The sequence below is a fragment of the Polyodon spathula genome, chromosome 11 (genome assembly GCF_017654505.1).
Source record: "Polyodon spathula isolate WHYD16114869_AA chromosome 11, ASM1765450v1, whole genome shotgun sequence".
Lineage (NCBI taxonomy): Eukaryota > Metazoa > Chordata > Actinopteri > Acipenseriformes > Polyodontidae > Polyodon > Polyodon spathula.
This window is the reverse complement of record NC_054544.1, coordinates 8,912,006-8,984,094: the sequence shown is the minus strand read 5'-3', so window position 1 is coordinate 8,984,094 and position 72,089 is coordinate 8,912,006. Positions and strand designations below refer to the sequence as shown.

Here is a 72,089-nt window from a genome sequence, read left to right as displayed (position 1 = left end):
ACAATATAAACTACGCAAAGAACAGCAGTCCTTGTGAAGATCATAGGTGTTTTGTTTTTTTGTTTTGTTTTGTTTTTAGTTCAATTATAATTCCCGTACTCAATCCCGTACAAATAAAAACAATGTTCTTACAATTTATGAGAAGATTTAGTTTCAGTTTAGTTGTCGACGAAACAGAGTGCGGTGTAAAAGAGAGAGATACAGCCGTTTATTATTTTGGCGTGAACCCCGGCCCAAACAGGGTTCCCTTGTGTTATTAAAAAAATATCAAGGTACGTGGAACCTCATTTGGTCTCCCCCGAGTCTGTCTCACCCCCATAGCACAAAACGCTAATATATATATATATATATATATATATATATATATATATATATATATATAGTGCAAAGTATTGACCCCCCTTGGCATTTTTCCTATTTTGTTGCCTTACAACCTGGAATTAAAATGGATTTTTATTTGGATTTCATGTAATGGACATACACAAAATAGTCCAAATTGGTGAAGTGAAATGAAAAAAATAACTTGTTTAAAAAAATTCTAAAAAATAAATAACGGAAAAGTGGTGCGTGCATATGTATTCACCCCCTTTGCTATTAAGCCTCTAAATAAGATCTGGTGCAACCAATTACCTTCAGAAGTCACATAATTAGTTAAATAAAGTCCACCTGTGTGCAATCTAAGTGTCACATGATCTCAGTATATATACACCTGTTCTGAAAGGCCCCAGAGTCTGCAACACCACTAAGCAAGGGGCACCACCAAGCAAGCGGCACCATGAAGACCAAGGAGCTCTCCAAACAGGTCAGGGACAAAGTTGTGGAGAAGTACAGATCAGGGTTGGGTTATAAAAAAATATCTGAAACTTTGAACATCCCACGGAGCACCATTAAAGCCATTATTAAAAAATGGAAAGAATATGGCACCACAACAAACCTGGCAAGAGAGGGCCGCCCACCAAAACTCACGGACCAGGCAAGGAGGGCATTAATCAGAGAGGCAACAAAGAGACCAAAGATAACCCTGAAGGAGCTGCAAAGCTCCACAGCGGAGACTGGAGTATCTGTCCATAGGACCGCTTTAAGCCGTACACTCCACAGAGCTGGGCTTTACGGAAGAGTGGCCAGAAAAAAGCCATTGCTTAAAGAAAAAAAATAAGCAAACACGTTTGGTGTTCGCAAAAAGGCATGTGGGAGACTCCCCAAACATATGGAAGAAGGTACTCTGGTCAGATGAGACTAAAATTGAGCTTTTTGGCCATCAAGGAAAACGCTATGTCTGGCACAAACCCAACACCTCTCATCACCCCAAGAACACCATCCCCACAGTGAAGCATGGTGGTGGCAGCATCATGCTGTGGGGATGTTTTTCATCGGCAGGGACTAGGAAACTGCTCAGAATTGAAAGAATGAAGGATGGCGTTAAATACTGGGAAATTCTTGAGGGAAACCTGTTTCAGTCTTCCAGAGATTTGAGACTGAGACGGAGGTTCACCTTCCAGCAGGACAATGACCCTAAGCATACTGCTAAAGCAACACTCAAGTGGTTTAAGGGGAAACATTTAAATGTCTTGGAATGGCCTAGTCAAAGCCCAGACCTCAATCCAATTGAGAATCTGTGGTATGACTTAAAGATTGCTATACACCAGCGGAACCTATCCAACTTGAAGGAGCTGGAGCAGTTTTGCCTTGAAGAATGGGCAAAAATCCCAGTGGCTAGATGTGCCAAGCTTATAGATAGAGCTTATTTCTTGTTTGTTTCACAATAAAAAATATTTTGCATCTTCAAAGTGGTAGGCATGTTGTGTAAATCAAATGATACAAACCCCCAAAAAATCAATTTTAATTCCAGGTTGTAAGGCAACAAAATAGGAAAAATGCCAAGGGGGGGTCAATACTTTCGCAAGCCACTGTGTGTGTGTGTGTGTGTGTGTGTGTGTGTGTGTGTGTGTGTGTGTGTGTGTGTGTGTGTGTGTGTGTGTGTGTATATATATATATATATATATATTTGTGTGTGTGTGCATACAAGAGCTTAAGGATGTTGTAAATACTTTTTTGCTGCAGCATACACATGGTTTATTGGTTTATATTTATGGAATTTTTTTAAAAAAATCCAGTTGTAGCTATTAATAAAAGATCTTGGATAATCAAAGTGTCTGATTTTATAAGGTGGGTCCGCAATCCTTTCTGGGAATAATTTAGCAGCTTTAGCAGCTATACTTCCAAATAGGAATTGAACTGGTATAAAATAAGGTTTTACAAAGAGATGGTTTGTATATGACCCATACTTTAAGATAGGAATCATTATAAGGTTTTGAGTCATCAGTCTGAAGAAATACATCCAGTAGCCAGTTTTACTGTACTTTTCCATGTGCACTGTAATGGTGACTACAATGGGCAGTGAAACAAGTTAGCATTTGGAATGACAAAAGAGGTCATGAAAAGATGGACCCCTAAAAAAGATGGATTGTCCTTCAATTCATTTTGATAAATGTAGCTGATTCTCGCTGCCCTCCTTGATGAACTTTGGATACGTGATTTTAGATCAAAAGGCTATGTATAGCATATGTATTAAATGGACAGGAATAATGTCTCAAAATAAAAAAAAAATGTAATGTGCATTGTGTATAAGATTTGTGGATAACATTCAGTGCATTGTGAATGGATACAGTATCACACATATTGTATTGTGGTGTTTCTCTAACAAACAAAATAAACCCTTTGTCAACCACTCAGTATATGAAATACAAACTTTATTTTGTAAACTTAAATTCAACCTAGAAATTCAAAAAGTACAACTAAATCAAGAACAGACTTTGTGAACCACATTTTAAAACATGTGTGACAGAAGTTTAGAAGTAATCCATTGATATAATTACATACAATTAATGCCATGCTGTGTCTGTAACCTTGAGGCATCAGGGACTCAGTTTGGAAGATAACCCTGAACATTTGTATATGTATTATACATACACAATAAGTACCAGTATAGCTGTGGCAGTATATCACCCACAAAGGGCATTGCAATATGTTTTTATGCTGTTAAGTACTGCTATGTATTCTCATCTTTTGAAAGACCCTGTTTATTTCTTACAGTTACAATCCTGATTTGCTCCTCGTTCACCTCAACAGGGATGGCATTTGCTGGAGACAATTGACTCAGCCATACCTTATGATGCAGCTGCGGTTTTACATTTAACAGGGGTATACCTCAAGAAAGATATATAAAAAGGCTCAAACACAGGAGGAGTTTCGGATTAGTCTCTCCCCTTGATTAGTTTTACAGCACTTTTGGTTTTTTTCTTGTGATTGGATTTGTTAAACCGAAACACAAAGTGCATTTAGAAGGCAGGAGAGTGAACACAACAGTTTTTTTTTTTTTTTTTTTTTTTTTTTTTTTTTGCGACAAAATGTCCACAGGGCACAACATCTTAATGTCAGGAGTAAATTAAAATGGCTTCCCATTAATGTTGGGTTGAATTTTAATTCAGTGCCTCACAAACTGTTCAAAGTGGGAAGTTGCTTTCCTGTGAAATGGTCTGTTAAATTAAATAAGAGCAGTAGCTGACCTTTAAGTGTGGGGAAAAGAGCAATAATGCCTATGTAAGGGTACATTGTTCCCTTCCTCTATAGCTTATTCAATACAGCACTTAGTTTTAAATATTAATATTCTGAATGGTTATTTTGTCTATGTAGTTTTTCTTGCTCACAGTTAGATCAGATTATCTACAATGTAGGAAAAGTGATGTTTCTATTTAATACTTGCTAATGCTAAACCAGCACATGAATACCAAACACAAAATCTGGCAAAATTACAGTCAATTTTTATTAACAGAAACCAGCAGATACAGCCTGATACATATACTTTACTGTATGTCAAATAAATTCCAGATAAAAGACAGTGTTACTATAATGCTGTTTGTGTCATACCAGTGACTGTTTAAACGTTTATATGAAAATAAAAATCTTAAGCAGTATAGTAATTTACCAAACATTTTGCCTTGATTTTGAAATACACTATATATAATATACTAAATCAAGATAATTTGTCATTGCTAATGTGGATGGTTTAAACATCAAACAACCAGTCACAATACTCAGATGGTGTTTAATACAAAAAAAAAAAAAAAAAATAAATAAATCATAGAATTTCTTGAACTTGAATTTCTTGAGTATGACTCGTTATCAATCCCATATAAAGTAATTTTCTGTTTAATTTTGTATGTTTTGTTTTTTCCCAACATCAACTTAAGAGAAGATTTTAGTCACAGAAGCTAGAGTTATCTTTGAGACACACTTCACAACACAAAGCAATTTTGTACCAGTAATGTTATGTCAATATCTCCTGACAGAAGACAAATGTTGTTATTATTTTGCCATTTCAACATTTGCGCAGGTTTGGGATGTACAGAAATACCTTTCTTCTGGTAGAATGTAAAATAATGCTGGACGGTTGGAAAAACCACAGCTTATAATTCTCACTGATGGACAACAATAATAGATTATTTTGCAGACTTTCAAAATAACAAAAAAAAAGACAAAAACATGTTCAATTTGTTTATGCTTTATTATCATTTGAACAATGCACTCGGCATTATTGTACTGCATATCTGTTCAAGAAATAAGATGCATATGAACATTTCTTTAGTTTAAATGAGCAGAGGGAATATACAGCATATCTATTGGAACACAATTCCAAAAGGCTCCATAAAGAAGTAATCTGCAACATTTTTCTTTTGTAGCCTAGACTTTCTTAATCGTTGATACCACTTAATATTGTGTTATATTGTGTTAGGAATGATTAAGAAAAGAAAAGGACAGTATTTTCATACACACTTTATATTTATCTCCACCTACTGTAATGTTGCTGGCATCAGGAACACAATCCAATCGTGATGTGCCAGCCACTCATTCCCAGTAATTTTTTGCCACTCCCTCCTCTGTTTGTCAACCAGTCTCATGGGCAGCTGTGGTGGAAAGTTAGAATGAATAACTAAATTAATATTTATCTTAATAAAACAGAGATAGAGGTGTAACCACTTTCCCCTGAGATAAAAACGTGTTAAAGAAAACATGCTGAAACAATTTAGCTTTTAGAACTTGGCACATTTAGCTTTCCAAATACTGTATAGAAAAATAAAAACATAAACTTCTGTGCATCTTCTTTGAGAATCAAATCAATCCAATTATGTTTCCTTTAGAGTGACTTTTTCCAGTCAGCAATCCAGGGAACTCCTGCCGTCAATTAGAATCGTCGCTTCTAATCTCTTGCAGTACCCAGACACTGGTCATTTCCCATTAGAGTCATTTTAAATGAAATTTTTAGGTCAGATAGACATCTTTGCAGTTCAATAGCGGAGATGGAAAAGAGACAGTAATTAAAGACCTGGCATTTACTAGCAGGCAGGACTCGAAGAGATCTGTATCTGCAATTACCTTCTAGAAAATAGCAAAATAGGAAAACAATAACGTTTTTCATATGAAACAGAAAAAATATAAGCTACAACAAGCTTTATGATATAAACAATGATTTTACATTTATCAAAATTAATTATCAATCTATAGTAAACATGAATGCAGACTGTGTGGTAAATGTGTGTGTGTGTGTGTGTATATATATATATATATATATATATATATATATATATATATATATATATATATATATATATATATATATATATATATATATATATATATATATATATACTGTGTGTGTGTGTGTATATATATATATATATATATATATATATAGATAGATAGATAGATAGATAGATAGATAGATAGATAGATAGATAGATAGATAGATATTATGAACACTAGAACAATGCACTTCTCTCACCTATTGTCTTTCACAACATTCACTATACTAGCGCAACTAGAGGGATACATGCAAATTGTACCAGTATGTAATTAAAAACCAAATGCAGCAACACACATAACTTCATGTAGCTATACATAAAGTATGGCTGTAATACAGTTATGTAGTATTAATGTAAGTGATTCCAAATGTTGATCATATATTGTTTGTATTATAGCACATGTTGAATACTATATGAGGCAATTGCTATGGCAATGTAACTTTTATTTTCAATAGTTTCGTTGAAATTTTTAAGTAGCTATACTGATGGAGTGTGTATGTCTACCTTGTAGCAGGTTGGTTTGCCTGGCTTATTTTTTCCAGGAGTCCTCGGGTTATAAATGAAACACTTTACTTAGGCATGACCGGATAATTTGCTCCTTGGCCTTTAATTTTTAAGCATCGACTAGGGCTTTGTATAGTTTCATTCTTGATATTTCATTTTCCTTATAAAAGTATAACTAACAATTAGATTAGTATATTTTAGAAAATATTTTCACTTTGTTTTGTTTATATGGGTTTTGCTTGATTGCTGTGCAAATGTGGTGTTTATCATTGGTTTGTGTTTGCCTCTGATCGTTGCCAGAAAACATACCGACACCAATCCTCCTCGTCTGTTTGCTCTACTTCAATATTGTGAACAATGCCCTTATCATTTTCCCTTTTCTTCAGCTCCTGGTATGTGCATTGGTGCTGGTACTGCTGACGTGATTTTCCATCATTAGATTTCCTGTCTTAGTGCTGCTCGCTATTTTGGTGGGTTATAATGGAATGTTTTGTCCTGTAGGAGCAAGGTTGTAGTATAACTGCATGGCTGTAGTTACATGTTTAGCAGTAAAGCTGCATGGTTGAAAGTATACATGTTTTTGGCAGGATCTGTGTGGTTGTGGCATAATAAAGGAATGTCAATCTGTGCTTCAATTGGCTGAAACATCCTTGAGTGTTGTACGAAGCCCTAAATGCTTCAAACAAGCCACAGTTTCTCTGGTATCCAAATGTAGGAGAAGTACACACGTCATTGGCATACTGTATCTTAGGTCATTTTCTTTATCAAAACAATTTGTAGAGGCCAATTTTGTCTCCAGGTTGACTCTGTTTGACTTTGTTTTGTAACTAATTATTAACCACTTTTAATTTGGCAGATGAAAACAGGTCTCCATGTATCTAAAGCTATTTGGTATGTTAAAGTCTGCTGCTGTAAATGATGTAATTGTGTGAAAAACGCAGCATTGCTCATGCTAAGATTATTAAACTATTTTTTGTTGCCCACAACAAACCTATCACCTTATAGAGCTTTTAACTGCCAGTGTTGTCTTTATAGACACACATTTGTGGGCAATATTAGCACAGAAGGTAATTAAAAGCTTTAGTGCTTCTTGCAGTTAGAGCAGTGCTTTCCATACCTCAAGTTACTGCATGGTGCCAATACCTTACTGAGAAATGCTCTATGGTACAAAAAGTGACATCAGTAATCTACCAATGCAGACTCCAGGTAGCATTTAAAGCAAATAGTGCATCTGTATTAATCAACAATGAAATGATAAGCCTCTGTAGAGGACGCACCATACACCTGCCCTGAAAATGAGATAGTCTTTGAAATCACGGAAGCTTGCTGAAATAAAAATAGGGTCAACAGAAATGTCTATTTATATTGTAATATTGTAATCTAATATCCATTTATGTAACTATCAGATTTGAAATCTTTATTTCCAACTCAATCAATTCAGCAAATTTAGTCACCAGGACAAGTGGTTTTATTTTGGTAATTGACTACTACATGGTAACTGTGCTACAGGTTTTTTTTTTTTTGTTCCCCCAAGTACAGCATGGGAGGAGATCCTGTCCTATATGTTGATATACTGTAGGCCTACCACAAATTAATAGAAACTAGATATTTAATTATTCAATATTCAATAACGTTGAATATCTTCTCAATATTACAATCTTGATCGTTTTCTAAACGTGTATTTTAAAGAGGAAGCCATAATGAATGGACACAATAGATTTAAGCAAATAGTTTTTATTTGGAATCAAGTGCATATTTTTTATATACCAAGAAGTAGCTGCATTTTTACAGAAAACAGTAAAAGCCCAAATATAAAGCTGCACTTATTTTCACAGTTATACTGTAGATGCAAACACTGGAGGTTGGAGGTTTCCTGCTGTTGTCTGCTATAGAGCAAAACACAAACATGTATCTGATAACAATAATCATATAAAGACTGAAATTACCACTTGCTTATTAATACAGTGTGGTTCACTAAATGGGCCAATTAACCTTTGTGGTGGCTGCTGTTGTAGCTATTCTCACTACCATGATTAACAGGGAAATTATTGTACTTTATTTACATTATCAAGGACACTACAATGGTTGGGTTCACAGACAACTAATTTAAAAAAGGTCTAGATCAGAGGGATGGCATCATACTGTTATGTCTATAGAGACATCCTCAGCTTTGTAGTTAAAATGCAGGTGTCATGAAGTCCCAAATGGATTCCTGTTCATGTTTCCTTTTTTTGTAGAACCTCTTTTATATAAATGGCACTTGTTTGTCTTGGGCTTTCATTATACAGACTTCCCAGGATATTTATATAGACTATCACACTCTTTCTTTACTTTCATCAGTTTATGAAGGATAATCTTTAGAACTGATGCTTGATATCATAGTCTTCCATTAGCATAAGTTAAACATGTCAATGTTTTCTTTTTATTAAAAAATCCCACTGAAAATACAATCTTTAAAGAACAAAACTAAAAGGAACCTGCCCATTCATGAAAACAATATGTGTTGCATATTGCAGGTGTTGTATTAATAATGTTGTTAAATTTTTTTTAAAAAGTGCCATTATTAATACTGAAACAAAACAATTGTGCTGCTTTCTATATAACACACTCCTGTAGTTCACCCATCTCTCCACAGATTACTCCCAGTGACTTCTGTTTCCAGTTTTCTTGTGTACAGTACGCCAACTAATCTAAGCCAGTGTTTTTCAACCCTAAAGTACCATCAACAATGCAGATTTTTTTTTTTAACTTTGAGCTAAATATTTGTTGTAAACACATTTTTGGTGCACATAAGACAGTACTTACAGGCAGCCAGCATGCAGCTACAATGTGCTTAAGAACATAGTCAACACCAGACTGCAATCAAAATTTAAAAAATAAAACAAAAAGGAAAGAAAATTATTTTAAGTAAATACTCCAACTAGAAACCCTGCTGGATTTCCCTTTCTTGATATAATGACAGCTATAATAATAACACAATTTCAATAAATTACATTTAATCGAGTGTTTCCTTATTCAAACAGAACTACTCCGCTTTTAATGAGTACATTGTTTAGCCATATAAATCAAACTGATATGGGATTCCTCGTATTTTCAAAGACTGATATGGGATTCCTCGTATTTTCAAAGACTGATATGGGATTCCTCGTATTTTCAAAGACTGATATGGGATTCCTCGTATTTTCAAAGACTGATATGGGATTCCTCGTATTTTCAAAGACGTCAGCACCAAAAACATGGTAAGTATATTAAATACTGAAACCATTATTTTCCGTATCGCAAAAAAAAGAAATAAATATACACACACACACACACACACACATATATATATATATATATATATATATATATATATATATATATATATATATATATATATTTTTTTTTTTTTTTTTTTCTTTTCTCGAGGAACTAGAGAATTTCACCTTTGCCTGTTTCTTTTTTTAGATGAATGTGCACCTTTTTGAGGGAGCCATATACTACATATTTGATTCTGGTCAATAGTGCCACAGCGTTTTACACACAGTATAATTATTATGTAAGGGTCACCACTGATTTCAATGAGCAATTTAAAAGCCGGGTGCTTTTTGTAATTCAGCTAATAGAGGTCCCTGTGCCCTACAGTATACTTCATACAGAGTACGTTGGGTTTCATTACAGGTGACATTTGTCAAAAACTAAATGCTATTTTCAAGCACAATTCTCAATAAAGCAAATGAGTTGTTTAATGTTTTATTTTAAAATGCTACAAAAGAGAAAATAGGGCTGGGAATCGTTTCTGATTAAAAAATGTAACTTCCTGTTAATATTTTCTTTCTTGACCACATCTTATACAGAAAGTGTGAGTTTTAGAATCTCAAATTAAGAATGTCAACATATATTAGCAGGTATGTACATCAAATAAGGTTATTGCAAATGAAAACAAATCACGTACATTGTTGTAAAATTAACTCATTTTTAAAAGGGGACACTAATCATATTAAGGCATATTAATGTCAGATTTGGTTTTACAATTAAGATGTGATGAAAATCATCAAAGCAGCTAGAGGCTGTGTAAGAGCAACAGCCAATAAAGTAGGTGTGTGCATATACGTGCGTGCATGTGTGTGTGTGCGATTGGGTGTATTCATTATTGTGGTAAAAAGTCTCACAAAAAAACAACAACAAAAAAACTACCAAACGATTATTTTACTCAGCCAAATGCTGGACCTGATCCTGCACCTGAATCGCAGGTACCAGTTACAAAATTGGAAAAAGTCACTGAACCATAAAGGGTTTACACTGATATAGACGATCACCATTTTATGCATCATGGCCTGTAAATGTGTTGAGCAGTGCTGGTGGATTTGTATATAATTTTTCAGTCAAACACTGATTTGTCTATGTGTAAGGGTTTATTCAATACAGACTAGTTAGCAAAATTTCATTTCACTCAAATAGATGGCACATTAAGTATGAGAAATATGATTGCCCATAACAATCTTGTTGTGTGTGCCATTTCTGTTTCAAACATGAAAAAGTTAATCCTCTCTCACATCACTTCTGGATAACCCACCTGAAAATGTCATTTTGTGAACATGCATGGTGTCACAGGCAATTGAATTACATGCTACATTACCTCCAGGAGATGGACAATATACACTCCATTCTACAATAAATACTGAAAGCTTTTTCAGATAGGAGAGAACCACTTAATCCATTCACACAACCACACACAAGAAGTAAGGACAGCATGGAATTGTAATGGTTCAAGGTACAAATATAATAATAATAATAATAATAATAATCATAATTTATTTTTATATAGCGCCTTTCATAGTGGTAACCTCCATCACAAAGTGTTTTACAAGATACGAGACTAGGGTGTGTGAACTATACATCAGCTGCAGAGTCACTTACAAGAAAAATCTCACCTGAAAGATGGAGCACAAGGAGGTTAAGATGACTTGCTCAGGGTTACACAATGAGTCAGTGGCTGAGCTGGGATTTGAACCAGGTACCTCCTGGTTACAAGCCTGTTTCTTTAACTGCTGGACTATTCCAAAATGCAAGTATTGATGTTTTACAATTCTAAATATAATTTGGTAACCTAAGTTAATATGTCACTAAGTACAATTCAAAACTGGTTTCAAAAACCTATTTTAATTCAGATTTTTAAACAGTAGACTTTCTCTTCTCTTTCTCACAGCACAAAATACAAATGTAGATGAATAATAATAATAATAATAAAAATTCTAAACCCCTCTGTCAAAGCATGATATGCCAAAAAAAAGGAATAAAGAATCTCATCGGGGACCTGTCACCCATCGCAAACCCAGCTGTGAGCGTATGTGACTCAAGTCAGAATAAAAAACAAAAAAACGTTATCTTTAACTTCAAGAATGATTACTTTGTTTATTATTTCCTACAGTTTGTGCTGATTTTACATCATGGTCTCTTTTCTGAGACACAAAATAATATTTCATGATTTATTATAACTAAGTTAAAAGATGCCTTTCAAAGTGAACTTTTTTAAGCATTATTGTTATTTGGTGTTTTATATTTATCTATCTGTTATGATATTTTCTATGTAGGTTATTGTACTTTTAAGTTTTTATGGCACCAGTTTTTGTGCTCTGATAAATATGCTGTGAAATAGACAGAGAACTGTGCAGATGTGCATTGGGTATATCTGCAGTAATGTGTAGTAACTAATGAGCTAAATAATATAAGATCTGACTATGTAACATGTAACATGGAACTTTGGAGCTAGGCCATGACATTAGCCATGCCGACTGAGGACCCATAATGATTTACTGTAACCCTGGTTAATTGAAAGAGAAGATGACTACCAACAACATTAGGTATGGGATATGCCTGCCTATCGGTAGGTATTTTCTGAGCTCTCTATACCAGAGCTGCCAATAGGTCCCTTCCTTGAATGACGCCCTTGGTCCTGCCTGCCGAGGGGTTAAAACCGTCATACTGAGGAAACCATTTCTCTTTTTGCATCGAACCCATGAGGGCGACCGATGCAACCTCACATTTAGTGGTTGTCATCTCTTTCAGGCAACCAGAGTTACGGTAAGTAACTTAACGTTCCCTTTCAATTTGAAGATGACCACCAACATCATTAGGTATGGGAAATGTATACGAGAACCGTCACGAGGGAGAAGGAACAGCAGCATACCAGGGACGCATCAGATCCGTATAACCAAAGGTTAGCGGTGCGAGCGTGCAACCTCAAGGACCCTATTGAGTCAAGGAAGGATCCACCACATTCAAGCAGTAGAACCTGGAGAATGTAAGCGGCGTAGTCCAGCTAGCAGCCGTACATATATCGGACAGTGAGACCCCTCTGAAGAGAGCCCAAGATGTAGCCAACCCTCTAGTAGAGTGCGCAGCTACTCTCCCAGGTGGGGATAAGCTATCACTGTCATACGCCACAGACGGTGTCCACAATCCAATGCGACAGTCGCTGCTTTGAGAGGGGTTGTCCTAGGGTCTGTATACCGTGACAGACATAGAGCTGGTCAGTATGACGCAGAACTCTTATCCTATCCACATAACACCTTAATTCCCGCACTGGGCAGAGAGAATTGAATCTCTTATCTTCCTCTGAAGCAAACAGAGGTGGATGGAAAGACTCCAGTTCCACAGACTGCTTCATGTGGAAGGCTGTAATCACCTCAGGGAGGAAAGCAAGGTTTGTACGCATTGACACCCTACTGCCATCGTCCCACAAATGCATACAGGAGCTGTGCACCTACAGCGTCTGCAGGTCACTGACGCACTTAGCGGAGGTAATAGCCAAGAAAAAGGCTGTCATCAAAGGCAGATGCTTCAACTTTGTGGCGTATATAGGCTCAAACAGGGCTTTCGTGAGATCCACCAGTACAACATCAAGGCTCCACTCGGGGAGAACAGCCCTCCTGGGAGGACATAACTGCCTAGCGCCCTTGAGAAACTGGGGAAGATAAGTCGCCCGTAGGGACAGCAGGTTCCGTTGCACACAAAACAGGAGCCAGAAGGCGATGTGAAGCAACCCCGGGGACTGGAGGCCACCCTGGTGGTTGATATATGTTACCACTGATGTGTTGTTCATTCGGACCATCACATGTTTTCCGTGCAACACTGGAAGAAAGTGCTGGAGAGCCAGGAAAACAGCCTGCAGATATTTATATGCAGGGCTGTCCAATGGCCTGACCAGGTGCTGCAGACTCCTCTGCCTTCCCAGACTGCCCTCCACCCCAAGTCGGAGGCGTCCGTCGTCACTACTTGGCCAGTAAACACCACTTCCATCCGCACACCCCTGTGCAGGTGAGAGGGCATCCTCCACCATCGTAAGGCCGCGGAGCACATGTGAGACACTGTCAGCCAATAATGTCTGTCGCGCTTGGGGTGGAAGTCGAATGCATTAAGCCACGGTTGGAGTGTTCCAACAGTTTTTGGAACCAAGGGGACCTTCGATCAGGGAGAGGCAACCCTGAATATCTGCTACTCTGTTGTCTGACAGGTATGCGTGCATCATACTGGAGTCCAGCTGGAGCCCCAAGTACGTTGTGCACTGCATCTGTATAAGCTGACTCTTTGCATCGTTGAAGGTGAGCCTCGCTAAATGCTGCGTCACAATCTCCGTGTTGGCCACAATCGACGTGTCGAGATAATTTAGTACTCTGATCCCCTGCAACCTAAAGGGGGCTAGGGTAGCGTCCATGCACTTTGAAAGCATACGAGGAGCCAGGGAGAGGCAGAACAGCAGCACAGAGATCTCGTAGATGCTCCCCTGAAAGTTGAAGAGGAGGTAGTTCCTTTGCTCTGGACGAATAGGAACGTAAAAGTACGCATCCCGTATATCCACAGTGGTGAACCAATTGAGAAATCTTAGGTCTAAGATGGGGAAAAATCAGTTGTCCTTCTGGAGTAGTAGAAAATATCTCGAGTAGAACCCCTCTCCGCAGAAGGTGGGGTCTACGAGACGAATGGCTCACTTGCACAGCAAGGTGGCCACTTCCCCTTTAAGTACTGAGACCTGACGAGTTTCCGACATGGATGTGTGCGTGACTCCTCGGAAGGGAGGAGGTCCCAAACGGAACTGCAGCGCGTAACTTTTGTGCACGGTAGCAAGCACCCAGGTGTCTGAGGTGCAAACGCGCCAATATTGCAGATGTTGTATGGTGAAGGGATGGGTCTGAGGCCACAAGCCTTCAGGTCTTCTGCTGGGGCTGCTGAGGTTGGGGTGGAGCGACGACCCTGGAATTGCCTCTTTGAACGCTTTTGCACGGATGCACAGCGGCCTGTATTCCTTGTCCTCTGTGGAGGGGCTCAGTTTCCCATTGCCTCTGTGGCCTGTAAGCGATGTCTCAAGTAACCCAGCAGAGCCGTGGTCACTGGGACCGTTCTTGGGATGGTACGCTCGACCTACCCTGCGCCGGAGCACCTACCGAGATGCTTCGTGCTGCCGAAAGGCTATAACAGCTCCTCCACAGCTGGACCAAATGTATGCCCTGGGATATCGGCGTGTCCAATAATCCCACCTTATCCGCATTGGGTACCCCTGCTTGCGACAGCTGTAGCTGTCTGTAAGCTACCACCAGGCTTGCCAGCCTCCGGCCTAGGGCTTGCCCTTGAAGACCGGAGAACTGGAGCAGCACACAGGAGAGGAGGTGAAGCTCAGTGAGCATGCAATCTAAATTACGTGGTGAGATTACCCACCGTGTTAGCCAGGTGGGTCACCTGCTCTTCCACTGCGTAAGCCCTCCTCAAGTGTGTTTCCATAAAGCTACATTGAGGGTTTGGATACATAGGGTCCCTTGACAATCCACCCACCGGCAGGGCCTTAACCAAGGCTGCGATAGTGGAGTCAACTGGGGGGAATCATGCCAAACCCAGCTTCTCTGTACCTTCCAATGAAGCAAGTCGGATGGCTTGCTTCAAAATACTCGGCGCTGATGCCGGTCAATCCCAAGAGGAGCGTACCTCCTCCGTAAAATCATGGAATGGTGGGAATAGCTGTACGAGCTACTGCCTGCATCCGAAACACGGACCGGTTCTGCCAATGTCGTCCAGGGGATCTGCAAAATATTTGGAGCACTCCCCATTAATGCCAGCATGGAGCTGGGCAATGGTGGCAAACTAGTCTCCAAGGCAATCTTGGAGCTAAGTTCCACAACAGTAGACGGCGCTGGTTCCTCTTCTTCCTCCATCTCCATGGGGAAGGAGTCCTCAACCCAGGAGACTGCTAAAGACAACATGTCCTCCTCTGCCATCAAGAGCTGTGGCTCCGGCTCAACCTGGGCTCCAATGGGAGAGAGGGAGCCACCTGCTCTATGAGGTACTGTATATGATGTCCGTCACCTGCTTTGAGCGCTTCACCTTGCTCAACTGGGAGGAGGAGAAGTGACTGTCAGGTCTTGTCATAGGAGCCTGAGTGCAGAGGATCTCACGAGGGGCTATGTGAGAGCTGGATGAGCGGAATGGGGCCCCGAGGCCTGCTGACGGCTCTGCCGTGGGAGACTGACCGTTTAGCACCATGGCCCTTCTAAGCCTATTGTAATGCTCCCTGGGCTGAAAGACTGAGCACAAGACTCAGGCTGATTGTACCCCCAAGCACTGCACGCAGAGTGGGTGTTTTTTGCTGGGTGGTATATTCACCTTGCAGGATGTGCAGGCGTGGAATGAAACACTTGTCACTGTTGCACAACCGAGTGCGCCAAGCACTGTGTACACCAATTGGTCCATGTGCACCGGAGTGTTATGCTCACCGAGTGCACCGAGCAGTGTATGCCATAAGCTCGGCTAGCACGGAGGTGCTATGCGCACCTGGTGCTCTGAGTTCCGTGTGCACCGAGTGGAGCTAGCACCGTGTGTACCAAGTACCATGTGCACCAAGCAACAGGTACTGTGCTCACTGGGGTCATATTGAGTGCACTAAGTACCATGCACACCTAGCACCGTGCTCACCGCATGCATCAAGCACCATATGCACAGAAGTGCTATGCACTGAGCACCGTGTGCACCGGGTGTACCAAGGTAGCCCTTTTAGATTTACCTGGTGGAACACTACATTTTTACTGTTAGACTGGCTGCAAGTCATTGGGTTGGCAATCATATTATCCTGATAGCTTTTGCTGGCTCTTTACAGGATACATCCAGTTGAAGCTGGTAAGAGTAATGATATTTGAATAGGATATAACAGAGTAGATGAAAAAAAAAATAGTACAGATATTTTATGGTCTTTTTGTTATTCAGAAAGGATGTATTAGAAGAAAGAAATGTGTACATTATCAGAGGGCAGAAATGTTTAGTTAGTTTCAGTGTCAAAAGCATTTACAGTGGCTTGCAAAAGTATTGACCCCCCCTTGGCATTTTTCCTATTTTGTTGCCTTACAACCTGGAATTAAAATGGATTTTTTGGGGGTTTGTATCATTTGATTTACACAATATGCCTACCACTTTGAAGATGCAAAATATTTTTTATTGTGAAACAAACAAGAAATAAGACAAAAAAACTGAAAACTTGAGCGTGCAGAAGAATTCACCCCCCCAAAGTCAATACTTTGTAGAGCCACCTTTTGCAGCAATTACAGCTGCAAGTCTCTTGGGGTATGTATCTATAAGCTTGGCACATCTAGCCACTGGGATTTTTGCCCATTCTTCAAGGCAAAACTGCTCCAGCTCCTTCAAGTTGGATGGGTTCTGCTGGTGTATAGCAATCTTTAAGTCATACCACAGATTCTCAATTGGATTGAGGTCTGGGCTTTGACTAGGCCATTCCAAGACATTTAAATGTTTCCCATTAAACCACTTGAGTGTTGCTTTAGTAGTATGCTTAGGGTCATTGTCCTGCTGGAAGGTGAACCTCCGTCTCAGTCTCAAATCTCTGGAAGACTGAAACAGGTTTCCCTCAAGAATTTCCCAGTATTTAATGCCATCCTTCATTCTTTCAATTCTGAGCAGTTTCCTAGTCCCTGCCGATGAAAAACATCCCCACAGCATGATGCTGCCACCACCATGCTTCACTGTGGGGATGGTGTTCTTGGGGTGACGAGAGGTGTTGGGTTTGTGCCAGACATAGCGTTTTCCTTGATGGCCAAAAAGCTCAGTTTTAGTCTCATCTGACCAGAGTACTTTCTTCCATATGTTTGGGGAGTCTCCCACATGCCTTTTGGCGAACACCAAACGTGTTTGCTTATTTTTTTCTTTAAGCAATAGCTTTTTTCTGGCCACTCTTCGGTAAAGCCCAGCTCTGTGGAGTGTAAGGCTTAAAGTGGTCCTATGGACAGATACTCCAATCTCCGCTGTGGAGCTTTGCAGCTCCTTCAGGGTTATCTTTGGTCTCTTTGTCGCCTCTCTGATTAATGCCCTCCTTGCCTGGTCCATGAGTTTTAGTGGGCGGTCCTCTCTTGCCAGGTTTATTGTGGTGCCATATTCTTTCCATTTTTTAATAATGGCTTTAATGGTGCTCCGTGGGATGTTCAAAGTTTCAGATATTTTTTATAAACCAACCCTGATCCGTACTTCTCCACAACTTTTTCCCTGACCTGTTTGAAGAGCTCCTTGGTCTTCATGTTGCCGCTTGCTTGGTGGTGCCCCTTGCTTAGTGGTGTTGCAGACTCTGGGGCCTTCCAGAACAGGTGTATATATACTGAGATCATGTGACAGATCATGTGAGACTTAGATTGCACACAGGTGGACTTTATTTAACTAATTATGTGACTTCTGAAGGTAATTGGTTGCACCAGATCTTATTTAGAGGTTTAATAGCAAAGGGGGTGAATACATATGCACGCACCACTTTTCCGTTATTTATTTTTTTGAATTTTTTGAAACAAGTTATTTTTCATTTCACTTGGCCAATTTGGACTATTTTGTATATGTCCATTACATGAAATCCAAATAAAAATCCATTTTAATTCCAGGTTGTAAGGCAAGAAAATAGGAAAAATGCCAAGGGGGGTCAATACTTTTGCAAGCCACTGTATTATCTCAGTCCGTTTTTTGGCAGTGCATAATTACATGGTTTTGAATAACATGCAAAGATCTTGTTTCATAGCAAACAATAATGTGGGTGCTTATTTTGGTTATTGAACATTGTAGTATTTACACAACCAGGTATCATTACCTTAATTATATCTTAATATTACACTGCTAATTACACTAATTTAATTTTATTTATTTTTTGGTTTGACAAATATGCAAACTAAAATGTAAAATATGTTTTCAATGACTCTTCATTCAATGTGGTATAGTTAAAGACAAAAATGCGAATTCTACAATACAGAAAGAAAATATGCAATGGAAGGGATGCAGGCCGCGCTCCAGATAAGGTTTTGGGTCTGGGAGTAACTTACCCTTTAATTCTAACACTGGGAGAGCTAAATGTATTTTCAGGAGGTAAAATGCAAAATTACCTTGAAGTCATGAGTAATCTCGATACATACTGTACAATCTTTAATGGTAAAGAGCCTTCCATTGTAACTGCAATGTTACTTTAAATGACTGCAGTGTTTACACTTCAACCTGTGTAGCTTCACATTTTTCTTATTTTTACTGTGATTGGCTGCAAAACAGAGATTGTATAACATTTGTTGGGTTGCTTTTTGTTGTGTACAGTTTCCTAATTCTGGGAGATGTAGTTGTTAGTGAAAGTTTTAGGGGAGGCAGGAGGAGAGGCAGACAAGCTGTGCAGCAAAACTCCTATGCATATTTTTTAAACAGTAAATTTAAATCTTGTGTGTATTTCAGATTTTTTAAATGTGCAAATACAGCAGGTACGCAGCTTACCTGGACTGCTGGATACAAGGATAATTAATGGTAATAAATGCAGGATTTTAAAACTGTACTGAAATTGTCATATCGCCAGACGAGAGCAAGTGCACATCCTGCAAAATTCTGGATTGATCTGCAGTAACAGATGTGATCCATGAAGAAACGATTGAGCAAGAAAGCAACTACATTGATACTGATAGAAAATATAAGGAAGATCAATGCTGCAATGAAAACGGTCAGGGTTTTGGTACCACTGTTCTGTATTTAGCAGCACAACCTAATAGGATCATAATTTCAATTCTAACATCACTGCAACTCATTTGAAAATTACCAGAATAAACACTGTGCATTTGGGTAAAATTAGAATCTCATTTCCATATGAAATACCTCTATTAATAACAAGGAGCTTGTGTGCAATTTCTTCCTTCATCCTCTGTGAAATGAGCTATGAAGAACGATAGTAATTGTCAATAGACATCTCAGCATTAGCATCTGCCTAGATATTTTACGCTACATAATCATGGGTGTAAAAATCAGAGTTTGTAATTTATCATCATGTCATCTGTACAGTCTGACAAGTAACACAAATTACCTATTGACACAAAACATCTGTGATTTTATGTAGATTTTTTTTTTCATAAATAAAATAAGACGTTAACCAACTAGACATGACAATAACATTCCTTGACCCAAACAAACAAAGCATGTTTGAGTTGTCCTGCATCATTAGGTTCTGTGTTGGTCCTTTTTAATTGCAGTTTGTCAGTTAAACCAGAGGAAAGACTACTGTGACTGAATTAAATTCTAATATTATTCTTCATAAATTAAGATTGTAGTGCTATATACTGTATCATATACCTCAATCACAGCAGTTTACCTTAAAGTCTAGGAATAACATAGACCTATATTTTCATAATGCTAGATTGGACCATAATGAAAATGCAGCTTTAAATATCAAATAATTCACACATGTCTTCTGTACTAAAATGCTGTACATAACAGTTTAGAAATAATATTGCATAAATGAGGAACGCAGTTGGTTACTCTCATTTTACACGAAAGCAACACTGCCACGAAGCCCAAAAGAAAGCCTTTGGCTCATTTTATAATTATAACAATATGGAGAGAGAGAGAGAGAGAGAGAGAGAGAGAGAGAGAGAGAGAGAGAGAGAGAGAGAGAGAGAGAGAGAGAGAGAGAGTACATTATATTATCTCACAATGAAAATATGCCTCAAAGTTTGTGTATGAAGAAGACACATTTCATATGTTATGTTTGATCTCTACATGGTATTACAGTATATACTTTGTAATTGCACATATACGTCTTTTAATTGGCTCTAAAGGCTATTGCAAGATGGAAAGCAATTATTACAACCACCATTTGATAAGCCATGGCAAAATACAAGAAACCTACAACATACAGCATTATGAGAATAGCATTTTCTCTAAAGAGCTATATGTTAAGCCAAGCAAATTCACATCTCGATCTGGCCTTTCACCTCTGAAATTCTAGATTTGATCCAATTCAGCGAAATCAGTTTGGTGGTATTTAATCCACATCCAAACCACCTTTCAAACTATCACCCTGCCTTAGAAAGGCCCAACACTGGCCTTAATAGAGGGTGCAAAGGTCATGTTTCAGTGTGTGAGCAGAACGGTAAGCAAAGAATATAGTCCTGTACCATTCATGAGCAGTGTTTTGGTTTTATGATACTGTGACGGGGTAGACCCCACCCCTGTGTTTAGTTGTGTTATTTTTGGTATTACTATTTAAATGTATTTTGTGTTAAAACTCTGTTTATTATTATTATTGTTAATATGGGTTTTGGGTTGGCAGGAAAGCAGGCAATTATCTTCCCTGCCAAGAATAATGTGTAGAAAGTGCCTGAGCATGACTGAATGATTGACAAGCAATTGAGCTCAGGCACAGCTGCATAAAAGAGGCAGGGACCTCTCAGTCAAGGTTGGACTGTTCAGAGGAGGAACATAAGTGAAAATATCTAAAAACAATTGCTACTCGTGCTGGCTTTAAACCAGCACATTACTTGTTTGTGTTTGTCGCTGTTTATTATTTGTTTTGGTCATCGTGCTTTTTGTTTTTGTGAAAGTCTTTTGAGTTTTATTTAAACGTTCTATTTATTTATTTATTTAATAAAGACGCATTCAACACTTCAACCCACAGTACTAGTGTTTGTCTCTTCCTGGTCTGAAGTCACCACAAAGCCATACTGTCCACAGATACCAACAGTTGCATGGGTGTTCTAAAGCAATCAAATAAATATGTGTTTTTAGAACTAAATATAGGAGGTTTTTCATTATTATAAATGTGCAACATAAAGAATTAAGTATAACCTGTAGTTTATGGATTGAAATACTTAGAAACAAGTCTAATACTGAAGCTCAAATACAAAGAGGGATATTTGTAATTTTATGCTGCTAATCTTTTAAATATGCCTTGTGCCTGGAATGGGACATCATACACCATTCTCATTGAGCTGCTTTTTGAAAAAGAACATGGTTGCCATGGAAACACAGCAGTGAAAACAGAAGTGCATCTGATACTGTTTTTCTGCACGTTTTGACTCAGTTGTGTTCTTTTTACAGTGACAAACACTGGGAGAATGACTGTGATTGCTTTTCTCATTGGCATTTTTGTATTAGTGGAATTGAGTTCCATCGTGTAGATAAGCAGAAGGGCTGTTCCAATATAATCCACTCTTTTTTCATTCCAGACACATTTCAAGGAAAGTCTCATTAATAATATCCCACAGAAAAAAAAGGAGCCTGTTAAATATATACCTGTAAACTAGCTTACAATGACACAAGAAAAATACCTGTCTGTCTATGCATGTAAACAAGATTTGCTTATTCATAGTTTACATGAACAGCATTTAATGATTTCTACTTTAATGTAATAAATATTTGGGCGTGCTGTGCGCTTTTTTTGCAATCAAATTTAATTCAAGAATCGTAGAGAAAAAGCAACACAAAACTGCTTAGAAAACTGAATTAAAATGTATGATATGACCAGCTGAAAGTTATAAAATACATGTTTCAGAACAAAAAGAAATAAATTACATTAAAAATGATGTCATAATGTTACTAGTACAAATACAGCCACACCATCTCACAGCTTATGTTGCATATCCCAAATACAGCATCTTTTAATGCATATATAACCAGAAATGTACCTGTAATTGTGAAATTGCTACTCCAAAAAGCATTAGCTTGCATTTATACAGTATGTTCCAAGTCACCTTTGTCTGACTTATTGTGCTGATGTAATTTAATTAAAAGTTTGTTGACTAGTCAGCCTGTTTAAGCCAAAAAGAAAAACGAACAGCAGATGATCAAAAGCAGCAAGCATAAATAAGAAAGCACCAATCACATGTTTTTTGCAGAACAGTTTGCAGGGGAGGGGAGCACTCCAAATTGCAATGTATCTGATTGATTTGAAAGGTATACCCACCAATGAAGAATGTGAGGGACCGTGGCCATGAATCCCTATCCAATATCTTGGTGTTTTTTCACAATATTCTGATTCTTCTACAATTTTAATTACAAAAGTGTTCTGATTAGATATGATCTGATTAAAGCGGACTCACTGGTGGTCATCTTTGGCTTTATACTTTTTAGCTGGGTTCATAATTTTGTCGTCAGTGTACAATGCAACCATATCCTAAGCTGTACTGTGCCTTTAAGGTGTTCTTTGAGCCACTGCCCTTTACAAGCTTATCGCCTCTCCCACACTCCGCGCAGAGAACAGAGTTGTAGTTGAGTTAGAGTCTTTCTTATGAGCCTATACAGTACAGGCCTTCACCTGCAAACACAACCCTTATAATTACACTGAAGATACAGTAGGTTTGTTACCTACACACACAACAGTACAACGTGGGGAACATATGCTGTGTACAATTGTCATGCTGGTAAAGCCAGTCAAAGACGTTGTGTATGTGGCACATGTGTGTGATGACATATGAAGGGATCCAGATGTATTGTATATCTTCAACAACATTATATTAGAAAAAACGCAGGACACCAAAGCTGGTATTTAAACAAACTGTACTTTACGCTAGCACAAAACATGGTGTTAATTAAGCTAATTGGGTGCTTTATAATGGAGAAACTATGATTTCTCAATATAATTAATATGGATAGTAATTACTGTAGCCTCTGAAATCAAAGTTAGCACTTACCCATGGTATTTAATATCAGCACTGACAATGACATCATAAAATAAATCCAGTGGGTAGACTTTTTGTCATTTCACAGATAATTAATCAAAGTGCTTAAAAAGTAGAATCTGTACACTGTGTACGTACACATGACATTGGGTAAGTTTTATTAATTAGTTGAATAATAATGAATGTATTCATTAATTTGTGAATAGAGACTGTCAATAAGGAAAACTCCAATAATGACACAATCGTTTTACCTAATTTTTCACTTATTAAACAGAAAATGTTTAGACTGTTAGAGAGCACATTTACATTGGTGGTAAACTGCACTAACAATGTCATTCTATTGCTGATCGGCTGCACTCACAGAGAAGTGACAATACATCATAGTCCCTTATACTGTTCCAATTTATTCCAGTTAACTAGCAGTTTAAAAGTAATAGTTTTTTTCCTATGGATCTTTGTGAATAAAAGTTCCAGATGTGCCTGTCAGGTTGGTATGTTGACTGGAAATGTTTTACTGTAATTGGGTTCTAGATAGCCTTCAGGACTAAACTGAGAACTAACTCCAAATCCTTAGCTGTCATTTTCTTTTCGTCTGCTGGCTAATGATGAGCAAATTATAGCACAGAAATATGTTAGGCTCCTGGTATTGCTGCAAGAATTTTGAATTCAGCTATTCTTAAGGCAGCTTGTTACATGAAAAGCCTCCTCTGAAAGTAACATCTGAAAATCTTAAATCAAATCAAAACAGCAGCATCTACATATTTATAATTAGATGACACTCAAACATGAGATATGTGAATGCATTCCCTGACAATTATTCATAAATCTACTGAAACAATAAAAAGGGTCTGCATTGATCAATTTATATTACTAGACAGAAGTATTATTTTGATTAGACCAGGGCTAAACTGACCCTTTCTGTCTAGACCTGTGTTTCCACCATGTTCTAGCTATCCAGGTTCTAAAGTACCTTGTTTTTATTTCATGATACTGTAACTGTTAAACCTGTGGAATGGAGTTGTGATTGCCCAACCCATCTTGAGACTTATGCCTTTCTGTTTATTCATTTTAGAAATGTTAAAATTTGCAAGCATAGTTTTAGTGAAAGAGACACAGTGAAATTTGAAAGAAACTGACCCTGGTAAAGCAGGTAAATGTGATAAAAGTCCATGGTTCTGCTCTAGAAGAAACGCTAGGTACTGAGTTTGTGTCCAATTTCCCTCTGTGCATCTGCTTCTGTCTTGATCCCCACACCTGCAGACAGAAAACATTTAAATTTGCACGTGACAATTTAATATAATTGTTTGAATTGTACTTCAACTGTATCCATGTTTTCATAACCTTTCACCCACATGGAAATAAAATAATTTAAAAGTGTGTTAGTACTAAGCAAATGAGCAATTAGTACCAGATGCAGCAATACATGTATGCAGAAATCTGAGCACCTAATCAGCAAAATATTCATGCATGATTGAATGAAAGAATAAGTGGTAAATGCAATTAGAGCCTTTTATACTTTATTTTTATTCCAGTGTTGTGTGATTGCATGGTTTGCATGAATACATTCATACTGATTTTTTAAAAAGATAAGACAGATGTAAAAGAGAATTTGCCCAATTAAATCTTTGCAGAACTCTTTTCTTGTCTCAAAGCAGTCAGTCGTTTGAGTCTTCAAGAGGTTTATTTGGCTTTCAAAGTTGCAGATACCCCCTCAATGCAATGTTGGTGGTTTATGTTTTTATAGTATCCTTTGAGCTTTTGAAGAGTGTGTGCTTGTTTCCTTGAGAAGTCTGCATTATAAATGTATTATTGCTAACAAATATGTGTTGTCAATTCTAATTCATTTGATCTTGAGAATCAGAAAATCCTGTGCACGTTTTATGTCTGCAGAGGTTATGCCTATAAAAATATGTGCATACGTTATATGAATAGATTTGAAAAAGGTTTCCACTTTTTTTTTTTTCTAAAAGACTAATCCTAACAGATTAGAGACCAGATCTGTTTTATTTTCAGACAAAGGCTGGGAAATAAATAACTGTTATCAGGAACCACCATGTGTGTCATTTTAAAGGATTGTTTCAGGAAGCTTGGATGAAATATAGTTTATTGTTGGCAAATTTTGAAAACAAAAAGATGGATGACATAATTTACACTGACTGAAAACAGGCCTCAGTCTTGACACAGGTTAATCATTTTAAGGATTTTAGAAATGTGTCAAAATATCAGTACATTTATCCTTATTCTCATTACACAAAAATTAAGGAAAATAAAGAAAATTAGACATTACAAAACAAAATTAATTTTCATCAATAATTCCCATTTAAATGTAGTAAAGTTTCCATCAAAATGTAGGGATGCAGTAGCTAGGGAATCACATGTGGGAATCAGGTGTTAGTGGTGAACCATTCATTTGAAATACCAAATTGTGAATACCTGCATCACTGAAACTTGCGCAAGAAGGATATTCTGCATAAAATGCCAAATGGTTGCTCTTGAGACATGTAGTGTACCTCTAATTAGGGCTCTTTTTGAGAGGTTTGCAGATTTGTTCTTCAGCTGCTGAAAACACGTCTAATTAATCTGGAATGCATGTGCAGTTGTTGATACAAGACACAAGGGTTGTCTACCAGTAAAAGCTGAGCTTAAAGCAACATGATCTATTTCTTTATGCCGAAAACAAAATGCGGATTAATTTGTGTCTGTTTGTACTTTTTTGGGGTGCCGTTATCAGAAGACTTATTGCTGCTTGGGTCATGCCCATGTTGTGCTCATAGAGTATCCTGTTATTGTAAGCCTATAAGAGATGTCATCTTGTACATTTTGTGCAAGAGAACTGCAACAATTAAGCATAAACAGTGTTGTTTTTAAATTGTGCTGCAATGTTCCTCAAATGGGTTCAGCTTTAACATATATGTTCACCAGAATCATTCTGTGTGACCACAGCAATCTCTCAACGTAGCATTTTCATCGCAAATTAACTTTTCTGGGAATATTTAATTCAATTAAAAGAAAGTAGGACTTTTGTGGCCATGAAACCCACTGATGTACATTATTTATTGCAGCCTCGATTACTTATTTCTTAACTCTTGGACTTAGTTCTCTATTTTTAAGGGGCTTGAAAATGGATTACCTTTTCTGTATTTACCTACATCTGCAATTATATAATGACGCAACTGTAAATATTTGCAAAAAGGCCTTCTATATAACAATTCAAGATAAGACATCAAAATAAAATCTACAAGATATTCATATATACATCCTCAAGATAGGAACAATGTGCCTGTTCATATATGACATCTGTTATATTATAATATGTTTGATGTAAATAACTAATCATAAGCAATGGAACGTTTTGGTTGCTTAGTTCTGCAAGTGTGACGCTTAATTTGTGTGTGGGGGGGAAACAAGATATGGATTAAGCTTCTTGCAGAAATGGAAGTATCAGAGGCCAGACTAAACAACAGGTACAAGCTGAGGCTTGTACAGTAGGCTAATTAGATGGCACAGGTGTGGAAAATGTGGCTCAAAAGCATGTTACAGGTTGTGAAACATTATCTTATAACACTGACGTTTTTTCAAAAACGAACATTATAGGAAAATGAACAGAGCAATAATGATTGAGAAACAACACAATATGACCTCGTAATAACGCAATGCACATTTTTTTTTTGTCTTTGTGGTGATAATGAGCTTCCGTAGTACTGCCTAAAACTGCTAAAAAAAAAAAAAAAAAAAAAAAGAAAACTTAGTTCTTTAGTTATAAATCAGTTATTAGTACATTACTTATGTCAACTAAACTATGAGTCAATAGCAGATGACCTGGGCCTGCCAGTACTCCTGGTTGTTATTTATCTGTATCCCTGAAAAAGATGAATATGATTACATACAACGATCTGCTTACAATACTGGGTTCAGTGAGCTTAATTTTCAACAGTGTTGAGAAGCAGAAAGCTCTTATGTGTGTCTTCTTGTTATAATATGTACGTATGCGCTTGTGAGGTTATATTCGACCCGTGCTGCAATGCAAGCAGGAAGTTTTTTTGCAGGAGCCCCTGATCACCGCGCATGCGCTTTAATTCAGGGAAAGCAAGGCAGAGCTGCTGCCGCCGCCACTGCTATAGGTACAAAGCTGTTCTGAGAAAAATAAAAGAACAACAATTCCTTTAAAGTTTCACCTCATAGTATTTAAATAACACAAAGACAAGGAGAGTCGCAAAGAACAAATGTGTGGGGTCTGTCCCTGGTGGAAGAGTGGAGGAAAGGTTCGTACATGTTTTTTTTTTAATTTTTTTTATTTTTCTTTTTATTATTTTTTTCTGTGCTGTGAGGACTCTAAATACAAAGAAGAGCATTGTTTGTTGGACACGGGTCACTATAGATAGGAGAGATGCCAGCTGTAAAATATTAATATTGTGTAATATATACTTTCAAGAACCTGTGACTGTAATCGGAAATGCGCCTTAGTTTCGGACTGGTGGCGGGTTTGGGCCGGGAGATTTAGGCCATGCAACCCCCCCCCCCCATCCCCCCCCCCCCCCCCCCTTTTACAGAACCTACATTATCTGCGCGAACAGTTTCTTATTCAGCCTAAGCTCCCTTGCACAGTCCAGTAGAGGGATACTTAGATTAGAAAACACAAGTCAATATTTTGGATGCGGTCAGAAATTGTACGGATCTATGTCGTACAGGTTTTGTTCGTGGCTGTTGTGGAAGGATTATTAACTCCCTGTCTGTTTGATTTATTTATTTATTTATTTATTTATTTATTTATTTATTTATTGTTTTTTTAAATCCTGTTTTACTTGAGGAATAGTCTTCTGAACTGAATCTGCAACCATAACCTGTGTCATTTTTAACTGAGATGGATTTAAACAGCAATATCGCTTGTCTTGTTTGTCGAAGAAGCTGTTGAGTACAGTATAAACAGTTTCCTGCTTGAAAAGCTAGTAGCGAAATACATTAGTTACAGTACAACTACTTAAACTTAGAATATATGTCACACATTTCCAAGTAATAGTTTACACTGTATACTAATTTAGGCTGTGCAACATTTTAATGTGCGATTAGATTTGTACATCATGAACACAATGACAGCATGGTCGTTATGTTTAATAGTATTACAAAACTTGATTGTGTGTAGCAGTTGCCATATATAAGAAAAAAAGTACTTTTCTACAGACACTAAAAGTAAGTCTTCTACAGGTACATTTGGCTTCTAAATAATTAAGAAAGTTGGATTTGTTTAGAAAATATTTCAACATAGTAATAATAATAATAATAATAATAATAATAATAATAATAATAATAATAATAATAATAACCTGTGTAAAATCACATCAGAAAATAAACCTTCAAGTTGAATAGTACTGAGCGGTGTGAACCACAAAAAAACTTAATTGATAATGAATTATGTACTAGTACTGAAGTCCAGACTGGATAGACAGCATGTTGATTTGCTGTAGCTATTAGCAAACAGTTGGAGGTTTTATTTTTAAATAATTGTATGCACTGATTTGTTTTTGGTTGCTGTCCTTTGCTGTAGAAATACAGTTCCTGCATGATATAGTTACCACAGTATGTGTGCTGTGTTGTATATACAATGATCTTGTTATATATAACAATGAAATCCTTCTGATCTGAATTGTACACACTGCTACAGTAGATGTTATTGACAAATCAAACACATGTGCTATAGAAGTTTAAACACATTGGTGTACCATGGTATACATTGGAGAGGTTATGTTTTCATTGCAGGCATGAAATGTTGTGAACGTAACCATTCCTCCAGCATGGGAAGAATGAATATAAACTTATAACATTTATGATACTAAATTACGTGGCATATGTGAGCCTTGTTTTCCTTGCAAATAGGATGTACATATTCAATATCTATTTTACTGTAGGTATTCTGAAGGAAAGATTGTAATGGCAATTACTTTATTGCATGGTTCTGGTCATGGAAATCAAGTTTTTGCTTGGGCTACCAGATTTAATTTATACATCTCCAGAAGTGTGAATTTCCAATGAAAAAAACATATTTGAGTATTGAAGCACTACACATTTACATGGCAGTCCAATGATAGGCAAAGTGTGGGGTTGCTAAGGGGGAGTGATTTGTGGAACCGCTAACCCCTAAAGAAATACCCACCCCTTAAATGTTTCTGGGTTGTAGTCAGCACCTCTTTACAAGTTAATTCAAGTATTGCTTCTAAGTAGCTACAGTACATAGGCCTGGTATTTTATTTTGAGTACTCAAACTCCCCCACTAACTGACATTAAAAACAATTATGACACAAAGTTACTTTACCTGTAATGAACATTAGTCCTAATGACACTGCATTGGTATCCATAAAACTTGACTTACTGACAACTGTCCAGGAATATGTAGTTTTAATGTTTACAATTGTGATGTGCTGTAACTACAGTGTCCTGGATACTCTAATCATTTGACTTAAAGGTGTGGCATATCGTACTACCTACCAACATGCTACTGTAGAAATAGAATGTCTGACGCAATGAACAGATTTTTTAAATGATTCCATTCTGGAGAGAGAGAGCTTGTTTTGAATGGTGCATGCATTGTGGAATTGAATGGAGAGGGAGCTTTGAAACAGATCGTCTGATCCACACAAACGTGGGGCCACTCATTTAATTCTACCTATTGAACTTTAAATCCTGTTTGTCCTTTTTTTTGGCAGTCATAGGGTGATGCTTAACCCACTTTACCATAAATGCAGAGGTTTTGTTGTAGAGATTATTTAAGAACATTTACAGAAAGTTTACAAACGAGAGGAGGCCATTTGGCCCATCTTGCTCGTTTGGTTGTTAGTAGCTTCTTGAAGGATCCCAGGGTGTCAGCTTCAACAATATTACTGGAGAGTTGGTTCCAGACCCTCACAATTCTCTGTGTAAAAAAAAAAAAAAAAGCCTCCTGTTTTCTGTTCTGAATGCCCCTTTGTCCAATCTCCACTTGTGACCCCTGGTCCTTGTCTCCCCCCTCAACTTAGAAATATACAGTAGTTCCTTTCTTTCAAGTTTGTTTGCGGTTACTGTACATTTAAACTGCGGATACAGCAACTAAACTGCACCTCACTGTGTTACAATCCGCCATGTCAGTACAGTTTGTCTCATAAGGACCAACAGCTTTACCCTTATTGAGCTCCGAGTAAGCAGGTCAGACCCATTTGTATAAAATAATGCCTGTACCGTTTATATAACCTAAAATCATCCTTGCCAGGCTGAAGGAGACGAGAGATTAAACTTTGTAGGTTATTATTAAAATAGTGGAATTTATGTTGTCAACTACTTTGTGGTCATCCATGTCAGCAGAGTAGTATAGCCTACATTATTACTACTTGACGTACAATTTAGCGGCCAGCTAAATTGCCATCTACTTTGCCAGATGAGCTAAATTGTTATTTCAAAAAGGGGGAAAAAAAAAAATTAAAATACAAGTTTTATAGTGATCGTACGTTGCAGTGAATAGTATTCAAAATGTTTATTTTGTTCCAGTAAAGTAGCGGCAATTTCGACAATTCATTAGGTGTGTAAGTAAAAGTTCTTAGGGCATTTTGTTTCCAGGCTTATGCTTCCATGGACGCCGTGAATGAACCAATCAGTTTCAAGCTTGCAAGCGATATTGGTGATGAAGGCCGAACTGTACAATCATATACCTGAGCAGAGATTTTTAGTTTTTTATTTATTTATTTATTTATTTTTTAAAACACAACCTACATTTTCTATGTAAGATCATCTTTTTTTACTCTAAGTGTACGAAATACAGTGAGTATATGTTACAGCATTGTAAAATGTCTTATGCATTGACTTAGAAAATTGAGCTGAAACCTAGCATATACAATTAATATGGGAAATGGTATTAGCATTGCGAAATTAATGAATATGACTATTTTATTTTTATGTGTCTGTTTTGCTGATTTCAGTCTTTATTAAAATATCACTAATGATGTAGATGATGTGCCGGTCAGATCTTTTTCTGCATTTTCTGCATGGGGGTCACTATGAAGAGGTGTACATTACCATTCTATATTCCTGTAGCTGCTATGCAAACTCCCATCTTACTCATCCTTTTTTTGCAGGTGCTGATATTGCTTGCAGTACATTACACGCTCATTGTAAGAATCAGTAGTCTCCTGACATTGGAACCTGTTAGCAGCAGTGCTTCTAATATTGCATTCAGGATATCAATGACAAAGCATTCTAATGTCTGATGATAATAGTAGTATTTGTGTTTTGAGATTTAGATTGAATGATTTCTAATGTCTGAGTATACTTTCTCTTGCACTTGCTTTGCTCGTGAGCCTGACACAGCAAAACAAGTGCGAGAAATACACCCTCTGCTTCATCAGAGGTAGCCAGCGAACACTTATGAACATAAGCAAAAGCTAATTTTAAGTTATCTTTCAAGCTTTCAGATACTATGTGATTATTAGGAGTGTGCCGATACACCGCAGTACTTTTCTTGATGATACGATTATCAATACAGCGACCCATGCAGGTTTTTTAAAATGTTTTTATCTACAGAAACATAATATAATGTTACGGGTCTCGGGCAGAGAGCCCATCAACAGAAGATAGTGTTTAATCTGTTAAAATAGGAAAAGTAAAGACAGGACTAAATCAATTGTTGCTTGCAGTCTCTCGGTTTTACTACTGAAAGTTTTAAAACATCAAACAATCCATCACTTCATTGAAGAAGTGCAGAGAAGAACAATAATAACCATGACAATAAAATAATAGCAATAGAACATAACCAATAACAAGCCTTTTGAGATAGTCTTCATATTGGTATTCAACCGCTATCTCAGCTGTAGTATATTAAAATAAAACATGACAATCACAACAAAGAAGCATTCCACAATGGATAGCCTGTGTCATTTCTATAGTTATGCATTCTCCATATACACGTTATATAACTAGCATCACTATTTTAACACGTTCAGACTACTTCCATGGCACTGTTGCACTATTATTAATCATCAGTTCAACTACAAATATCATTCAAGTCTAAGCATCCTGAACGCAGTGTTAATAATGGTACATACAACTCACAATAAGGTATAAGTTTTAGTAATTCAAAACATGCATTTACATCACGTTATACCATGCCTAAATTCTACCTTTTATTAATTAGCAAAATGAAACACAGAATAACAAACATCACAGAAATATCAGTTTACACTGATTATTTGCATCAGGATAGTATGGGCTTAAATTTATTATCAGAACACCTTCAACCATAATATTTCACAAGCATTTTATATATCTTTTAAACCAGTTTGTTTCACTTTGAAAACATAATCGCCATCTTGTCTTCACTGACTAACACTATCTGTATTATTATCCCCATGTGGTGATCTCCACTATAATGGCCGATTCTAAATGTGCACTTTTATATATTAAAAATACATATTTAAACCACCAAAATAATGCACCAAACCCACAGAATAATAATCTACGGCATTTATCCTTGTGATTTATGGCGTTTCAATGCTATATTGACTCTTACTAACCTGTTAAAATAGGAAAAGTAAAGACAGGACTAAATCAATTGTTGCTTGCAGTCTCTCGGTTTTACTACTGAAAGAAAGCATGATATCACCACTAACTGATAGCGCTGTCCTGCATTTAGGCTGCTCCACCTAGTGGCTGTATCAAGTAGTGCAGTTTAATAGGCTTTTCCTTTAGGTTCAAGGAGGACTTGACGTGTTCCTATTTTAAAGGTACAGGTAAGTAAAAAGAATAAAGTGTCCATACTTTTTCATGTATGAATTCTCACTTTTCGTGTGCGTCACACGCTCCCTGACAAAAATAAATGGCTCCTGACATTAATGAATAATTTCAACTTATTTACAAATCTTATAGTGAAAAAAGAGAAACTGAAAATTGCTGATGCTTTTAGCTTACTTTAGTATACACTAATAGGAAATGGAACTGATACCAGTGTATTGTAGTAGCGTGTTTGGTATGGTACAGTTCCCAAAACAGGTAGAGGTGGAACAGTGTGGTAAGCTAGACCCATGGCATTAACCATGGTTTGTGGCTGAAATGATGGCTGTCCCAATCGATTGTAAGTGAAGACTTGTCTAGGTCTTCTTTCCCTAGTGGATCTTCTTCCTTGATCAGTTGGACAATTTCCTTGTGGACACAATGGCACTGGTCCGCTTTGACTGTCTTCTGGGGACGTGGGTCTTCCCTCATGATCATGGTCACTTCATGCATTTAACAGTTCAAATTGAGCTGGGAAGTTTTCTCCATCAGACTGTCCTTCCTGTTCGGGTTCTGCCTCTTTCATCTCTGCATTGTACCTTTCTTGTAACGACGCTCTCCTCACCAGGTTTCCTCTGGACATGATGCTTCCATGTTCATTCATATTCAGAGTCCTATTGCCTTGCGGTGCTTGATCTCTTCGAAACCTCAGCCAGTACTGAGTGTTCGTGTCTCCCTCATCATCCGATGTGTCAGTACTCGGTGTCAGTTTTCTCGCTTGATTTCCTCTATCTCTTATTTTCCTTCTCCATTGTTCAGTTAGTGGTTTCTGTGTTTGCTGTGATGGTAACTCTACAGGAAGATCATTCACTAGTAATAACAGGTTCCGATGTAAAATCCGGATCCGGGGTTCACCAGACTCTGGCTGGATTTTATACACTGGGCTGTCATTGATCTGTTCTTTTACTTTGTAAATAGTTTTCTCCCAATAGGATCTTAATTTTCCTGGGCCAACTCTCTCACTCAGATTTCGCACAAGCACTCTGTCTCCAGGCTTAAAAACTACTCCCCTCACCTGCCGGTCATAGTATTTCTTGCCCTTTGCATTTGAGTGTCTGCTATTTTCAGAAGCGATCTGATATGCCTCTGTCATCCTTTTAGCCCACTTTTCTGCATAACCTTGTGCTGAATCCTGTTCTTCTCTTGTCCCTAATCCGAACAGCAGATCAATTGGTAGACGGGGGTGTCGACCATACAACAAGTAAAATGGGGGAATAACCAGTTGCCTCATGTCTGGTACAGTTATAGGCATGGACAACCTGTGGGAGATGGTCTTTCCACTGGTCCTTCTCTTTCTCCTCAAGCGTCCTCAGCATCTGTAGCAGCGTTCGGTTGAATCTTTCAGCCGGATTGCCTTGTGGTTGATATGGTGTTGTTCTTGAATGTCCCACACCGGAGAGCTGACGTAAAGTTCGGAATAGTTCATTTTCAAACTCACGTCCCTGGTCGTGGTGTAATTTAGATGGATATCCAAAGCGTGGAATAAGGTCACTGAAAATTCTCTCTGCTGCAGTTTTGCCTGACTTATTTTTAGTAGGATAAGCCTGTGCAAATCGCGTAAAGTGATCCACAACTACCAAGATGTATTCAAACCCTCCTTTGCTAGGTTCTAAGTGGAGGTAATCAATCGAAATGAGCTCGAAAGGTGAAGTGTTGGTGATACTTCTCATTGGTGCTTTCACATGGGTGGTAGGTTTTTTCTGTTTAATACAGGAACATCTTCTTGTCACATACTCTTCAATGTCATTCTTCATGTATGGCCAATAGAACCTGTCCCTGGCCAGACTTATGACCCTTTCTGTCCCGACATGACCCATGTCATTATGAAGATGCTTCAAGACCATCTGTTTGAACCTTCCTGGCAAGACTAGTTGTTTTCTCAAGTTGGTCTTTCGATATAAAAGTCCGTCTTCAATGTGGAGCTTGCCCCACTCATGCAAGAGTTTCTTAGTAGTGCTGCTCACCCCACGTCTTGCTTCACCCGTCAGAGTCCTGCTCGTCTCTTTGAGCCGGAGTACTTCTCCAATAGCAGTATCTTCTCTCTGGGCAGTTCTCAGTTCACCTGGATTGATGGCTGACAGTGATCCACTGATACAGGGTCCTTCAGGTTGACTTGGGGATGTCATATTAATAACTGCAACCCAGGGGACTTCCTTCCCTTGTGCCATGTGATGCCCTTGCCATGCTGCATGGATGACTTCAGGTGATAGCTCCTATGTACATCCGGCCACATACCTGTTTATATCAAGAGGACACCGGGACAGTGTGTCCGCATCCACATTGACTTTTCCAGGGCGATATTTTATGTCAAATCTAAAATCAGCTAACTCCCCTACCCAGCGGTGACCAAAGGCATTGAGCTTTGCTGTGCTTAGGATGTAGGTTAAGGGGTTATTATCGGTATAGATAGTGAAGTGGGGAGCATAAAACAAGTAGTCCCTGAATTTCTCACAGACCACCCACTTCAAAGCTAGGAACTCAAGTTTTCCTGAGTGGAGGTGGTAGTTTTTTTCGGCTGATGTTAGCATCCGAGACCCATAGGCGATGACCCTCAACTTCCCGTTTTTCCGTTGGTATAGCACGGCTCCCAGACCGTCTTTTGATGCATCGGTGTGCAATACGAAAGGCAAGCTGAAGTCTGGATATGCCAAAATAGGGGAGTCGACCAACATATCTACCAGTCTGTCCACCACACTCTGATGTTCTTCGACCCATCCTACAAGGGCCCTTGATGAGAGTTGGCTTCCTTCTTTCCTTGGAGAGAGTCTCTTACTGAAGTTTCAGGCTTGGTTGCTTTCACTTGAAGTAGTTCATACAGTGGTTTTGCAATTTTGGAGAAGTCTTGAATATAGGTACGGTAGTAACTCAGAAACCCAAGGAGCTGGCGGACTTCACCTACTGTGCTGGGCCTCTTGTCTTTCAAACTAAGAACCGCTTCCAGGTCTTTAGGGTCTATCCGTACTCCCTCCGCTGAGACTAACCGTCCTACATATCGAATTTCTCGCTTGAACAGCTGACATTTTGTTGGCCTCAGCTTGACACCATGGCTCATCAGTGATTTCAGCACCCGACGAACTCCAGCCACGTGATCTTCAAAATTTTTAGCATAACACAGGACATCATCCAGGTAGGGTAAGCAACACTCATCCCGTAAAGTGCTGAGCATCTCCTCCATGCCCCTCTGAAATGCCGCTGGAGCATTAGTCAATCTGAAGGGGATCCTTATCCACTCATACAGCCCCCAAGGAGTGATGAATGCGGTCAGGTGTCGAGAGCCCTCCACCATGAATCCCTGGTGGTAGGCTTTGCCCTGGTCTAAGATAGAAAACCAGCTGTAACCGCCTAAGGTATCTGTAAGGTCCTGAATCCGAGGCAGTGGATGGCGATCTGGCACCGTCTTCTGATTTAGCTGCCTGTAATCAATACATAACATCAACATTCCGTCCTTCTTACGTACGCAGACAACTGGAGATGAATAAGAAGATTTGGACTTGACTATCCACCTTCTTGCCAACAGACCCTGTATGTAATCCTTCACTTCTTTATAAAGGGGTTTTGGTATGGATGCATACGTTCGCTGTACAGGGATGTCATCCTTCAAGTTGATCTCAATCTGTAAGCTTGGTATACATCCAATGTCATCTTCATCACGTGCAAAGGCTGCAGATTCCTCATACAGCATTTGGCGGACCATTTCTTTCTGTTCTTCGTCAAGGTGACTTAGATCTACAGGAGGGTTCCATAGAGCCGTTGCTGAAACAGTGTCATCATCCCCAAAATGTGCTTTTGAGTCCATACCAATGGTATTTACATCAGCTTTGCAATCGTTAACCTGGGCACCGGTGTGAGACAACATAGAGATAGGCTGGATACTCCCAATTACTGTTCGGTGAGGCAATGTTATATTGTGTCTAGTATAGTTGCCAATTGGCACCTCAATATAGGGGGCCTGTACATTGTTGATTTCAACAAGACCATCAACAATGTCTAATTGTTCTAGATGCACACCCTCGTCTTTAGGCTCAAACAACACGGCAGTCTTGTCGGTCTCTGGATTAAACGGCACTCTGCATTTAACATAGACAACTTGGCCCTGTGGAATCACAACATTCTGTCTCCCTATCTTTACCAAAGCGCACTCCTCCTCTACAGTGCACCTGTTCTGTACAACATTTACTATAACACTCTCTTCTTCTTCTTGAATTCCCATAGCTCTGCTCAGGAGGTTGGCTAGCATTGTCATGGCTTTCTGTGTTCCCCCTGCATGTCTTCTAATCACTTCCTCGATTACACTGAATCCTAACAGTGGTCTTTCTAGCACCAAGCGACTCACTAGAAAAGGTACCCGAATTGACGGATTGGACTGGCCATCTCCTGGCAGGTCCACTTGCACCTCGATCCAACCGTCAAACGGTATCGCTTCCCCGTTCACAGCAACTACATCAAGGCCTCTCTCAGCTCCCATCAGTTCCACCAACATTCTTACTTTATGGTTAGGCAGGTATCTCTCCCTCCACGCATGATCCAGAATGCTAACTTGGGCCCCTGTATCAAGTAATACACTTGCAGCATAGCCATTCATGTAGCATTTTAGCAGACATTTGCCACCAACAAGTTGAGCTATACGGTCGGGACACATCTGTGCTTCTACTGGGAAGACTTCAGCTACAGTATTACCACAGACTTCGTCGTGTGTCCAAGCATAAGCACGTTCACACTGGAAAGAGCAATAAAGCAAAACCTTACACCTGGGGCACACCTTCAGCCTTGGTTGGGACTGACAGAAAACACACTGCTGGGACTTCTCAACTATTCCGGTCACTGTCCCGCCGCAGTGACCGGCTCCCGTTTCCCGATTTGCTTGGTGATTTGAGGCAACCAACCGCTCTGTGTCCCTCTTCTCCACAGGCGAAACAGTGGTTACAATTAGTGGTGCCTTGTTTCACACAAGTGTCCCGATTGTTGTGAATTTTTCAAGATGTCTATCATGCTTGACAAGGCTGCGACCTGAGCACTCAATTCTTCAATAGTTCTACAGGTCCTTTTGGATTCTACAGCTTCCTTCCCTACCTTCTCAGCATTACTCTCTAATTGAGAACTATGTGCACATGCCATCTTGTTGCGAGGGACTTGGCCAAGCCTCCGCTTCCTTTCACTTTCCTCACTTGTAATCTTAATTACATGCCTCAATAGTGCTTCATCAGAAACGGCAAAATCAGACAGAAGAGGTTTTAAATCTCTTCGTATATAGTTATGTTTTGTACCCAGCCCCTGGTAGACAGTGTGCAAAAACACACCCTGGACTGTGGTGTTATCATACTTACTGTCTGTGTCAGCTTGCCTGGAAGCGAAAATGATCTTTTGTTTCAACCCAATCATTCTGTACAGAAATTGTTGGAGTTTCATGGTCATACTGCTTAGCGCACATTGGCTCCTGGAAAAGCTGAGTGATATTCTTTTCTCTTAAGTGTGATAGGAGAAAACTTTTCAGTTCAGTAAGTGTCATGTCATCTTTGTTTATCAGCATGTCTTTAAAGTTTCCTGGTTTGATAATACGAAAGACACTCCTAATGATCTCACTCTCACTGTAATGCTCTTTAACGCCCTCTCCTATTTGTTTACATAAGTTGCTGAAACTAATATCAGAGGTAGTGTCACCTGTTTGACCCCCGTGTATCTTAAATTCCCTACGCTGCAGGAATGGAACCTCTTTTGCATACACAGTATTTTCACTCCTAGTATGTTGGTAATGTTCATTGCTGGGACTACTATCCATACTAGTGCGCTCCCTTGTAGTAGGGCGAACTGTTGTGAGTGTTGCTGTAGTAGTTTTGTACTGCTCCAATTTTCTACCTAGTTGTTCGTAACTAGCCAACATTTGTTGGAGCTCAACACCATGAGATATTTCAGTGGCATCGCCAGCTAGATCAATTGGTAAGGATGGCATTTGCTGGTTTTCGTTTAGCCCCTCAATCTCTTTAGTAGGTTGGATAATTTCTGGGCTTTTCTCACGGTTTGCGATCAAGCCATATATCAAATCTTTTAGAAAAAGCAATTGTGCCACTCCTTGATCCTCTTGGTCTAGCAATGCTTTGCTACATACATGAACATACACATATTCCAAACAACTTTCCTCATTGTTTTTATCTAGCTCATACAGGTTTCTGTCTGGTACCTGACCAATGTTTTCTGCAAGCTGATAGAGTTCATTGGCAGTTAGTCTGTGTAAGTCCTTCCGGATTGTCCACACCAACTCTTTCTTTCAGGATTAGTCATGTTGCGGTTCTTCAGCAGCTTGGGTCTAGTAGCAGCGCTGCGTCTCTGGAGCCAGGGTCCCCCTTTCACCTCGACGTTCTGCCAGTCAGGTCCTGATTGGTCCCCCTTCCACCGTCTGGATGCACACTGCTGCCACCCGCGTTGGTCTCGCTGTCTTGGTTTCTTCAAATCACTGAATCAGTTCCGCCAGGCGTTGGAGACTGATCCCGGACGAGCCCCCATGATTCTGTTACGGGTCTTGGGCAGAGAGCCCATCAACAGAAGATAGTGTTTAATCTGTTAAAATAGGAAAAGTAAAGACAGGACTAAATCAATTGTTGCTTGCAGTCTCTCGGTTTTACTACTGAAAGTTTTAAAACATCAAACAATCCATCACTTCATTGAAGAAGTGCAGAGAAGAACAATAATAACCATGACAATAAAATAATAGCAATAGAACATAACCAATAACAAGCCTTTTGAGATAGTCTTCATATTGGTATTCAACCGCTATCTCAGCTGTAGTATATTAAAATAAAACATGACAATCACAACAAAGAAGCATTCCACAATGGATAGCCTGTGTCATTTCTATAGTTATGCATTCTCCATATACACGTTATATAACTAGCATCACTATTTTAACACGTTCAGACTACTTCCATGGCACTGTTGCACTATTATTAATCATCAGTTCAACTACAAATATCATTCAAGTCTAAGCATCCTGAACGCAGTGTTAATAATGGTACATACAACTCACAATAAGGTATAAGTTTTAGTAATTCAAAACATGCATTTACATCACGTTATACCATGCCTAAATTCTACCTTTTATTAATTAGCAAAATGAAACACAGAATAACAAACATCACAGAAATATCAGTTTACACTGATTATTTGCATCAGGATAGTATGGGCTTAAATTTATTATCAGAACACCTTCAACCATAATATTTCACAAGCATTTTATATATCTTTTAAACCAGTTTGTTTCACTTTGAAAACATAATCGCCATCTTGTCTTCACTGACTAACACTATCTGTATTATTATCCCCATGTGGTGATCTCCACTATAATGGCCGATTCTAAATGTGCACTTTTATATATTAAAAATACATATTTAAACCACCAAAATAATGCACCAAACCCACAGAATAATAATCTACGGCATTTATCCTTGTGATTTATGGCGTTTCAATGCTATATTGACTCTTACTAACCTGTTAAAATAGGAAAAGTAAAGACAGGACTAAATCAATTGTTGCTTGCAGTCTCTCGGTTTTACTACTGAAAGAAAGCATGATATCACCACTAACTGATAGCGCTGTCCTGCATTTAGGCTGCTCCACCTAGTGGCTGTATCAAGTAGTGCAGTTTAATAGGCTTTTCCTTTAGGTTCAAGGAGGACTTGACGTGTTCCTATTTTAAAGGTACAGGTAAGTAAAAAGAATAAAGTGTCCATACTTTTTCATGTATGAATTCTCACTTTTCGTGTGCGTCACAATAACAACGTTTGTGCATTAATTTGTGTCAACACTGATAATATTATTTATTCGCATGTATCCTAGCAGCCTCACATACCAAGTGTATAGCTAAGGATGTAATGTCATTCACACAGGAAGCTGAGTGGAGGCAGGTTATTAATGTTCTTAATCATCTCATCAAGCTATGGATGGTGACAGCGAAACAGTGTGGATTCATTTTAGTTTTAGCTGAGTCAGACTCTCCTCAAGTTCTTGATAAGACTTGAACTGTGTGTAAAATATGCAAGGTTCGAATCAAGTATCCAGGGACCACAACCAATCTGAGTTTTCACTTAAAACAACACTGTCAGATTGATGGCACACCATCATCATCGCCATCGCAGTTACACACGGCAAAGGAAAGTGTGTATGCACAACCTACACTAGAAAACCGTAGTCGTTCAAAATTATCTGCAACATCAGTGCGAGCTAAAAATATAACACAGTCATTTGTGCATTTTATTTGTAAGGATTTGCATCCTGTCCCTACTGTGCTGTGGAAAACTAAGGGTTTCGAAAAATAAATACTTTTCCCAGCCAAGGTACACTGTTCCTACCCGTCATTATATTAAAGTGCTGTTCCTGATTTATACCAGCATGTTAAACGACAGATCATACAAGAAGAGCTTTCTAGCTCTCATGTCTGATATAGCTCGACCTCACGAGCAACAGATTCATATGTGACAATTCCCTGTAGCCACATATCCGCAGACAGGACACTGGTCTCTAACGTCCCCGAAGACAAGGGCTTTACTAAAATCAGCTATTGAATTGCAGACAAGAACCCCGCAATACTTACTAATAATGCCTCCAATATGGTTATTGCTGCTCGTAAAGCTAATGTTACGCACTGAAAATACTGGGTAGAGTTAAGCGAATTGTAATTTTTTTTTCAAATGAAGCATGACAGCAAATGATTTACAGTATTTGTATTCTTTTTTAAAGAAATATATTTTAAAGAATAAACATGAAACAGCAAAGCAGGCTGTGAAGCTTTTTTGACCATTGTTATTGTTAACACACAAACAAATGGGACAATCATTGTGTGATTATTATATATTTTTTTATGTTTCATGCTTAATTTACTGTATCGTGATATGTATCGTATCGTGACCCTCATAGTGAACACACTGCCGATACCCAGCCCTAGCTGTTGTTGTTGTTATTATTATTGTTATTATTATTATTATTATTATTATTATTATTAGTAGTAGTAGTAGTATTAACAATAGTAGATCTAATTCCATTTAAAAAAATATATAAATTCATACTTCTGCTTGTTCATTTTCCTACGTTTTGCATACCGTGTACTCAGTGCATACTTTTTTATAATTTTGCTTTATGCTTGAGGGTGTACAATACAATGCAATTTTGTTATAAAACAAAGTTGTTACTTAGTTCCCACTGACACACAACATTTTAACAAAGTTGCTGGAATGTTTAAATTGAGCTACAATGTTGCTACAAGGTTGTGTGTTAGCAACTTCTCAATGACCACATGAAGCATGTAAATCTAGTGATATAATATAGACGTGATCTCAAATAATTGTCAGTCTCCAATACTCATCTGGATCTGCTGGCAAATATTGTAAATAAACACCGGTTGGCGTTTAAATTAAATTTTACGGTATTTCAAACTGTCCATTATTTGCAGAGAAACAACAAAGAAGCCGGAAAAAGTGGCATAAGATTCTATTTTGGGTTGGTACGCTTAAAATTATACCCATATTATTTTTCTGTCCCATAAACGTATAATGGACTTCTAAATGCTGCTTGTTAAAAAATGATACAATCTTCAGTTAAAATTTTAAAAAGTAATTTTAGTAGTTTGCATAAAACTGCAACAATGCATTTAGTTTTGTATTTGTGATGGTTGTTGTACACTGCATGACACTTTGTTTATGCAGCAATTAAGCTACACATTTTGTAAGAAGGTGAGGATTCTATGCATTCTGCACTTGCGTTTGTTTATTTTAGATATTAATTGTATTCTTAGCCTTCTCTTTCTGTTTTTTTTTTTTTTGTAGGATGGGATGCACAAAGGCCACAGTGATTATTAAATAGCAATTGCCTGCAACCACCCTGTCCGCTTCACAAGCCTTCACCTACACCCTTGAAACCCGAGTTGATGGTGAGGCCTTTGGAGCAGTCATAGTATGATAATTCAGTTGTTGGCAAAAAGTTGGTGAGTAACCGTTCATACTTGGTCTGTGTTCAAAGGTTGGAAGGTTCATTCGCTAGCCAGGAATTCAAAGGTAGTTCTGAACCTTCGAAGGTTCGTCGGGTGGCATTCACGCACTATGTTTTTTTTTTTTTTTATTTTTTTTCTCTCTCTGTTAACGGAAACAGTTTTGACAATGTGTGAATACTATAAATCACATATTAAATGTCACATGCAAAATTTGATAGTTTGATTTTTAATAAAGCATATTACTAAAACAAAAGTTGTTGTACTAAAGTCCCCTACCAAATCGTTATACGCACTAGCAACTAGGCTATATGGCGCAGCTGCCATGCTTTGGAGCAGGGTATATTATGCTAAAGTACTATGCCATAAGCTGTTTTGAAATAAATGTCTGGAAAACTGTCTGCTTTTTATTTTTATTTATTTATTTATTTATTTGTTAAATGCCCATATGACCAAAGAAAAGTTGAATGCAAACTGCAAGTGATTCATATTATGGAGGCATAACCTACTTCCAGGATCATTTGACAAGTTGCACGTGAGCTAATATTATTCTTAGTTTTATTAGTAGTAGTATTAAAGTTGTTAAATGTGACTGACTGATATCTAGGGCATCTGATTTTTTCGGTGAAATTTTTTTCCAAATTCAGGCGAATGCTTTTTTAAAAAATCGTGTAGAATTATTTAATGAAAAAATTCGGGTGATTTTTATTTATTTATAATTATACAGTACTGTGCAAAAGTTTTAGGCAGGTGTGAAAAAATGTTGTAAAGTGAGAATGCTTTCAAAAATAGACATTAATAGTTTATATTTATCAATTAACAAAATGCAAAGTGAGTGAACAGAAGAAAAATCTACGTCAAATCAATATTTGGTGTGACCACCCTTTGCCTTCAAAACAGCATCAATTCCTCTAGGTACACTTGCACACAGTTTTTGAAGGAACTCGGCAGGTAGGTTGGCCCAAACATCTTGGAGAACTAACCATAGTTCTTCTGTGGATTTAGGCAGCCTCAGTTGCTTCTCTCTTCATGTAATCCCAGACAGACTCTGATGTTGAGATCAGGGCTCTGTGGGAGCCATACCATCACTTCCAGGACTCCTTGTTCTTCTTTACACTGAAGATAGTTCTTAATGACTTTCCCTGTATGTTTGGGGTCGTTGTCATGCTGCAGAATAAATTTGGAGCCAATCAGATGCCTCCCTGATGGTATTGCATGATGGATAAGTATCTGCCTGTACTTCTCAGCATTGAGGAGACCACAAATTCTGACCAAATCCCCAACTTCATTTGCAGAAATGCAGCCCCAAACTTGCAAGGAACCACCACCATGCTTCATTGTTGCCTGCAGACACTCATTCTTGTACTGCTCCAGCCCTTCGGTGAACAAACTGCCTTCTGCTACAGCCAAATATTTCAATTTTAAACTCATCAGTCCAGAGCACCTGCTGCCATTTTTCTGCACCCCAGTTCCTGTGTTTTCGTGCATAGTTGAGTCGCTTGGCATTGTTTCCATGTCAAAGGTATGGCTTTTTGGCCGCAAGTCTTCCATGAAGGCCACTTCTGACCAGACTTCTCCGGACAGTAGATGGGTGTACCAGGGTCCCACTGTTTTCTACCAATTCTGAGCTGATGGCACTGCTGGACATCTTCCGATTGTGAAGGGAAGTAAGCATGATGTGTTTTTCATCTGCTGCAGTAAGTTTCCTTGGCCGACCACTGCGTCTACGGTCCTCAACGTTGCCCGTTTCTTTGTGCTTCTGTAAAAGAGCTTGGACAGCACATCTGGAAACCCCTGTCTGCTTTGAAATTTCTGCCTGGGAGAGACCTTGCTGATGCAGTATAACTACCTTGTGTCTTGTTGCTGTGCTCAGTCTTGCCATGTTGTATGACTTTTGACAGTAAACTGTCTTCAGCAACCTCACCTTGTTAGCTGAGTTTGGCTGTTCCTCACCCAGTTTTATTCCTCCTACACAGCTGTTTCTGTTTCAGTTAATGATTGTGTTTCAACCTACATGTTAAATTGATGGTCATTAGCACCTGTTTGGTATAATTGTTTAATCATACACCTGACTATATGCCTACAAAATCCCTGACTTTGTGCAAGTGTACCTAGAAGAATTGATGCTGTTTTGAAGGCAAAGGGTGGTAACACCAAATATGGACTAGATTTTTTTTCTTCTTTTGTTCACTCACTTTGCATTTTGTTAATTGTGATAAATACAAACTTGAAAGCATTCTTACTATATATATTTACCAAAGAATAAATATTTTGGTAAAAAAATCAGGTTTTATTTAGAAAAATAAATAAATGCTTAAGCACAAAGTGTTAACAACAAAGTTGTAGTCAGCAGTTTAAATCCCCAGCGAATGTATATTTCCACACATTGGAGTGTGCAAACTTTTGGACATCTATCTCTCTCACATACATACTGTATATGGTGGCATTTCACTGCTTCAGTCAAGTTTTATTTTGTAGTGGAGTTGCAATTATAATTGCACACAGAACATACGGGAACAATAAACAGCTTTACTCCATGCTGTTTTACAAAAAGAAACTGTTACGTTTAAACACACACTCATAAAACAAATAGCTGGGAAGAAAAGTGTGCAAAATAAGCAAAAACATAAAAGCTATATTGCTGTAACTTTGAAAAATCTAAAAAAAATATGTATTACACTAAGAAGCCACATTTTTCTAATCAGTAAATCAGCTTACCATCATCAGCGCCAGTACTACTGTGTTGAATTTGAATCACAGACAACTGCGCATGCGTTTATTCATATACAGTATGTGCAGAAAAAAGCATTCGGGAGAAAGATTTGGGTTACATCGGGTAAAACCCGAAAAATCAGACACCTTACTCCTAACCTGCTTGGAACTGTGACTTAAATAAAGCTTTGTTTTGCTTAAGTCATCTGCAGTTCTTTTAATTGCCAGCAATAAGGCGCTGCAAGCTTACTGTGTATATTCCAAGCAGCATCAATTACGTGTACATAAACATGTTTTTATTTAAATTATAAAATATATGATTATTGTTCTTTATAACATATTTTTAAACTACATGTGGATGTTTATTCCATTTACATGGATTACCTGTAAGATAATAGGGTTTTGAATCAAATATAAACTAGTAGCTATGGTGATGTCACCATTACATTATGCAAATTAGTACCATTGAAGGTTCGAACCTTCCTTCAGTAATATGGTCAGAATGTACCCTTCGTTCCAGTCCTAGTTCGTACGATATGTTTCTCCTCATCAGGTTAGGACGTTGGGTTTATCCATGTGCACATTTGAGGGCGGTATTACAATGCAATCAGTAAAAATACTGTAACTTTCCAAAACAGTGATGGATACATATGTTTTCTCTTGTTATGCTGATGCTTGTGGACTACCGTAAAAATTGTTGTATAGATCTCACTGGCATAAAAGTTGCTCCCCTCTTTGAGACTTCAATTTTAGGAAAACACCTTTTTTGTGGTTTTTAAAATTGTTTCTTTACAACTGATTTTTTTCCCCTTTACATGCTCAACACCATAAAGAAAGAAAGATACACATGTTTATTTTCCAAATAACCCTTGTTTGCAACATTTTTTTCCATTTACTTTTACAGTTTTTTAGTGTTTAAACTGCTAGAAACTGTTCAGTTTTGAAAAATGTCTAAATAATTAGTTCAAGTAAATTTAAGTGCAATATCAAAATAATAGATAATACTACTATAGTACTGTAAATTCCAGTAGTAACAGTGTAAACCACTGACAAATGGTGCTTTAAATTATATAAAATGGAATAATTAAGGGTGTAAAATCAAGTTATACATCACATCTATCTGTATTTAGCCTATTTTATTTAAGCTTATCAAGTACCCAGAAACTTCAAGAACATGTTGTTGCTTTACTGAACACTTTCCAAAACCATACTTGGACAATATGGGCAAGATTTTCAAAATCTAGTGTTATTGTTTCAAACTCATGGTATAGTAACAAGTGTTTAGTAGCAAGTGATTTTCAAACGAAATGTGTTAATTAAATGAATCCATTAATGCTTTGAAATTGAGTCAATGGGGTCGTTAATGAACGCATTCCTTGTTAAAAAGCTTAATTGTCGTAGGTCACCTACATCCTGTCTCAACGACTTGATAAGGAGAACTCGTTAATCAAAATGCATGCCAACAAGATCAAGAAAGATGAAAAGCAGCAGAATTCGCTGTTATAGAAACTACATTATATTAACATATAAAATGCTGATTTACGATTAGCTGGCGTGTGGGTAAAAATCTGACGGCACGGATTAAAAAAAACAAAAAAGATTAAACCCATTTTCCAGGCAGTAATAAATCTAACCGCATATGTGCAGATGTCTCTTCCTCAGCTACACATATTATTTATTTATTTATTTATTTTTACAGTTGGGAATACTAAGGCTTACAGCACTGGGTGAGGGCCAGTGTTTCTGAAATAAGTTTAGGAGCTTATCTTAATTAGTCATTTATTGAAGCAGGGGTGGTTATTGTTTCTATAAATATGTTACATCTTCATCTCATTTTCTGTGTAGCCCAAAATAAAGCTTCTATATGCAGTGTAATATTTCTGTTTACTACTATTTTGCCACAGCTTACTATATAACTATTTAAATGTGCATTTTGCAATTTTGTTTGTTTAAAAAGAAAAAAAAAATACTGTAAACTATCTAGGTATAGTGGTTGAAATTCATTTTCTTATGGTGACATCTACTTTTGTATGTGTTGTAGCGTTATTGGGTTCTTTTTGGGACAGAAATGAGACTGCAACCATGAGTAGAGTAAGGCTCAAGCTGTTTAGTTGTGGTACAGCAATAATTAATAAAATTAATTCATAAAGTGAGAGAAGGGAACTGGGAGTTGAAAATTTAATGATTATAATTATCATTTGCTTTTCCCTATATACTTTCCCCCTCCTATCTGTCTATCTGTCTAGCTCTCTCTTGTCTTCCCCAAATCTTTTGGTCTTTTCCACGCACCCCCTTATGTACCCCCTTACACATCTTTCCTGCAACCCCATTCCCCTGCATGCACACACACAAAGCAACCCCTGCACCCACGCACGCACACACACACACACACACACACACACACACACACACACACACACACACACACACACACACACACACACACACTATCCTGATTCTCTCCCCTGCCCTCACGATCACTGCAATATTTTAGTATGTACGATTGTAGGCTATATATAAATATGTACGTTTCAAGTGCCATTGGTGTTTATAGTTGTTAATTATTATACATGTATAGCATATATGTAACACTTCATTATATATTTATTAAGCTTTTAAAATTAGGATTCTCTCCATTACATTTTGCGCGCCTCCACGATAAATAAACTCAACATGATTGGAAGTAGCCTCCAAGCACTTAGTGTTATGAGAACATTTTATGTGCATACAAAGCTCCTTTCTTTTTACTGCCATGTCGACTCGCACAGATATACTGTATATATGCTGAGTACATGCCTAATCATGCGAGATGTGATCAAATTAAAACTCAAAAACAGCTTTACTGGCTGTACACGTCATTGCACTTGATCAAGTACCGTATTACATGTTGTCAGTTTTCCCTGAAATGATTCTTCTAAGTGGGTTGCTTGATTCTTACAAGCAGAGTATTTTAGCATGGTTAGTGTAGGAATTATTTTGTCCCAGTGGTTTTGATCACTATGCTGTTGATTCTTATATTAATGATTCTTATAAACGGAGTGCACTGTATCCCCCTACTGGACAAATAAGCAGTCATGTAATTACAGGTATTGGCAATGCATTGTGTGCCCTAAATCTTCACCCTTTCCATAGGAAAATTTATTTCTAGGTATCCATTTAAAACAGATGAACCGGCATTCACATGAATTTTTTTTTTTTTTTTTTTTTACTGACTCAACTATTCTTGCTATCATGACATAATTCCTTAAAAATAAATGAAGACATTTGGAGGGAATCTGTAGGAAGGGTTATAATTAATAGAGTACCAGTTATTTGTCTCCTCAATTGATTATATTTCAGACTGCTTCGATCCCCCTTCTGCCTTGAAAGCAATCAATTTTTAAGTTAAAAAGTTGGAGGTACCACAACAGTAAATGGAAACTTGCTGTTTTGTCAATGAATAAAGCCTTAATTAAGCTTGTTTAATTGTGTTATATTACTGTAACAGAGTTGTATGATTTATATTCTGAATCATCACCAGCTTGATCAGGTCTATAATACACTTAAAGTACCGTGATTCATGATACATAAAGATGAGAAGATCTGACATTTTTTTATTCTTCAAAAGGGTAGGGGATGGGTATTCTCAATGTAAGTACCCTGTAGCTAGATTTGACATTTTAGAGTAGTAAATGTTTAAAGCCATTTAAAACAAAACATTTCATGACATGGAAGAAGTAAAAAAAAAAAAAAAAAAAAAAAAAATCTGAGCGACAGGCCTAATTTTAGCAATCTGATAATCTGCAAGCAGCATTTGTGGCTTGGTCATTCATGGTTTTTTAACTGGCTGATTTGCAAACAGTACAGTACGTATTACATTACAAGTGTGGGTATTAATTAACCGTTAGCGGTCCATTTATGCAGCACTTGTCAGGCACGTCTGGTACAATTAATTTTCACACATGCTGTTTATTTTCCATGCGCTGTTTAAATTTTTTTTTCATAGTAAAACAGGTTTAAAAGGCTTTGAATCACAAAACGACACTCAGTACTGTATCTCCAGCCAAGCCCCACCCCTTGTTCGCTGTATTTTTCACATACCTCTTTGTAGATGTTCATAATGATAAATCCTCTCCTGATCACTCGTTTTATCACCAAACTCCTCAATAATGTGATCGAAGTCATTATTTTATCACTGTAGCATCACAAAATGCTCTGCAAATGTCCGTGATATTCTTTGAGCACTGGATGCAGAAGCAGCTGTCTCCTTTGTTTAGGTCTGTATTATCTTTCTGGTGCATCGGGCTATCAGATACGCTCCCTTTTTTTTTTAGCTTCATTCGGCTCCTATCAGTCTCACTCGGCCATTGAAAGGTTTTCTCTGCTTTTTTCCGGAGAAAATACGACTAGAGTCCTGTGCTTTACGTCTTTTTCATGATATCGCACAGGAACCGACATCGAACTGGAAAGGGAAAATTGTAACGTAATACTGATATTAAATTCAAATTTAAAAAACAAACAAACTTTTAATTGGGCATTACACATTATTTTACATGAAATAAATTAGATATAGACATGTTATTGGTACTCCTGGCTAATTAACATAAAGTACAGTCTTGAGCACACACCAACAGCCGGTTAAGTTTCACGTTTAATCACACATTCTGCAACTTACACAAGCAAACCAAGAATACAAAGAATCTTATTTTGACGATAAAACTGCTTTTAGATTTACAAAAATGTGCTTTATTAAATATTGTTGTCGAAAAAGGGCTCATTTGAATTCTGTTATTAGCGATCATTATGGAGGTTGGTTATATACTGTTATTTGAAGCAACAACTTAGTTGAACTTTGCCTACCTTGTTTTGTAAATTTTCTCATTTTCCAAAAAGAGGTACAATGTTGTCTGACTACATCATGTATTTAAATGGAAACATAAAAAGCTGTACATAGAGTAGAGTTGTGTAAGAATGCCACCTGACACATCCTCCTCATTGGACGTGCAAGTCGCTCCTGGATATGTAGTGTCAACTACGTAAAATATAAGAAGGTGATGATGATTACCATTTCTGTTGCGTGACTCTGCAGCAGAGTGCTTCTGTGGGGAAACAGCAGAATATCCATTGTTGTGGGCAAATCCTTCTAATTTCTCAAATCAAAACGAGTCTGTGACATTGTCTATGTTAAAAAAATGAATCCCAGGTTTGTTTACATCCAGGAGCTGTGATGTAAACACAGACGCAGTTTCATTGATTTATAGCCAGACCACATCAACCCCACATTCCACTGAAATACATACTTCCCTGCAGGCCAGGAGGGAAGTGGGGGTGGGGCTAAAATATATACTAAAATAAGGCTATACAAAAAAAAAACCCAAAAAAACATTTATTGTAGTATGTGTCAAAATGACACATCTGGTGGTTCTTGGTAGGAAGTGCTTATAAAAATCGATTGATTATTTTTTTGTTTTTTTGTCATCTGCCGTTCAAACGCCATTAGGATATCTAATATATTTAGGAAAAGTCAAGAACGGACATGTGCATGGGATTCACAAACGGAGAGTTATTTACATATTTATACCTGAAAACGTCAAATCGACGTGCATGGCGGTTCTAGTGTTAATGGGTAACAGGACACCCTACTGAGTTTATTACAAGCCCATTACTTCACCCAGTATGTACTGTATATGTATGTAGTAGAAAATACTATTTTTTAATCGGTTGAATCCCCATTTGCACAATAACCTTGTTCAGCCTGGAGCCAGATTCATGCTTGTTGTGAAGCTAAAGGTTCATGAGTTGGCAAAAAGGCCAGAAAAATATATTGCACATGCAGGCCTTATGCCCGTGGAAAAGTGGTAAAGGAAGCAGTACAATAACTAGGCTATTGAAAAAGCAGAGAATGACAACACAGGTGATAAGGTAGGGAATCAATCTAAGAATTGATTGCATAAACCTATACCCCACTACAGATAGTATTTTACAATACCAGGGAAGGGCTAATTGAGATCACCCACCTGTCCCTGGTTACTGAAGCTTGATTACACCTAAAAATAAGTGCAGGTGCAATCCTAGGTGCTGTAAAATGCTAACAAAACAGTACCTGGTAGGGAAAAGGTTGATGATAAATCAACACCATACTAGTGCACAGTAGTAAAGATCTGTAGAAAACAATGTTATAAGCCTGTGCCAATGATAGCTCAAAGTTATCAAATACTTGCACAGCAATGTGTGATTTTAGTAATGCATATAACATTATGCGACTGTAGTAATTCAGAGCTTTAATGTAGCCACCAAATGAGCAAAAACTGCCTGAAAGTAACAAAGTTCAATCTTAGTTCATGGACTGTAAATGAAACTACTTTCAGTTATTTTAGAAAGGTCTGTTAATGTGTACCAGTTTTTAAACTTAACCATTTTTGTTTTGTTTTTTAACCTATTTGTTTCCAAGTGTAGTACTATAGGTAAATTATTCACAAAGTGCTGGTCTTTGTGTATTATAACAAGAGTTATTTAACTGTTTGACTACTGTAATGCTTCAACATTTCCCTTTTCTTGTTCTGCAAAATTACACATTCATTACAAATATTCTGTTGTTGCCGTGAGTTGGTGATCTCAACAATGAAACCATCAAACCCTTGGTATGAGACATCTGATCCAATTTCCCTGTGTGGTTTGGCAGTGAATTAGGGACCAATCTGAGCAAAACACTTTGCTAATACTGTAGCTTGACATACTAAGATGTTGGTTACTGGTTTATCATGTAGGGTATTTCTACAAAAGTATTGGAAGGGTCATCATAGGTTTTCTTATTGGTTACAAACATTCCTACTATAATATGTTAACTGCACTGTTTAAAGGTTTATTAAATCAAACATAATCTAACACAAAGTCATTTGTAAAGCTAAAATTCAGGAGAAATGATTTAAGTTGTCAAGGATTTTTGTGCTTTTTACAGGTCAACTTCTGAAATTTAAAGGGCATCACCACAGCGTGTCAGGTGGACAAGCTGGCGATGTCAAGGGTGTCAACCCCTCCCCCACCTGGAGAGATGTCCAGTGGGCCTGTGGCTGAAAGCTGGTGTTACACACAGGTATGAAACTAGTATCTGAATTGTTCTCCAGGTATTGTCAAACCAGCTTATAACAATCAGTCAATGAAGGAACCATCTTGTGGTCTACAGAGTATCTAAGCAGGTGTCCTTTCATTCAAGTTTTACTGTACTAAGTTTGTCATCATGTAATTTCTTTCACTTTTCACATTTTTTTTTGTCTTTTTCTGTATGTGTTTTCACAGCTATTCAGGAAAATATTACGATTGTTAAAGAGCTGTTTGTAGAGTGACGTGTTTTATGTTGTGAGCTCCATTTCCTGGCTGATATCAACTTCAGGAGAAAGTTGGGTCAGTGTTGACAAAAGCTTGTAGGCTTATTTTCCTAACTATTTCAGGTAACTTTGTAGAGCAAGTATAATGGAAGATATCCTAAGTGCTTTGATAAGAACAAACTCATGTAAGTGCCATGGAACCTTATATTTAGGGTTTCTGATTTTCGGTTTTAACCGATAAAAAACAATAAAACACCCAATACATTAAAAAAAAAAAAAAAAAAAAAAAAAGTGTATAGTTAATAAACACTGAAAAATGACAAACTGTGAAAATGCTTACTCAATTCACATTGACATCCCCTTTTCCCATTAAAACAAAAACCCTTTCCCAGTGTAGCTGGGTAATGTCCTGCCTTCCTGACTTCTTCTATCTATCATTGATTCGCTCGGAGTACCTTAAACCCACCCCAACTACTGAGTGGCAGCACATTCCTACATTTCTATTGGATAATAGGAATGGAGGCTTGTTTGCAAGATTTAAAGCTGTATTGCAGTTAAGATACAAAGGATTTAAAACAGAATTGTGGCAAAATGTAAATAAAATGTCTACACACTAAAACCCCAGAAGAATGTGCCCGTGATCATAAGGATTAACCTGTGGAAGACACTAAAGGAAAGAAGGTACAAATAAAAAAAAAAAAAAAAATGACCAAACATTTTGGAAAGTGACCAAAAATAATTATTTATGTAATATATAAAAAGTGAGTGCTTTTTTTTTTTTTAAATGAACAAATGGATAAAATCAATATTTAAATGACTTTTTTTCTATAGAATTTAATTGCCATATAGAATTATGTGCATAAAGCAACACCATACTATACTGTCTCTTATTAAGAGAGTTTGAGGAGACATTACAGAAAAGTGTCTATCATTACAGCAGTAACTCCTCACAATACAGTGAGCCCCACTCTAAATGTGAATCTGAAGAACTGGATGTCATTTATATCCAATTGCGTGCAAGCCATCATGCACAACACTTATTTTTTCTTAACTTTAGGAATATCCCTCTCGATTTCATGCTATGAATCTGCATTGTTTTAAGCAGCATAAAATACTTTTTCACCAGTGCATTTGCTCATAATTATATACATAATGATTGTGCTCTCTTCTAGGTAAAAGTAGTCAAATTTTCTTATATGTGGACCATAAACAACTTCAGTTTTTGTCGGGAAGAGATGGGAGAGGTTCTAAAGAGTTCAACATTTTCTTCTGGGCCTAATGATAAAATGAAATGGTGAGAGTATTTAAAAGAATTTCAAGTTTGTATGATTGCTGCATGAGGTTAGGTACAGTACCTTTGCAGAGGTCATTTTTTAGATACATAAGTCAGAAGACTTGCATACTGTTTGTTCTTCTCCTGTCTATTTAAATGCTCTTCTCCTGAAATTATTTTGTTCTCAGAGCAATACAATTTCAAGTACATAAAGTGCCAACAAATTTTGCTTCAGAGTTCAAATGTGATACTATGGATAAGCCAGTACTGTTTCTTCCAATTACATTTTCTAGAGCATTCCATAAGTATTGCTGTTGTTTTTGTTACAGGTGCCTGAGAGTAAACCCAAAGGGATTGGATGATGAGAGCAAAGACTATTTATCATTATATTTATTGCTAGTTAGTTGTCCAAAAAGTGAAGTAAGAGCAAAGTTTAAGTTCTCTTTGCTGAATGCCAAGAGAGAAGAAACAAAAGCTATGGGTAAGACCTGACGTGTAAATATGTCATTATACTCGACACCACCATAAGGACTAATACATGTTATGTATTATTGATTGGAAAGCACAGAATAATACATAGGGGAAACGCTAACCAAGTCAGCTGCTTGCTTTTTTTTTTTTTTTTTTTTTTTTTTTTTTTTTTTTTTTTTTTTTTTTTAGAAAGCCAAAGAGCGTATCGATTTGTCCAGGGCAAAGACTGGGGGTTCAAAAAATTTATTAGGAGAGATTTTCTGCTTGATGAAACAAATGGCCTTTTACCAGATGACAAGCTTACATTGTTTTGTGAGGTAAGTTTTCAGTTTTTCTAAAGTACAGGGTTCAGAAGAAGCACTGTGTGTTTTTCCAATGTTATCCCATTTGTGAGGAAAAAATAACATGTACCAGAGTGTCTTGCTATATTAGTATCCTGTTCAAGCACAACTTTTAAACTGCTCAGAATTCTGTACAGACTTTGGTATACATTAAACTGGGCATGTGAAGTACTGCACAGATCGCTGAACCAGCTCAAATAATAACGATTCATGAATAACATGTTTACAGACCTTTACTGTGTCCCAGATGAAGTATTCATCTGTTTTTCCAGTTATATATCTGCTATTTTGACCTGAGAATTCTTCTTGTGGAATCTTTTATAGACAGTGAATCACTGAATACTTTCTGGCCAATATATACACCACCCACTTGATATATTACGGGTGTTGGGGTCCAATACAAATCCGCTATATCGAGGGCCGCGAATACAAATACTGTACAACCACTCCCTCATTTTATCGGGGGCGTCGGGTCCAGTATAAATCTTCTACACAGCCTGCTTTTTCTTATTTTTCATATAAAAAGCAGCACACAATTTTAATTCATACAACGGAGGGTAATTGCTTCTCATCAACTTCAGTCTCCAGTTAATTTCATGAGTCTTCCTGTCCTTTTTAAATGCACAAACCCGCTCCATTGAAAGAATCCCATTCGCAACGTAGGAGGCTTGTTGCTAGTGAGCTGATATCACTGACTTGAGGCTTTTGCTGGTGCATTGCTGCTGCCACAAGTGAACACCTCGTTGGCTAAAATAAAAACCGCTTCAGCAAGTAAATATTTAATGTGCCAACTCCAGGACCGCGATATAGCCAAATCCGCAATATGGTGAGGGGCGATATAATGAAGGGTGGGTATATTTTTCTGACGCAAAGCTAGTAATTAAATCGCCTTCAGAGCCTGAACAATTGTTAAAATTCACCCAGTTCTTGACATGCTGTTGTGGTACTAATTTAGATGTGCTGTCATATTGACAATGTGTAAGGAATATTTTATCTTTATCCCTGAATGCTTATAACTGATACAGTGAATATACAAGTTGAGGTAGGATCTCAGAAAAGCAAGCAAGCACAAAGCAAGGTTTATGGTAACATTAAAGGAAATAAGTTTATGGGGGGGGGGATGCAGTTTAGTTTTAAAACTGTTGGAATGTGTCTAACAGGTGGAATAGCCAACTGAGAAGCTATCAATCAGGAAATAGTTAAACAGTGTAGCCATAAAGGGTTTCGCTAACAGATTTAAACGCTACCACTTATGATATTCATTTCCCACTATTTTGTTTCCTATTTGTTTGCTAGCATCTAAAGTACGGTGGTCTGCTCCTATTCTTATCTCACACCAAACTGTATATTGCTTTGGAGCGAAAAAAAATTGTGAATACTCTGCACTGACCAGTTCTTTTTATATATAGAAATAGTTGTTTAATAGAAAATCTATTGAATTTCTGGTGATATTTACATCCTTCAGTGATGTTTAATGTAACGGGAAATGAGGGGATGTAAATCATATTAAATGTGCCAGTCTTTTCTAATTGCCTTAGTGGAAGGCAGTGCACCAGGTCTGTGAATTTTAAAATAAAGCCAGCTGGGGTGTTTCTACCAAAGCAGACTGATTTAGTGACTGGGGAGGATGACGGATGTTTAGCTGTCCCTGTTCCTAAAAATATTTACAGGAACGTTTTTGAAATCCTCTTGGCAAGATTACAACTTATATCACTGTATGGAGTGGCAAAAATATTTGACATTTTTCCCCCAAGATTGTGCGGTGTGAAAGTATTGCATCTTATTTTCACTTGGAAATACAGGTTAAATAAGCTGTTCAATGAATTTGCTATGAATACAGATATTTGAATAAAAGAAAGAGATTGTAACAAGTAGTATCTCATGGTTCTAGTTGGTTTAATCACAGTTTGATGAACATTGGCAATTTCTTAGTGCAGATTAGTTATACATTGTAGTTGAAATGTCTGTATTAGTAAATGCCAGCTCTAAAAAAAACAACCATTAATAAAGACAGTATTCAACAGATTTCAAACTTTCTTTCGTGGTTATATTTTGTCCATTGTGTATTTTTTTTGTAAGAACAACCAACTATGTCTTTTTGCTGTTTTTAGTGTATTACAGGGAAGGTTTTAATGTCTTTGTCACCATCATAACTCAACATTCTTTAATGCTAGGTTGGTAGGTGTGCTCAGGATTACAACTGAGTTGGGAGTGGAACGAAAATCAATTAAACATTTGCTAACACTCACGCACTTGTTGTAACGGTATATTAAATGAAACCTAGAACAAACCCAACAAACCAAAGATTATCCTATATGATTAGCAATCGCTTTATTGATTAGGACTGTTCCTGGCAAACGTGATGTGGTGGTGAGAAACGTTTATGCTTATTTAACGTTTAGCTGAATCACATGAACCGTGATCTACAATGCCTATAGAAAGTCTATACCCCCTTTCAAAATATTCTCCTTTTGTTGCCTTATAGACTGAAATTAAAATGCATTAAAGTAGTTTTTTTTTTTTTTTTTTTTCTTTATCTATACATCCTGTCCCACAACTTGTGACCTAACCCAATATTCATGTAAATACAGATCCTATAAAGTGGCAAGGCTGTGTAGTAGTGATGTCTGGGTTATTGAAGGGGTGTATAACGTACTTGTATAATTTCTTTTAGTTTTATTATTTATTTAATCTTTTTTTTTTTCTCTCCCCCCCCTTCCCCCAATATAAATACAGGTAAGCGTAGTCCAAGACTCTGTTAATATTTCTGGCCAGTCAAATATGAACATGTTAAAAGTTCCAGAGTGTCGGTTATCAGATGATTTAGGGAATCTTTGGGAAGGTTCACGATTTACAGACTGCAGCCTTTATGTAGGAGGGCAGGAGTTCAAAGCACACAAATCCATTTTAGCAGGTGAGGTATCTGGTATTTTAATCCAGTTTTTGCATGCACCTTCAATGCTGACAAAAAGTAGGACTTTGGAGCTTTGACTAGACATCATCTTATCAGCATTATGTAGTTGGTAATCGACCATGCTGAGAATTTAGGCTTGCCCATTAACATCATCTTACCCATTAGTGTCATTCTGTAGATACATTTTTATTTATTTTTTTAAATGTTAAATATTGTAGTCTTTTAATTGTGTATGTGTATTTAAAAAAAAAAAAATGTAATGTAGTGACTAACGTTTTGTGCTGTTGACAGCTCGATCTCCTGTTTTTAATGCAATGTTTGAACACGAAATGGAAGAAAGTAAAAAGGTAAGTTAAACATACAAAAACATTGGGAAGATATATAAATTAGTTGTCCAGTGGAATAAATTACTCTTATCAAAACAATCATATTGTCATAAAATAGAGAAACGTATTTAAGAGAAGTAACTAATCTAATGCCATTAGAAATGTACGACTGCAGTGAGAATCACACAATTTCATTTATATTCTGGATGCCTGGTTAATTTGTAAAGCTGTTAAAAAATAATAATGAAGAGAAAAGTCCTCTATTGTCATACATAAATGCATCTTTTTTTGGTTTAGATTTCAGTTGACTAGGAAGCCAAAGAAAAACCTACAGGTAGACAATAAACTGTTTGATTTCTTTTATGTTTGATAACAGAACCGTGTAGAAATAAATGACATTGACTCAGATGTGTTTAAGGAGATGATGAGATTCATTTACACAGGGAAGGCACCAAATCTTGAGAAAATGGCTGACAACTTGTTGGCTGCTGCAGATAAAGTAAGTACTGTAATTAAAACTAATGGGACTGTACATTGTGAATGAGCTAGTATAAATATTTTACACTCTGTTGTCCAAAAATAAAAGCAGGTAAAAAGCCTTTTTATTAACACTCTATATGCCAGTAATGCAACAAGATATCAAGGGCTGTGTTTTGTGGCTAAATACTAGTATTTGTTTTTATAGTTACAAACATTAAAACTTAGTAAGCAACTTTGTTCATCTTGTTTCCTCAGTATGCGTTGGAACGTCTGAAGGTTATGTGTGAAGAAGCTTTGTGTAGCAACCTCTCAGTCGAAAATGTTGCTGATATCCTCATTCTAGCCGATCTACACAGTGCAGAACAGCTCAAAGCACAAGCAATAGACTTCATCAACAGGCAAGTGCCTTTTTTCTTTTGTCAGTACAATATCTGCTTCTGTATTTATTAGGCTTCCAAGCAGAATGGCTGAAAGCCTATTGTTCAAAAGATTATTATTATTATTATTATTATTATTATTATTATTATTATTATTATTATTATTATTATTATTTTCTTTTCTTCCACCGCAATGATACGTCTTTAACAGCCCATAAAATGAAAACCGTTGCTCGCAGAGACTCGCCGTTTGGGAAGTTGACCAAAATGGAGCATGTAGGTCACACGGTTTGGCAGCCAAGTTGAATTTTTGCAACATTTTGATCATTTTCAAACTCTTCTCCTCTGAAACTTGCTGTACATGTTTATGAATGGTCAATCTTTAAAAGTTATAAAAAAAAAAAAAAAAAAAGCTTTTGTTAATGGCGGCCATGTTTACGACATCAGAGGTCAAAAGTGAAAGTAGTCAAACTCCTTATAGAATGCAGGTGGGGCCACTAGCCACCTTTTGACCTCTCTTATGGTAGGATTATCACTTGTTATTTCTTATCGTCTGCCAAGGACTTTACAGCCCATAAAACGAAAACCGTTGCATGAAATCGCTTGCAGTTTGGTATGGTGGTACATGGCAATGGCTAGTTGACCCTGAAAAATGGAGCGACTAGGTCACATGGTTTGGCAGCCATATTGGATTTTGTATTTTTAGTAACTCATTTTGAAGACACTAAGACAACAAAAACCATTGCTGCTATTGCCCTCAAACTTCTGACATATGTTGAGGAGGGGTATGCAATTACACATATCACATGGCGTGACATGTAGCCGCCATTTTTGAATTCCAGCTAAAAAATACCACATCTCCCAGAACCGCTTGACCGATTTGAGCTGAAACTTTCGTGGGATCTTATCAAACATGAGATCAACAAAAGTTATTCAAATGGTGAGTTTTCGTTAATCTAAGGTGGCCGACATGGACCAGTGTTGCTTATAACTCCTTGGAGAGTGCAGATAGGGTCATGGTTACTATGTAAGGCATATAGTAAGCCATACATGCTCTATGAAAATATGGCCATGCCAGTGACCTCTCAAAGTTCAAATGCAAAACTTTATTATAACTCCTTATGGAGTGCTGATAGGGCCATAGTTACTATGGAACACTTACAGCAACCCATGTTTGCCTGTGACTTCTGACCTTTCTTAACGGTCAAATGGCTTGTTACTCATTACATTGTGCAGAAAGGGCCATGTTTACTGTAGAACACATATTCTAATACTTCGCTAGTGCCTTGGAAGCCTTATAGTTGCTGGCAACTCTAGTTTCTGATTTATTGTTATTATTTTTCTTCTCAATTCTTACAAATTTTCATTACAGGTGCAGTGTCCTTAGACAGCTTGGCTGCAAAGATGGAAAAAACTGGAATAGCAAGTAAGGAAGGTGTATATGGGACACATGTACATGTTTCCAAAATATGTTATATAAGCTTATTGGAAGACTGGTGTGTCCAGTCAAGATGTAGGGACATGGTATGATACTTTCCAAACTAATTCTTAATGTTGTCCAAATAATTTAACCAGTCGGTGTAATATATAGATATCAGTGTAAACCACTTGTATGTACAACTGGATTTTGATGAATTATAAATGCCTTCTAAACAACAGACTGCTGCCAATTATCGATGCTGCCTATGCTGACCCTACACTCACTTTGACCCTTTTATGTTCTTTTTTTTCTTTTACTTCATTGTAGCCATGCAACAGACATAATGGAAACTGCAGGCTGGAAATCGATGATCCACTCCCATCCTCATTTAGTAGCAGAGGCCTTTCGAGCACTAGCATCTGCACAGTGTCCACCTTTTGGCATTCCACGCAAGCGGCTAAAACCATCCTAACTGCTAAAAAGAACATTAGAGACTATTAAAAATTGACTTTGAAGCATCTTAGGTATGTTTCTGGCCTTGTGAACCTCATAAAAAGGATGGACATTTTCTGGTCGGTTGCAGTAATCTTTGTACTTTGAACACTGGCTCAACTTCACTTCAACCGATGGATCAGTTCAGTTTTGGTCTTCAGCTTTAAATTAGTTTACATGCAATGTTTGCCATCATTTTATATGGCCTTAAACAATCTGCTATTGCTCCAAGAGTTTCTGTTGTGTTGATTAACTGTGTGCCTGCGGCCTTTTCACTGAGACAAGGCTTTGTCAGATTGCACTAGCTCCCATAATGCAGTAAATTTATAAAGTTGTACTTTAAAAAAAGCTTTTATTAAATTGTTGAGAAAGCTCTCTTGTTTTGTTTTTTTTTCTCTTAAATGTTTTTGTACAGCTATTTGTTCATACAAACATGCCTGTTTTAAAGGGGCATTTATTTGTTTATTTTTACAGTGGCTTGTCAGATTGACTGATGTGGCATACATAGTACTGCATACATTATATTGAATTCTCATCAAAAGGTCAAATTAACCAGGTAATGGACGATGGTGACTGGTCTATCATAACGAGAGAACATTATTTAAATACAGTATGTGTGACTGGAGGACGTGTTTTAATTGAAACAGCAGAAACTAGCTGTATTCCTGAAAACGGTTTTACAGCAGCCACAAACTTGACAGATTGTTGGTGTCATTTCAACTAGATGGAAGCTTTGAAGTCATTAATGTTGGCATAGATCCTCTTTCTTTGACCTGTCTTTTGCTCAGTTGGAATTCAGTTGAAATAAAAGTACATATTATTTCTCTTTTAAAAGGTATGGAGTGGTGTTGGAACATCGTTACCTGAATGTGATTCATTGTGTTGTCATCATGTAGTCCTTGAGGATTGTATGTACATCTGCCAGACCAGGATTGATGCAAATGAATATGGTCCCTGTATAACAGAACAGATCTGATGTGTAAAATAGCGCAGACTTCAATTTGTCTGACAGGCCAGATCTGAGACTATTCTATGAACCTGTGAATTGTATCTTGCTGTGTTTGGCAAACGATTTAATATAAGATCATGTAGAACTGGGAATGTATGGGCTGCTGTAATAACCTGGTAACTGGTTACTATTAATTAACCTGGTGTACTATTTTTGTTTCTTCTTTTTTTCAGTGACTGTGTTTTGAACAGTTTGCTTTCTGGTGAGTATCTAATAGTAACAGGTGTTATTTGGAGTTTATTATCAGACTGAAAATACTAAAAATGAACCAGCATTATGGGAATTATCGTAATTCTGGTTAGTATGCCCCAGTTAAGCTAGTGGTTTAATATGAAGTAGGTTTGTTTACCATCATATGCACATAAATTTAGTTTACAAATGTCAGCTTAATACTCAGTCATGCTTTCTATGTATTTTTGTTGCTTTCCTATCCAGAGAAAATGCAGGTCCTGTTATTACTAGTGAACTAAAAGAACAAAAAAAAAAAAAAAAAAAAAAAAAAAAAAAAAAAAAAAAAAAAAAAAAAAAAAAAAAAAAAAAAAAAAAAAAAAAAAAAAAAAAAAAAAAAAAAAAAAAAAAAAAAAAAAAAAAAAAAAAAAAAAAAAAAAAAAAAAAAAAAAAAAAAAAAAAAAAAAAAAAAAAAAAAAAAAAAAAAAAAAAAAAAAAAAAAAAAAAAAAAAAAAAAAAAAAAAAAAAAAAAAAAAAAAAAAAAAAAAAAAAAAAAAAAAAAAAAAAAAAAAAAAAAAAAAAAAAAAAAAAAAAAAAAAAAAAAAAAAAAAAAAAAAAAAAAAAAAAAAAAAAAAAAAAAAAAAAAAAAAAAAAAAAAAAAAAAAAAAAAAAAAAAAAAAAAAAAAAAAAAAAAAAAAAAAAAAAAAAAAAAAAAAAAAAAAAAAAAAAAAAAAAAAAAAAAAAAAAAAAAAAAAAAAAAAAAAAAAAAAAAAAAAAAAAAAAAAAAAAAAAAAAAAAAAAAAAAAAAAAAAAAAAAAAAAAAAAAAAAAAAAAAAAAAAAAAAAAAAAAAAAAAAAAAAAAAAAAAAAAAAAAAAAAAAAAAAAAAAAAAAAAAAAAAAAAAAAAAAAAAAAAAAAAAAAAAAAAAAAAAAAAAAAAAAAAAAAAAAAAAAAAAAAAAAAAAAAAAAAAAAAAAAAAAAAAAAAAAAAAAAAAAAAAAAAAAAAAAAAAAAAAAAAAAAAAAAAAAAAAAAAAAAAAAAAAAAAAAAAAAAAAAAAAAAAAAAAAAAAAAAAAAAAAAAAAAAAAAAAAAAAAAAAAAAAAAAAAAAAAAAAAAAAAAAAAAAAAAAAAAAAAAAAAAAAAAAAAAAAAAAAAAAAAAAAAAAAAAAAAAAAAAAAAAAAAAAAAAAAAAAAAAAAAAAAAAAAAAAAAAAAAAAAAAAAAAAAAAAAAAAAAAAAAAAAAAAAAAAAAAAAAAAAAAAAAAAAAAAAAAAAAAAAAAAAAAAAAAAAAAAAAAAAAAAAAAAAAAAAAAAAAAAAAAAAAAAAAAAAAAAAAAAAAAAAAAAAAAAAAAAAAAAAAAAAAAAAAAAAAAAAAAAAAAAAAAAAAAAAAAAAAAAAAAAAAAAAAAAAAAAAAAAAAAAAAAAAAAAAAAAAAAAAAAAAAAAAAAAAAAAAAAAAAAAAAAAAAAAAAAAAAAAAAAAAAAAAAAAAAAAAAAAAAAAAAAAAAAAAAAAAAAAAAAAAAAAAAAAAAAAAAAAAAAAAAAAAAAAAAAAAAAAAAAAAAAAAAAAAAAAAAAAAAAAAAAAAAAAAAAAAAAAAAAAAAAAAAAAAAAAAAAAAAAAAAAAAAAAAAAAAAAAAAAAAAAAAAAAAAAAAAAAAAAAAAAAAAAAAAAAAAAAAAAAAAAAAAAAAAAAAAAAAAAAAAAAAAAAAAAAAAAAAAAAAAAAAAAAAAAAAAAAAAAAAAAAAAAAAAAAAAAAAAAAAAAAAAAAAAAAAAAAAAAAAAAAAAAAAAAAAAAAAAAAAAAAAAAAAAAAAAAAAAAAAAAAAAAAAAAAAAAAAAAAAAAAAAAAAAAAAAAAAAAAAAAAAAAAAAAAAAAAAAAAAAAAAAAAAAAAAAAAAAAAAAAAAAAAAAAAAAAAAAAAAAAAAAAAAAAAAAAAAAAAAAAAAAAAAAAAAAAAAAAAAAAAAAAAAAAAAAAAAAAAAAAAAAAAAAAAAAAAAAAAAAAAAAAAAAAAAAAAAAAAAAAAAAAAAAAAAAAAAAAAAAAAAAAAAAAAAAAAAAAAAAAAAAAAAAAAAAAAAAAAAAAAAAAAAAAAAAAAAAAAAAAAAAAAAAAAAAAAAAAAAAAAAAAAAAAAAAAAAAAAAAAAAAAAAAAAAAAAAAAAAAAAAAAAAAAAAAAAAAAAAAAAAAAAAAAAAAAAAAAAAAAAAAAAAAAAAAAAAAAAAAAAAAAAAAAAAAAAAAAAAAAAAAAAAAAAAAAAAAAAAAAAAAAAAAAAAAAAAAAAAAAAAAAAAAAAAAAAAAAAAAAAAAAAAAAAAAAAAAAAAAAAAAAAAAAAAAAAAAAAAAAAAAAAAAAAAAAAAAAAAAAAAAAAAAAAAAAAAAAAAAAAAAAAAAAAAAAAAAAAAAAAAAAAAAAAAAAAAAAAAAAAAAAAAAAAAAAAAAAAAAAAAAAAAAAAAAAAAAAAAAAAAAAAAAAAAAAAAAAAAAAAAAAAAAAAAAAAAAAAAAAAAAAAAAAAAAAAAAAAAAAAAAAAAAAAAAAAAAAAAAAAAAAAAAAAAAAAAAAAAAAAAAAAAAAAAAAAAAAAAAAAAAAAAAAAAAAAAAAAAAAAAAAAAAAAAAAAAAAAAAAAAAAAAAAAAAAAAAAAAAAAAAAAAAAAAAAAAAAAAAAAAAAAAAAAAAAAAAAAAAAAAAAAAAAAAAAAAAAAAAAAAAAAAAAAAAAAAAAAAAAAAAAAAAAAAAAAAAAAAAAAAAAAAAAAAAAAAAAAAAAAAAAAAAAAAAAAAAAAAAAAAAAAAAAAAAAAAAAAAAAAAAAAAAAAAAAAAAAAAAAAAAAAAAAAAAAAAAAAAAAAAAAAAAAAAAAAAAAAAAAAAAAAAAAAAAAAAAAAAAAAAAAAAAAAAAAAAAAAAAAAAAAAAAAAAAAAAAAAAAAAAAAAAAAAAAAAAAAAAAAAAAAAAAAAAAAAAAAAAAAAAAAAAAAAAAAAAAAAAAAAAAAAAAAAAAAAAAAAAAAAAAAAAAAAAAAAAAAAAAAAAAAAAAAAAAAAAAAAAAAAAAAAAAAAAAAAAAAAAAAAAAAAAAAAAAAAAAAAAAAAAAAAAAAAAAAAAAAAAAAAAAAAAAAAAAAAAAAAAAAAAAAAAAAAAAAAAAAAAAAAAAAAAAAAAAAAAAAAAAAAAAAAAAAAAAAAAAAAAAAAAAAAAAAAAAAAAAAAAAAAAAAAAAAAAAAAAAAAAAAAAAAAAAAAAAAAAAAAAAAAAAAAAAAAAAAAAAAAAAAAAAAAAAAAAAAAAAAAAAAAAAAAAAAAAAAAAAAAAAAAAAAAAAAAAAAAAAAAAAAAAAAAAAAAAAAAAAAAAAAAAAAAAAAAAAAAAAAAAAAAAAAAAAAAAAAAAAAAAAAAAAAAAAAAAAAAAAAAAAAAAAAAAAAAAAAAAAAAAAAAAAAAAAAAAAAAAAAAAAAAAAAAAAAAAAAAAAAAAAAAAAAAAAAAAAAAAAAAAAAAAAAAAAAAAAAAAAAAAAAAAAAAAAAAAAAAAAAAAAAAAAAAAAAAAAAAAAAAAAAAAAAAAAAAAAAAAAAAAAAAAAAAAAAAAAAAAAAAAAAAAAAAAAAAAAAAAAAAAAAAAAAAAAAAAAAAAAAAAAAAAAAAAAAAAAAAAAAAAAAAAAAAAAAAAAAAAAAAAAAAAAAAAAAAAAAAAAAAAAAAAAAAAAAAAAAAAAAAAAAAAAAAAAAAAAAAAAAAAAAAAAAAAAAAAAAAAAAAAAAAAAAAAAAAAAAAAAAAAAAAAAAAAAAAAAAAAAAAAAAAAAAAAAAAAAAAAAAAAAAAAAAAAAAAAAAAAAAAAAAAAAAAAAAAAAAAAAAAAAAAAAAAAAAAAAAAAAAAAAAAAAAAAAAAAAAAAAAAAAAAAAAAAAAAAAAAAAAAAAAAAAAAAAAAAAAAAAAAAAAAAAAAAAAAAAAAAAAAAAAAAAAAAAAAAAAAAAAAAAAAAAAAAAAAAAAAAAAAAAAAAAAAAAAAAAAAAAAAAAAAAAAAAAAAAAAAAAAAAAAAAAAAAAAAAAAAAAAAAAAAAAAAAAAAAAAAAAAAAAAAAAAAAAAAAAAAAAAAAAAAAAAAAAAAAAAAAAAAAAAAAAAAAAAAAAAAAAAAAAAAAAAAAAAAAAAAAAAAAAAAAAAAAAAAAAAAAAAAAAAAAAAAAAAAAAAAAAAAAAAAAAAAAAAAAAAAAAAAAAAAAAAAAAAAAAAAAAAAAAAAAAAAAAAAAAAAAAAAAAAAAAAAAAAAAAAAAAAAAAAAAAAAAAAAAAAAAAAAAAAAAAAAAAAAAAAAAAAAAAAAAAAAAAAAAAAAAAAAAAAAAAAAAAAAAAAAAAAAAAAAAAAAAAAAAAAAAAAAAAAAAAAAAAAAAAAAAAAAAAAAAAAAAAAAAAAAAAAAAAAAAAAAAAAAAAAAAAAAAAAAAAAAAAAAAAAAAAAAAAAAAAAAAAAAAAAAAAAAAAAAAAAAAAAAAAAAAAAAAAAAAAAAAAAAAAAAAAAAAAAAAAAAAAAAAAAAAAAAAAAAAAAAAAAAAAAAAAAAAAAAAAAAAAAAAAAAAAAAAAAAAAAAAAAAAAAAAAAAAAAAAAAAAAAAAAAAAAAAAAAAAAAAAAAAAAAAAAAAAAAAAAAAAAAAAAAAAAAAAAAAAAAAAAAAAAAAAAAAAAAAAAAAAAAAAAAAAAAAAAAAAAAAAAAAAAAAAAAAAAAAAAAAAAAAAAAAAAAAAAAAAAAAAAAAAAAAAAAAAAAAAAAAAAAAAAAAAAAAAAAAAAAAAAAAAAAAAAAAAAAAAAAAAAAAAAAAAAAAAAAAAAAAAAAAAAAAAAAAAAAAAAAAAAAAAAAACAAAAAAAAAAAATTAAAAAAAAAAAATAAAAAATACAGCTGTGGGTTTATATTCAGCAGTTTTTCTTGGGTAACACAGAATGGAGTTTAACTTTAGTATAAGTTACAGTTTATTAAATGTAGTAAAGGTCAATTTAAAATACAATTTTATTTAATAAAAAGCTTTATTACACACATACTGGTATATACAATTATTAAAATTAAACATGTGTAATTTATTTTAACTGAAACCCAACTGGTAAAGACACATTTTAGAAAGTGTTATTGATGTGAAAACTGATATGTTTTCTATGGATGAACTGATCTTTAAGCTTTTATTGAATAATGAAGTATGTTAAATTCATGTCCCGAATTAAAAGAATAATCAAGAAAGGATTCTAAGATACAACATTAACTAAGTTTACATGGTTGGTTCCGTCATGAAGTAGCTTAAGGTATCATCACTTCCCTCAAAATATTAAGTACAGTACATTTACTGTAGTCCCTTATTTTATTAGAATAATATTTAATAGAAGAGCTTTGATAGTCTCACGTGTGTTTTATATTGGAAAAATAAACAGTTTAAAATTACTTTGCCATTTGAGATATTAATTGCAGTAGGAAAAGGGGAAAACAACAAATGTTTCATTGAAGGAAATTAGCTACCAGAGCCATTAAGAATGGCCAACAACATACAGTTTGTCAGGGAGTTCATAATTGGTGTAAAGGTTCGAGCATTGCCATGTATTAGTAATATATCACTTGAGACACACATTTACACGTGAGGGCTATAAAGGGCAGATATGTTCTTAAAGGTTTACTGTTTCTCTATTTCACTTAATGGAATAATGTGAACTAGCCTTACATTTTTGTACAATATGCTGGGCATTATATAGGTCTTTTATTTGGTGGGTTCACATGTAAATAATCTCTTGTTTGTCCCTCTTATGTAGGTGTTTTCTACATTGTTTTGGTGCACGTTGTTTTTTTTATATTGCATTTGCTGATGCCATCTTTATCTGGTTGTCCATGGTCAACTAAATTTCTCTACGACTTAGCACTGCTGTACACTCATTTATTGTAATCCATGTAATGCCTTCCAGAAAAAAAATTATAAAAAAAAGTAAAATAAAAATAAATCCATAACAAATGACCCCAGAAGATAGATTTATCAATGAAAACACATCTCGTTGTTGATGGAACTGTGCACATTAGTAATTAAGATTTCTGAACCATAAATTGACCTTTTCCTTTAATGTAAATTGTACTAATAATAAAATAGCACATACACTACATGTACCAAAAATGTCTGAGACACTGCTTTTATGATGCTGTGTATTGTGTACAGATGGCATTTTTTTTCTTTCTTTTTAAACATTGATATTGTACTGCTTTCTAAAGCTGTCCTTTATCATTAACACTGCAATTGGTTTTCTTATGTTGGGGAATGTATTTATTATGTATCAGTTATATTTTGTAAGTCTTACTTTGTTGGGGGGAGGGGGGAGACTTTGTTTAAAACTGTGTATTCCTAATCAAATACACTAATTTGTATCTGCCTTTAGAATTAAGTATATATATATATTATGTACATTTTTAAACCACTATAGGTTTGAACTTTGACTACATTTCGTCGTACATACATGTACTTTTAATAACCATTGGGAACCCTTTCAATACGTCGTATTTTTGTCGTGTCGTGTAATTAATATATATATATATATATATATATATATATATATATATATATTATATATATATAGATATATATATATATATATATATATATATATATATATATATATAATTCTGTAGAATCATATGACTCAGTCAACTCAAGCTGAAGAATCCCACACTAAGATTAACAATGAAGCAAAACTATATCAATTATGCAGGATTTATTAAAACCCTCAAAAAATGAAAATCCAGCCTTTGTTGAAAGCCATCCTTTAGCAGTCTCACACTAAAGAGATAATAAAGTACAGAAATTTGTATGGAAGTCTTCCTTGTTTCCATCAGATAGGCATTGTGGGGGTTACATTGGATTGTATTTCACTTTGAATTGTAAAGAAAATATAGCTAAAACTAAATACATAAATAAAAGCTAAGTAAAGTTGCTATTTACAGTATTGAGAATACAATAATATTATTAGTAATAATAATAAGGGGTATAGACTGTGATGTATGACCAAACCTTTAAATATATCTATATCTATCTACATAAGCATATAATGTAAAATGGGTAAATAAGGAGTTCTGAAATAATCCATTTGTTGACCTGACTGTATTTTTGGATATCAAGTGTGTCTCTTACTCTACAAATAACAATTCAACATAATCAATCTTCCACTGAACCCTTGTGCATTGAACTGTGAAAGTTTTCTTCAACCCTAAGCACAAGACAAGGTTCTTTCAGTGATCAAGCAAGGCAGCAAGTGTAACCATATACAGCTATTCATATTAGTGATTACTTTCCATTAAAGGACACAAGCAGACATGATAAAAGGTGATAGCAGAGACAGTAAGGTTTCAGTGGGGGTTATTTTTAACTTTTTAGGTACATTACAGATTAATAAGTGGAATTTATTCAAACTTCTAGATTGGGACACTTGCTATTTGGTTAAGATCACTCATTTTGTAGTTTTAGGGCTTTAAGGCTTTTTCAGTACAGTAAAATGTAATAACACAATTCAAATGTTGCTGTGGCTGGATGGACTAATGTGACCATTGAACATCCTGATTTCAAATTAAAACTCATTCATGAAGTTGTAAAAAATGTCTATAGACTTGCAGTAAATATATTGATGTATATGTACAGAATACAAGTAGATACTAACTCAGCCAGAAACAAACAACTTAAGAATGTCTAAGAGCCCTTAAATTGAATTCCTGATCTATTCACCCTTCAGAAAAAAATGGTGCCTATGACTTGATGGTTTTGTGAATTCTTCCATTGGCTCAATTTTACTGTATTTTTTATATAAAATTACTCTACTAGTCACATGCCTCTACACACCTTTTAGCTTTTGCTTTTAATCCGGTCTTAAGTGCACACATAGTTTGGTTAGAAAAGGCACCGACAACCACACTAGTTAATCGTGTTTGGAACAAGTATAGAGTTTGATTATTAATTCAATTTGGTTAGTTAATGCGCAGCAACTGTGTTTGTATTAAAACTGCACTAAAACAACCACAGTAGGTGCTCGTGGATTTCTGCGCAAGTAATGATGTCACCGTTTATCAGACATTTCTGTGTGATAAAATTGCTACTGACTGTGAACTTTCTGGTCTGAAGAAAAGATGAAAAAAATAGTAATTGCTTGGTGTGAAGAAGGGGTCCAGGCTGAACTGGATGGCAGCAAACATTTATTTCGGTGAATTTTTAAAACTATTTAGCAGTTCAGAAAAAGCAAAACAGCATCTCTGCTGGCTTTGCAATAAAGAGCATAGCTTTGCTTGACGGGCTCTTGATCGATTACATACTGTACTTTCTTCCAAAAGCATAAACAAAAACAGCCTCCGTGCTGCTGCCACACAAACCTAACAAATGTCGTGCAATGGTGGGCCAAGTTAAGTTGTTAGTTTAAACAAGGAGTGCACTCACTTCAATAATGAAAGGTGTTTGTGTACAGCGAACAACCTTAGCGAGTGCAGTTTGTTAATACGGTTGTCGCACTAAGCAGTGTGTGGAGGCCTTAGTATTGTACACAATTCAATTTAAAATGGGAGAAAATAATTTGTCTAACAGACTTTTTATGCAAAAAGGCATTATTTCAGATATAATTTTAAGCATCCCCATTAGGGGTGCTTGTATGGATTTACAAATCGCTCACCACCGCAGCTGCCACTGCAATTGTTAATATATCACAAAACATTAGAACTGGCTACTTCGTATTTTCAGTGCTATGACCTGAGAAGTCCTCCATAGTGGCATGACCTAACAAATAACAATTTGAGGTAGTCATGTATAGTGTGTGTGTGTAATATATATATATATATATATATATATATATATATATTATATATATATATATATATATATATATATATATATATATATATATATATATATAATCATAACAAAAACCAACAAACTGACCTTTGGATGGAATCATGGTACCAAATATTGGTACAAATCAAAGTTTTATAGCAATTAAAATAACACTAGTTTTCATTTAAAAAAATGGCTATAAATTTATATCTGCTGTCTACCCATGTATAAATGTAAGTTTGACATGCGTAAAGGCATGGACTTTTTTCACTGCTGTACAACACTGGTAGACTATCATGTAAACTGTGAAATCAATTGCTGTATTGATAAGCCTCAAACTATATGCAAGTTAAAGGTTGCAAATCTACTGGAATTCATGCCGGGCTGAACGATTTATAGGTAATCCTTTCCTAGATACTTTAAATGGAATACATCCTTTAATTGGCTTGTTGGTTGCATTATGAAGAAGCAAAAAATATAATTAGTTTTGCTGGAGTGCTCCAAATGTGCAATTTTTCAAGTTTGCTTTCTGTGTCTTGCCTAAAAATGTATTGAAATTATATATATTTAAAATATAATATATTATATATATATTATCATATATATATATAGGTTTATATATAAATACGGTTATAACTATATATATATTATATATTTATATTTATTATTATTATAAATGTGCTCCCAGGGTATTTCTGCCATTGATTAAAAGTTTAAAACTAATTTTCCAACTATCTGTAATGTTTCTTGACATTTAACATTTTTAATGTTGAAATGGCATTTACTATAAAATTGTCAAAAGGAGATTTACAACTTTACCGTAATATATATATACGAATAATAATATATATTAATATATATATATATATATATATATTTATATATCATGTGTGTGTGTTTAACACAACAAGAACGAAAAGAATTTTTTCCTTCTGACGACACACATTGGTTTTAAGTAGTATTCTTTTTCTTTTTATTAAAAACGATTTTAGGTACTTCAAAAACGTAGAATAATTGATTACAAATCACATACACACATGCATATATCAATGAATAAAAACAAGAAATGTGTGCCAATGAAAGATCAGACAGACGATACATATAATACAGTTCATTCATCAATTAGCAAGGTTAGTTAGTAGAAGGGGGTGAGAAAGTAACTG

General features: G+C 34.6%; 1 protein-coding gene across 5 annotated transcripts; it reads left to right on the top strand.

The window, feature by feature from the left end:
* The first annotated feature begins 27,139 nt into the window (after positions 1-27,139).
* LOC121323123 (speckle-type POZ protein-like A) lies at positions 27,140-61,315 on the top strand. Of its 5 annotated transcripts, none has more exons than XR_005951116.1 (13): positions 27,140-27,339; positions 42,300-42,346; positions 42,673-42,830; positions 52,483-52,617; positions 54,022-54,143; positions 54,452-54,603; positions 54,783-54,910; positions 57,671-57,848; positions 58,140-58,195; positions 58,551-58,673; positions 58,910-59,052; positions 59,874-59,971; positions 60,404-60,457. XR_005951116.1 is itself a non-coding variant. In XM_041263922.1 (13 exons), exons 4-13 carry the CDS (start codon positions 52,540-52,542, stop codon positions 60,921-60,923), a joined length of 1,179 nt encoding a protein of 392 aa, XP_041119856.1. In that variant the 5' UTR covers positions 27,142-27,339; positions 42,300-42,346; positions 42,673-42,830; positions 52,483-52,539; the 3' UTR covers positions 60,924-61,315. The 5 variants fall into 5 exon arrangements, 4 of the variants coding, with proteins under 4 accessions (XP_041119856.1, XP_041119857.1, XP_041119858.1 ...); XM_041263922.1 differs by lacking the exon at positions 59,874-59,971 and adding an exon at positions 60,779-61,315 and having other exon boundaries at positions 27,142-27,339; XM_041263923.1 differs by lacking the exons at positions 42,300-42,346; positions 59,874-59,971 and adding an exon at positions 60,779-61,315 and having other exon boundaries at positions 27,142-27,339.
* Positions 61,316-72,089: the final 10,774 nt, after the last annotated feature.

Coding starts and splice junctions, on each gene's coding strand:
- LOC121323123 (XM_041263924.1), top strand. CDS start 52,540: ATGTCAAGGGTGTCAACCCCTCCCCCACCTGGAGAGATGTCCAGTGGG. Junction 54,604..54,782: donor AGAAGAAACAAAAGCTATGG/GTAAGACCTGAC, acceptor TTTTTTTTTTAG/AAAGCCAAAGAGCGTATCGA. Junction 57,849..58,139: donor ACACAAATCCATTTTAGCAG/GTGAGGTATCTG, acceptor TGCTGTTGACAG/CTCGATCTCCTGTTTTTAAT.